Genomic DNA, 65,495 nt, shown 5'->3' with positions numbered 1-65,495 from the left:
ACAAAATGGCCTAATTTCTAATTTTAAACTATGAAATTGTCTAATACAAATATATTATATTTTTAAAAACTAACTTGGAATTGCAAAATCAAACAATGAACTTGCTTGAAATTGCATTTCAACCCTTACAGGACTTGCTTGACTGCGTGTTGTATGATTAATGGCTGATGGCATGATTAGAGGACAAACCGTAGGTGCACTGGCAGTGCACTGCACAGATGCCCAAGGGCATTCAGTTTGCTTGATCGTGATTACAAATTGAAATCAGTAGAAGTTGGAGACTTGGAGGGATATGGTGAACCACGCATGGGTCATATACTGAGTTTCTGACTTGCAAATACCTAAAAGCATACTAACTGCAGCCACGCATGGAAGCATATATTCTTTCTGGTCGTTGCTCGGTCTCGTAGTTGGCTGGGGTACACATAGTTGGCCTAGGGGTGCACAACTGATCAACACATGGTAACTATAACTAACAAAGATTTTTGAACTGGGTTCCTGTGCACCCCTAAGTCACTCTAGCTCCGCCCCCGCCAACATATTTACATCATCACTTTCCTTACTTTGTTTTGTTTGACTCCCATATCTAATGCAATAAAAACATGGTGTATATATAGGATGGTGTTCTATCCATGATACATGCCTTTATCAAGAGTAGAAATCTATAGCATATCAATAAATATTGGGTATATATATACAGGATGGAATGGTGTTCTATCAATAATACATGCTTACCAAACGTAAAAATTTATAATGTATCATGGGTATATGTCTATTCAGTACGCAACTACAAATGTGGATATAAACTTTCTCCTCTCTGGCTAACTGTTTTGCATCCTCACTTTCCTTATTCAGTGTTATTGTTTGACTCCCATATCTCACATTTAGTTAGAGTAACTATGGCCATAAATACTGGCCGGGTATATATATAGCTGATTATTTCAGTATCCCATTCCAATACAGTCAGTGTTATTGTTTAACTCCCATATCTCACATTTAGTTAGAGTAACTATGGCCATAAATACTGGCCGGGTATATATATAGCTGATTGTTTCAGTATCCCATTCCAATACAGTCTATATATTGATACCCATTTCAATATAGTTGATTGCTTCGGTACATTCCCATTCTGAAACAAGTTTGCATTTTGAGCCAATTGAGTTTAATGGAGTGTGTGAAAAATGTGAATTAACCTCCTAATTAAGAATGCATACCCCTACCTTCAATATTTATAATGGGATCACTCAAACACAAGCATCCCAGTTCATCCAGTTTTTGCCTTTGCAGTAATGCTCATGCATATAGTGAAGGATTCTCACTTCCAATTCATGATCATCTTTTTTTTTTACCTATCTTTTTTTATTTTACAGGAAAGAAGCAGAACAGTTGTGCCTCCCTAATCCCTATGAGCTCATCGGGGCATGACACTGTATAACTACTTTTCCAGCTGAAAGGGCCGTATGCATATAATCAACTCTTAATCTGTAGGAGTATTTTGCCTTATGCATGAGTGATGAATTTGGTCATGGTAGTTGACGCAGCGGTGCTGAAGCCAGGCCACAAGCATGAGAAACCGCTGACAGGTGGGTAAGTTCACATGTTATTCAACTCAGTGGTTTTGATCGCCTCTTCTTTCTCCTTAAAAAGAAAAACGTTTTGTAATGCTGGGTGATATATCGAAGCTTATGACCAAGATGGCAAGATGCAGATAACAATGTTACTGTATATCTAGTGTTACAACTTCGAGCACTCTGATAGTGTAATGTTGTTTTCCTACCGTACCTAATGTTGTTTTTTCATTCCATGCATCTCATGCACCCACAGAACCATACTAATGGAAAAAAAAATGTCCACAACGTTTACTTCATAATTTTATAGAAAAATTCAAACGGGTAAAAATAATTCTCCCAATAAAATTGTTACTCATGTTTGAATCTGGACAATGCCCCGCATGGCCTTACCTTGACCTCCCACTCTCCACTATGGCTGCAGCAACGGCGGAGGCGGTTGCAGCTGCTTCAGCATGGAGGCAGGGCCGAGGTGGCTGTAGATGCAGAGCTTGCCCCGCCGGTGTCGTCCACAACCTCGCCGGCTGCTACCCTCCACCAGAGCTTGTGCAGACAGCGGTAAGGAGATGAGGCGTGCGACGGTAGTGAAGGGGGATGTAAGTTGGAGGCGGCGGCTGCCAGCGTGGAGCTCGAGCATGCTCAGGGATCATCAGCGTACACTAGTCAAGAAACGATTTTTAATACCGGTTGAAAACCCCCTTTAGTTCTGGTTGTAGAAACCATGACAAGTAAATCGGTACTAAAAATCGCTTGGTTGAAATAAGTACTAAAGATGCATACCACATAAAAAAAATTGTGTGGGATGTGGGATTCAAGCTCATGATCTCTCACCTCAGCCCTCGTGCATGTTACCTCCCACACATATTTGACTTGGATAGAGATGCTTTCTTTTTAAACTAATCCTGGAGGCATAAGGCATCTTTAGTATCGGCTAACCAATCGGTACTAAAAATATCTTTAGTCCGGATTGGTGTTACCAACTGGTACTAAAAATGAATTTTTAGTCAGGGTTGGTATTACCAACCAGGACTAAAGATCCTCCAACATTAGTATCAGTTGGTGTTACCAATCAGTACAAAAGATGTATTTTTAGTACCAGTTGGTAATACCAATCATGACTAAAAATGTTTCCTGGGACTGTGACTTTTAGAACTAGTTCTTAATCTAGTCGAGATATTTGTACCGGTTGGTAACACTAATCGGAACTAAAATTTTTTTTTCCAGAGACTTGGACTTTTAAAACCGATACTAAAGTATCTTTAGTACCTGTTCTTAATCTAGCTGAGATATTTGTAATTTTGGATACCACAACGAAATACCAGTTCTCCAGTAATGGTACAACGTTACAGGTCACCGTACGCGTTGTGGAACTACAGCGGCATCGATCGTCCGCTACACGCTCTCCGACACAACCAGCTTCTTCTTCACCGCGGAAACCCTGATGCTCCTAGTAATTAATTAAATCGCAGTTTGCAGGTCAGTGTTTGCTCGTGTAGAGATCAAGAGTACGGTGCAGCTAGCTTGCTACCGTTCTTTTCTCCAACAAGAGTTGGATGAAGATTAAGATTTTCGTGGCACGCTTTTCAAACTGCTAAACGGTGCATTTCGTGCAAAAACTTTCTATATGAAAGTTGCTCTAAAAATATCATATTAATCCATTTTTCAAGTTTGTAATAATTAAAATTCAATCAATCATACGTTAATACCACATCTTTTTGCGTAAAAACTTAATCTTCATCTTCAGGAGAAAAGAACACCTACTCGTGCAGGAGTTATAGGTGAATTAGGTCCAGCCGAGGTAGCCGCGCTGTGCCACTGGAGGATGCAGCCATCGGAGCAGTGGGTGTAGGCCTCGTCACTGTTGCGGTTAAAGGCAAGGCTTTTCGGGCCTGTCACAGGCGGCAACGACGGTGTCATGAAGCTAAAACCGGGGCCATCTATGGGCTAGGTCTCCTACGTGGGCTCATCGCCGCCGCAGGAAGACCGAGACATTGATGTCTCCGTTGTGTTCAGCTTCACAAGGTGGGTCTCATCGATTTTAAAACAATTCTTGGTTAACTTGGCTGCCACGTGTAAGTCATGTGAGATCAAAACCACTTCACGTTAAAGTTAGGGGAGTAATTCGTTCAGTTTTAAGAGTTCAGGGTGCAAAATGACTCGTATTTGAATCGGGAAGGTATTTCGTACCGTCGCAATAATTTTAGGAGGATAATTTAGACTTTTTGCTTATAGAAATGATCATCATATATGCACTAGCGACGGCATGGATGTGGTTGCCATAGTGGTAGTTGATGGTGCTGGCGAACATCTGTGTGAGTTCATGGATTCATCATCTCGGCTACGGGTGCCTAGCATGTACAAGCATAGGTAGGTAGCTCGGGAGTAAAGATACACAAATCAATAAACCTAAAAGGGCAACCACAACAATATGCAATAAAATCTGAAAGGGTTAGGGAAAAACTACATGTTTTACTGATACTACTGGTAGCAAGCAAATAAAGAATAATAGATGTATAATAGCCTTATGGGATTAGGGATTGCGTTGTATAGTAACAAAATAGTTTTTTCAATGCGCATCCACCTTACTCAACGTGGCAGACAAAATACATTGTGGACTCCCTATCTTACTACCTCATTATGTTGCATGGCTCCATACCAAATTGAGTACTGATGGATACTCCTCCCTCTTCTCCCCCTCCCTCCTCTCCTTCTTCTCTTTCTACTACAGTACACTACACAAATTTTTTTAAAAAACAAAAGTTAGAAAAAATTATGTATAGAAATACTATATATATAAAAGATTTGAATTCAAATTTAAATTTGAATCGGGTATGTAAACTTTTGACTTAATTATAAACTTTGGGTCTATAAACTTTAGATGTATAGAAATACTATATATATAAAATATTTGAATTCAAATTTGAATCAGATATAATTTAAATTCAAATTTGAATCGGGTATGTAAACTTTTGACTAATAAACTTTGGCTCTATAAACTTTAGGTGTATAAACTTTAGATGTATAGAAATATTATATATAGAAAATATTTGAATTCAAATTCAAATTTGAATCAGATATTATTCAAATTCAAATTTGAAACGGGTATATAAACTTTTGACTTATAAACTTTAGGTGTATAAACTTTAGATGTATAGAAATACTATATATATAAAAAATATTTAAATTCAAATTCAAATTTGAATCGGATATATAAACTTTTGACTTATAAACTTTTGGTCTCTAAACTTTAGATGTATAAACTTGAGGTGCATAAACTTGAGGTGTATAAAATTACTAAAATAGGAAAGTAATGCGATGCCAAAAAAAAGGAAACCAGGTGGAGGGAGGGAGGGGGAGGGGCCAGAGTGATCTATCACCGAACAGTATTTCCGGTACTGATGCACCTATCTTACTACCAAATTGAGTACTGATGCCCCTATCTTACTATCTTACTACCTCATTATGTTGCATGGCTCCACACCAAATTGAGTACTGATGCCCCTATCTTACTACTGCATTATGTTGTATGGCTTCACAACAAAAAATTGAGTACTAATGCCGACTAGAGCAGGATACATTGGACATGTTGTAATACATAGTAATAGAAAGAGATATTCAATTTTTGAACTAAGACAAGTTTATTCAAACAGTACATAATACCTCATCCAAACCGGATTTATCAAACAGTTGATGGTTCCTATTCTACGAAAGAGTGTGCACAATTTGATGTTCTTTGCAACCATTGTGCTGCTGAAGTACATGGTGCACTTTTATACAACTATATACCCCACCGTCTATTGTACGAACTAGAATTAATTAGAACATAAACATTTGAACTTATTTACTACAAGTATCTCCTATTTCTATTCGCAACATTATTTGCTCACCCTCCTATTGCATGGGTATGGTTGGTTTACTCCAACATCTCGTATCCAGTACAGTCAAATGGCACGTATAAACTAGATTCAATAAACATATCAGAAAGTTGAAATGTGTTTTAAGGGTTGTGTAGAGTGTATGCAAAACTGTAAAACTCTAAACTACTTATGAAAGAAATGATCTTATATTTATATTGGTTGCTCCTACATTCGGGCAACAGCCAATTCATTCAGTCATGCATATGTGTTGAAGGACTTTCACATCTAATTCATGATCCCCTTTAGTACAACCTTTTTGTTTGCAGGAAGAATGAAACAGAACACTAATGTGTACCTCTTCGTGACCTCCGCAGTGACACTGTCCATCATCTCAAAAATGAGTTTTCAGCTAGAAGAACGAGTGATACTTGTAATTAAAGTATTAACTCATTATTCGTGACGCTTAACTGAGTGACCTTGCAGGGCCACGCCGTAAGCTGCCGCCGACTGGCATCCTGTCCTGCCCACTCTTCTTGCCGTGATGGAGAGATGGGGAAGGAAGAAAATGGTAGGATGAAAGGAAGAAGATAAATCTGACGTGTGGGTCCCACGTGTAGATGGGGAAGAAGATAGAAAATGTGACGGTGATGGCATGGTTCCAATTTTATAAAAATTTGAGTGGCACGGATACGAATAGACGAATTGTAATGGTATTTATTTGAATAGATATATTTGCAATGGCATTAATCAAATTAACCCTTCATCTTTTCTGTGCGGGTGGTCAGCATCCCTATCTACTTGATTTTAATCCACTAAAGCTGAAAATCACTACCTATTTTTACCTGACCTGGCTAAGAAGAAGCAAAAGGCAGGTGGTGACCTGAATGAGAAAGAAGATGTTGGAGTTGACTTGAGGGCGTTTTGGTCTATAGTGTTCAGATTCTTGTTTGTAACGAGCTAAAGTGATGGGAGCCAGAAGTGGTAAATTCCAGAAATCTCTAATGAAGTTGTGCTTGTAGGCGGAGAAGCAAGTTCTATTTGCTATTTTTTTGGTGCTGAGATGAAATATGTGCTACCAATCGAATTTTCTCTAATTCCATATCATAATAAGTGTGAAATTAATCCCCTCAATCCTCGTGGTACGGTGGTAGATTAAATGAAAAAGGTATAACGGACGAGTTAGGTTAACGTTACCTATAGCAATAAATTCACTTATCCACTCCCATTCCTTTATAAGCCGGCCTCTTCTTTATGTTCTTCCCTTCACCCAATAACCCAGCCAGATTCGCATAGTGCTTTACCTCATAACCCCGCCCTAAATCCTCCCCTTCCCCTTCCCCATCCCCATCGCCGTCACGGCGCCCCGCTGGAGCAGCACGTGAAGCACCCTCTGCTGCCACCGCCGCCACCGCATTGTCCGCACTCCACTGCCACCAAATTTAGGTTTTCGTCGACGGGGGATACCCGTAGAGTATTTTGAGGATATTGGGGTATGTTAGTACGAGGATCTACACGAAATAACATCAAGCATACAGAAGACAAGGATTATACTAGTTCAGACCCCTCGTAAGGTAATAGCCCTAATCCAGTTTATATGGGATTATGAAGAAAACCACATAGATTACAAAAGAAAACAACATAACCATCGAGTTACCAAGTTGACCTTTGTCGAGAACAATCCGACAAGACCAATCAGTGAGTTGGCTTCGAGTCTTCCGGATTGCTTCTGCTATGGCTGGTAGCAATGCTATGATTCCATGATCCTATACTCCTAGGGGACCTTATATTTATATCTCGAACTGTCTTGGTGCATACAAGATCACAGAATCCACATCACCTCCGAATATGACTCTAACACCTTCTATTTGGGGAGTCGGTTTCTTTATGCATTGACCTAATTCCTTAAGACTAAGGTAACCTTCCCGTGTATTTGAGAATATACCGTATTGGGAGTCGGTTTCTTTACGCATTGGCCTAATTCCTTAAGACTAAGGTAACCTTCCCGTGTATTTGTGAATATACCGTATTTATATATTTCGTAACCTGTGGACCCCCGTTTTTATAACAGGAATCAATCGTGTAAACAGTACCATTTCCCTGGATCAAGTAGTCTGGTACACACGAATTCATAGCTGAAATACCAAGTACACATACACGAGAGTCTAGTGCGAATTATTACATCATAAGCTCGCAGGCATAGTCTTAGATCATAGGACCGAGCGGTCCGAAATACATTCGAAAAGCAGAAGTAGATAAGGCAGCGGAGTTAAGGCAGCGGCACGCCATTGCCACAGGCAACGACCGTAACTAAGACCTACTGAGCGCCATCGCCTTCATCACCCTCTTGGTAGTAAGCGTAGGGATCCTCCGAAGCTTCATCTCCGGCCTCTGATTAAGTTTGTATATTGCAAGGGTGAGTACCAACCGTACTCAGCAAGCCACCACAGCAACAATGCACATGATAGAGGGTATTCAAGGAATGGCTATGGTTCTTTTGCGCAAAGCAAGTTTTGTAATTCTTTTCACAAGCCTAAGACCTAGCATAGACTGATCAAATTTTTAGTACCAGTGTTCACATTAAACAACGACGGTTCTGTCCACCATCCATTGTGATCCCAAGGATAGCTTCCCGCCATTGAGTCGTCATGGTTTTCTGAGGACGTCCACCTTCCCGCCTCTTAGGAAGTGGCTCCAACAGCATAAAAATCATCATGCAATATCCCATCCCACACAAGTTAAGAATTTAGAGTCTAGCCAAGTGTAATACATGTCCCTGTGCTCAATAACCGCGAGCACGGCTATTTGAATAGATTTGGTTTACTCACACTGCAGTGGATGTACACTTTACCCGCACTCCGTGACTGCCCAACACATGAGCCTCGCCCCAACACATGAGACGCGTCACGGCAAAGCTTTTCGATAACCTCGCATTGGCAGTACCCGCTCCATGAACTTAAATCCTCATGCACTCTAGGCGTCCATGTTTCTAGCAATGAGAGGAGTTCTGGCGCTCCCAGGAAAGAGAAGTCTCACACACATATTAAATTATGGTTCAAGTTAAGTTCTCTCTCACACACACTCATGGCAGTCCTACCAATGGCGACACCGATGTAGGGCACGCCTCTCGGCCCTACCTCAACGGCTGTCCCACCGTAGTGCACCTGCCTCACTCAGGGGTGAACCATTTATGCAGGGATACTGCCTCCGCTCGGCTATCTAATCCACTAGGTCTATACCTATACGAGAAGTGCGGTTGTACAGGGGTCGTTTCATGCTTAACTTCATGGCTCGGTCCTTAATTGACCGGGGACGGTACTAGCTTTTTCCAGATACCACCCAAATCCTCCATCCGCCCCAGTCTAAAACAGTTGTTTAGTTTATTTCTCCTTTCACAAATCATGTCATCAATATCATGGCAATGTGGCGCTCATGTCTTCACATGCCGCATCTCAATTACCTTCCCAAAGGTAATTGCCCAAGCATATAGTATTCGATAAATATGAGTATGCATGAATCTAGAGTAGCATTTCTAAGCATTTGTCATAGTAGACTAGGGACTCATACGTAATCATGGTTACAAGGATTTAAGGGTAAACAATAATCAAGGCATGGCATAATCACAAGTAGGATGTTCATCATTGCATGCAATATTATTTGTAAACAAAATAATTTCGCAATTGGGATCAACATGTTCAAAGAATAGTGATGACTTGCCTTGCTTGTAGTCCTGCGGGTCTTGATCCTCGCTCGGATCCGCAACTCCCTCGGGCTCTAAAATTACGTGCGAAGAATTGATTTGAATTCCATTAGAATTCAAATAAAATCCAATAAAGACCAAATCGAAAAGCGAGCACGAGAGGCGAATTCTATATCAACTACATTATTCGCGAAATAGGACTATCCCTCAACCTAAGATATTTTGTGTTTTATAAGTACATTCCTAAGAATTCCACATAATTATTTAGCTCTTAATAAATCTAAATTCCTACCGCGAATTGATTACTTATAGAGATTACCAAAAATAATCCATAATTATATTAAATGTTGCAATTCTACGACTATAATTAATCTATAATTAAATTCTAATTATTTTAAATTTTCTAAACCTCCTCAATCTCTCTCTAATTTTCTATTTATTTTTTTCCTTTTCTTTTTCTCTCTTTTTTTCTCTCTTCCTTCTTTCTCTTTCTCTCCCTTCTTTCTTTCTTTTTTTCTTTTTCCTCTCTCCCTTCTTTCTTTTCTTTTTTTTCTTTTTCCTCTCTCCCTCCCGGCTTCTTCTGCTCCCCCTCTCTCTCTCTCTCGGCTCACTGCCTACCCGAGGCGGCGACGGTGACGGGACGAGGGGAGGGGCAGCGGCTTACCGACGGCGGCGGCGGCGACGGCGGCGCAAGGCGGGCAACGCACGGCGCAGCACTCGGCGCGGCGCGGCGGCACCGACGGCGGCGGCGCAACGGCACAAAGGCGGCGGCGCGGTGGAGAAGAAAGAGGGAAAAATGGGGGATGAGGAGGTGGGGTGGTGCGGGGTGGAATGGCGACCGGGGAGGGGATTTATAGGGCGCGGGGAGGGGTGGCCGGCCCTAATGGCGACGCGACGGCGACGGCGACGGCGACGGGCGAGCGGCGCGCGGCGCGGCAGGCGGCAGCGGCGATGCGACGCACGCGGCGACACAGGGCTCGGAGCGATGGGACGGGCGGTGCGAGCGCGACGGCGACGAGCGGACACGCGACAGGGCGCAGGCGACGGGGACGCGCAGCGACGTGGCGGCGCGGGGCTCGGAGCGGCGACGCGATGGGCGGGCGGCGCGGCGCGGGGCTCGGTGCGGCTTGGCACGGGGCTCGGCACGACGGCGACAGGCGACGTGACGGCGACGCGGCGCGGGGTGTGAGGCGGCGAGCGCGCGGCGTGAGGCGACGGGACGGCGGCGCGGTGCGGCAGCGGGATGAGACAGCGGCGCGGTGATGCGACGACGCGACGGGACAGCGCGCGGCGCGGCAGCGGCGATGGCGACGGCGCACGGCGGCAGGCGGCGATGGCGACAGCGCGCGGCGACGGCGACGCGACGGCGTCGGCGGCGCGGGGCTCGGGGCCGGCTAGGCTAGGACCACATCAAGCACCTTGTAGGCAATGAATAGTGCTAGATCCTTATTAACCCTAATTTAGTCTATTTTCCATTTAAATCTTGCCCTATAAATTCTAACTTTTGCACAAATCAAGTTTACTCAATATTTGTGTTGCTCTAGCCAAAAGATTCACCCTAGATTAACATTACCCATATTTATTTTATATAATTTACTTGAATTTAATTAGAGTTAATTCTTATTCCATCGCACTTAAATTTAATTGATACAAATATGGTCGCAGCAATATTTTATTTATTTCTATCCTCACCTAATCTTTATTTTAAATTATATTTTAATTATTTATTTTTCCAGTTTAATTTTAGGGTTTATTCCTAATTAATTATTCCTTATTCACGATCTATGAACTCCGAAATCAAAATCCAATGAAATAGGCGAATAAAATCGGCATGATGCAATTTATTTAAAAAGTTTTTGAAGGCCCATAATTTTAGAGTTTTGATTTTGTTGGTCGAATTTTCAGGGTGTTACATAACCCCAATGATAGAAGGTATGTCTTGTCCATAACCCTTGTAGATTTAAACTTGGACGGGGATTCGAGTAGTATAGAAGTCTACCAAATCTTGGGTTGGTTTATAGCGGGATGGATGGTCTACACCAAGCTACCACCGCAACAGAAGAAACCAAGGATTTCGCCTGTGATGGGAGGGGAAGGAATTGGGGTAGGGAGGAGGAGGTCGCTACGGTGGAAAAGGCAGCATAGGAGGAATTCAAGCCAGCAACTGAGGGTAGAGAAGATGAACGGGAGAGACAAGGGAGGGGATGAAGTCATGGGCAATTTAGTCCAAAGATTATTTTAAATAACTATAAAATTGTAATGGTGGTGTGTGGTTCCAATTTTTTAGTAGGATGATTTTGAAATGGTATGATCCAATTAACCCTAGATAGAAAATCTTTGTATTTGAGGTGATACTCCAAATAGTTTCTTGTTTTTAGTCAAGTTAGAATTTGTAATTCGCAGTTGTTTATCCTAGAACCTCTATAATAATTGGATATGGCTTATTTGAAGCAACGGTTGAAATGAATTTCACTATAGAAAAAGTAATTGGATATGGCTTATTTGAAGAAACAGCTGAAATGAATTTCACTATAGAAAAAGTTGAACGGTTATGGCTATTCATAAACTAGCTCTCAACCGGTGTAAGGTATGAGAATACAATTGATTTGTGCCGATGGAAAGAAAAGCAATAATAAAACTTCTCCAAGATTTATTAGTAATTGCTTATAAGGAGATGCCATGTAATTGCTTATCAAGAGATGCCATACATAGCTGCTACGACTATTTGTTTCGCCCCAGTATCTCATACTCAAACTAAGTACTAATTACATTTTTTAGGTATACCAAACCATAACTGAGCGGAACAAATTAGACAATGAATTCGGAGTGTTGAATTGGCAAGTGTATCTGTGTATGTATAAAAGCATGGTGTAGCTGAATTTGAACATGATAGTTTCACCGCTTATGTAGACGAACGGTAAGCTGAATTTGTGTGAACCACAGAAACAACCTACTGAGCCCTCCTGCAGTCATCCATAACTACTGCATATATTGATGCACTTTTCCATGACAACAACATCTACTCCTGTACTCCATGAAATTAATTTGTCGCTCTTTTGTTTATTCTTCACCTGCACCTGCAGACATGTAGTTCGTGAATTGCTTGTGATTTTCTTTACATCGAATTCACAATTTCTTTGTAATCTTTTTCTGTAATGTAGCCATCTAGGATGAGTCTGTTATTCATGATCAGTCATGGACTGGTTGATGAGAAAATTAACATTACGCCACTGTCAAAGGTAGGTTTTGAAAAAAAAAAAACCATTTTGCAAATGCGTTTTATTAAATTGTCACTCTCCAACCATACGCGCTCGTTAGAATACTTTTTGGAAGAAAAATGCCTTCTTCCCTATCTTATCTCCCAACACCAGTGCGCTAGCCAAGTTGCCAGTGAAGACGGAGGGATGGCAAAGTCTTGCCGCACTTGCCTCTCCCCCATCTAGCTCCCACGCGCTCGCCTCTCCCCATCATCGTCTACCTCTCCAGCGACGACGAAGGAATGACAGAGCCATGGCACACTCGTCTCTCTCCCCGCACCTTTGCCGTAGCCGTGCAACTCGCCGTGCCTTGCCTCTCCCTATCAAGCTCCCACACGACGCTCGCCCCTTCCCCTGAGCCTTGCTGTAGTCGTGCGACTCGCTGTGCTCCACCTCCGGTCGGGCCCTTCCTTCTTTGTGCTACCATCCCCGCTTCCTACTTCAGCCACTCCGCCGAGGCCTCAAGGAGGCCACGGCGCTGCATCGGGGTTCAAGGAGGCCGTAGTAGACCGAGAGGTGAGAGGCTGCACCTCCTTCCCCCTCGTTGGGAGCTCAATGACAACGAGGCCAGCGGTTGTGCCATGGAACGTGGGTGGTGGGCTGCTCGGTACCTCCATCCTACGCCATCACTTTGTCACCAACAAGGTAGGCTCCCCTATCATCGTCGGTGAGCAGAGACTGGTGTGGAAAGAGAAGCTGTGGAAGAGCAAAGCCAAGGGTATTTTCATTTGAGAAAGTATTCTAGCAAGCATGCAAGGTTTGAGAGTGGCAATTTAATAAAACCCTTTTGTGGAGTGGCGTTTTTGCGAAACCCGTTTTTGAGAGTGGCATAATGCCATTTTTCTCGTGGTTGATACTAGGAATGAAAATTGAGCGGATTCAATGGATATTGATCATGCCATATCCTAAACCATACTTTTAAGCAGATCCAGAGAGGGTGCGGATGCATATGTGGAGTAGACTGTTTCAGATGTCAAAAATAGCCCAGAGTCGGTGTGGACTCAGTCTAAAAGCAGATTAAAATTGTCTAATGTTAGTAATAGAACCAATACAATAATCAATGAACTAGTGCTAAACAACATGAATACATGATGCCCATAATATAATAACACGGTTACGCAAGTGTAAGATGAAATAGTGAGAGACTCAAGACTCGGGCTAATTAATGAATTAGGCCATGCAATGGTCCTAGTCATGTTGTATACAACAGATAGATAGAGTGGTTTCATGAGTCGACAATTTTGGATCCTACAAACGACCGATCGGATAATCCAAATTCACCGGATTCTAAAAATATCACGTTCACATTTGACTCCATACCACACTATCCACATCTGCATTTATATTTCGTAAAATCTAAACTGAGAGGCTTCTCGCCTTAGTCGTATCACGCGACGCGCCTCACAGCCGTCCGATCATGCCTGTCGTCCATCTATGTGGCCGCACTCTAGTGGCGCAACGAGAAGGATCGACATATTGCGTGCCTTATTTCTCAATAGACATGTATGTCTTTTTCCTCTTTAAATAAAGTTTTCTCTCAAATTACTTATCCGATGTATAATCCGATTACACCATTGTGTTCGTTACAATCAAATTTTCACAACAAGATCTTACATGATTATATTACGATGAAAAAATATTTATATTTATAAATTACTTTTATTATATACGTAAGTTACTTTTATCATATATATATATATATATATATATATATATATAAGTTACTTTTAGCTATGATTAAATTACATTTTAGACATATAAAAGAGTAAATTCAATAAAGTCTAAAAGTAATTTACATATATTATAAAAGTAACTTAAAACAAAACGGAAGTAACTTTGTCATGACATTAGAAGTAATATGTGATTTAAAATATATAAGTTTTTTTAAATGAATACTACCGGGCATTTGCCCAGCAGTCTACCTTTTTTAAAAGATACTTCCTCCATTTCACAATGTAAGTCATTCTAGCATTTTCCACATTCATAATGATGTTGATGAATCTAGACATAATGTAAGTCATTCTAGCATTTTCCACATTCATATTGATATTAATGAATCTATATAGATATATATGTCTAGATTCATCAACATCATTATGAATGTAGGAAATGCTAAAATGACTTACATTGTGAAACGGAGGGAGTATACATTATTAAAGAGATTAAAAAAAAGATATATACTAGTGCATTTTTCAAGTTGAAAGGAAACACTAGGTGGAGTACAAACCAGCTACCACTAGCTTTGTAGTCATGTCCAATGAAAAAAATGCATGCATTAAAATTACTTTCTTTTCGTTATAAGTTACTTCTATAATATATATATATATATATATATATATATATATATATATATATATATATATATATATATATATATATATATATATATATATATATATATATATATATTACTTTTAGGCTTTATTGAATTTACTTTTATATGTCGAAGAAGTAATTTAGTGAAATCTAAAAGTAATATATATATATATATATATATTATAAAAGTAATTTATTTTTTTCATCAAAATATAATCACGTGAGATCTTATTATAAAGATTTAATTGTTACGAACACAACAATGTAATTGGATCGTAAATCGGATGAGTAGGTTAAGAGAATTTTTTATTTGAAGCATAGGTGGATAGAGTCTCTCATATGAGTGGTGGCTGCTTTAGACAATACAACTATCACTAGCTGTGTAGTCGCGTCCTTTATATTTACTAGCAAAATGCCCGTGCTTCGCTACGAGTAAAGGAACAGTTAAATTCTATAAAGTACAACGTTAACATGTATATAATAATGTTCCAAGATAAGTAAATTATTCATTGCGCTAATGATAATTAAGATGGATAAAAATATACCTGCTTAGCCCGCATCGCGAAAGAAAAAAAATGAGAAAATTGAATTAAAACATATTAAATTCTAATTTAATGAAATATAAATTTTCTGCAATATTAATTACACTCTTTGAAATTATAGCAAAGTGCCCGTGCGTTTGCAACGGGAAGTGTATAGACCAGAAAATTAAGGAAAAGTTAAGAAAAATCTATACTATGTAATTAATTAAAATACAAATTTGATGAAATATTTAATATTTTAAGTAGGTAGGTGTAAAACTAAATTAATTTACAAGTAAAATAAGTGTGAGAAATAAAATAACATGGTTAAATTTAATTTTATTAAATTCTCCATGATTAGTTACGCTCTTTAGAATTTTATTTAAATTTTGAGAGCTTAAATGTTAATTTTAATAATACAAACATCATTTAACAATTATTTAATTAAAAAAAGAATAAAAATCGTCCATTTTAGGTTTGGGCCGTATATGGAAAAGTTTATATTTCCTCCCTTTCGCCTATCTTATGTATCAGGACTGTTTCTTTTCTCCGTTGAAGTTCATTTTACGTCCTCATACAATGACGCGGTCCATTCGGCGGCCCAGTAATGCAGTGGCCCAATAGGCCGACGGCCCGATGCGGGAGCAGCAGGAGCCGTCCGATCGAATGGACGGTCTAGATTGATCCTAACCTAAATAAATACCCAAAACCTAACCCTAGAATACATTTCCCACCCCTCCCCTCCCCTCAAACCCCCCTCCCCCCCCCCCCCCCCCCGCGAGCGGCGGCCTTCCCCTGCAAGCGGCGGCGGCGGCACGCCCTCCCCCCACTTCTCCTCTTTTCTCTCTGTGTGGCGGTGGCGGGAGGGCCGGCGACGCCCTCCCCTCCGCTAGATCGGGGGGAGGGGAGGTGCGGCGGCGGTGGTGGCGGACGACATGGAGGCGGCGAGTCGGACGGCGTGGAGGCGGCCGGCCGGACCTCGCCTCCACCAGATCCGGCGGCATGAAGGCGGCTGCGGCCGGTGGGAGGGGCGGCGGCCCGGACGGCGTGAAGGCGGGCGGTGGTGGCGCCGTTTTTTTCTTTTTTTTTTGCAAATTTTTTCCTATCGCTATTGCTAACCTAATCGGATTGCTTATGGACGAAAACTCGGACAAAATTAGATGTGACGACCGGAAAAATACGAATATTTATATTAGTTATATATTATATATAGATATAGATTAAATTTTTCTATAAACCTCGTACCCTTGTTTCGGACAAATTTAGAACAGATTGGATCAGATATTATCCCATCCATTTGCGCTGACATGTGATACAGCCGTTGCTGCAGCCAGAGCCAGCGGCATGACGAGCGGCTGACAGGTGGGCCCACATGTCAGCTGTTTTGCGCTTCTGCTCCTTCCGCCCCAAAACCCCCGATCCCCCCTTCCTTCAAGCGGTCGCCGGTGGCGGCGATTTCCGCCTTTTTCTGCGGCGGCGGCGGCGGCATTCGCATGGCGCACTCAGTCGCCGGCACCGCACCGGGGTCTCCTCCATCGGCGAGTTCTCGTCGCCCCCCTCGCTCCTCCGTTCTGTAATCCGCGCGGAACCATCGGGCCGGTAAGCTACCTGTGAACTCCTCCACGCTTTTGTTTCCATGTTGGATGAAATCACGAGTACGACCGGTAGGTATGCCAAAATATTTTGGTTTAGATTTCGGGCTCTAGTGTAGTAGTACATTTTTTTGTTCTTTGTGACTGTAAATTGTTAGAATCAATTCAGATACCCTCTCTTTTTCCTAAATAACCGGGAGTTTCGTCTCCTCTGAAAAAGAAGGGCATCTACTTATTGAAGGCTCACTAGTTAGATGCTTGGAGTAACCTATGCACATTATATTTTCGTTTCTGTCGATGTAATGGGGCCCTGTTTGTCTCCAGAAATTAAGGGAATTTCTGCAGTACCTATTTTTTCAATTAACACACGTTGTAATATGAAGCTAATTTAAACATGCTGGCCAAAAGAATTCAAGAAATTTCATTGTCAACTATGGCAACATGCCAACATCCATGCTATCTGTGTGCTTATTCTGGGAAAAAAAATGTAGTCTTTGTTATGATCTGAAGATAACTTCAGGTGCTGCCATTTAGTTTGCAAGTTAAACAGTAGTTAGTGACTGCATCAACATTTCACATGCTTTATGTCAACATAAAACAGCTGCAGTTACTATCCTTTTGCAACAGCATCATTAGATTGCTGGATGAAGCAGACGAATCACCTACAGCATTTGAAACATGCATTGTCATGATCATCGCACTTCTTCAACCAAAAAACTGTTATTTCATCTCTTTATCTATGATTCAAGAAGAGCTGTTTCGTCACAGATATCATCTTGCAAGATTCCCCCATTGGATTTACGGTCAAATCGGAGAAGCACATGCAACACATCTTTCATTGATGGCCGCATTGAAGGATGCTCCCCAGTACAAATCACAGCAAGTGTAAACACCTCCAATGCGTCCTCAACATGGGTTGGGTCTCTGATCCCCTCATTGAGAAGATCAACTGACAAACCATATTCTTGGTACTGCCTCCATGCCCATTGTGCCAAGCAATAGTACTCTCCACCATCATTTGCCACTCGACCAGTTATGATTTCCAGAAGGACCACACCAAAGCTGTAGACATCGATCTTCTCGTTTACCTTGAGCCGATGTCCGTATTCTGCAAAGTGTAAACAATTTAGTGTTTCAGGTAATATGCAAGTATATACTCATCAAAGTTACTCTTTTTCTCTCTGACCTGGTGCCATGTAGCCAAAAGTTCCAGCTATAGCAGAAAATGACTCGTCGTCTCCAGCTTTGAGAAGAATCTTTGCAAGCCCAAAATCTGCCATCTTTGCTCTGAAGTTGTGATCCAGAAGGATGTTGGCACACTTGACATCTCGATGCACTATGGGAGGCGAGCAATGGTGATGCATGTAGCAAAGACCTCTCGCTGAGTCGATGGCAATTTGCAATCTTGTTGGCCAATCCAGAGGTCCTGGCGCACCAATTCTTTCCCTCTGGTGAAGCCATTGATGTAGGCTGCCGTTTTCCATGTACTCATAGACAAGAAGCTTTGCATCTGAACTTGAGATGCAGCAGAGCAGCTTGACAATGTTTGTGTGCCTGATCTCTCCCAATATCTGAGCCTCTGCAAGGAAGTCCTTCTCCAGTTTGTCATCAAGATTCGGTGTGTTCCATATCTTTTTGACGGCCACCATCCTTCCACCACTTGCTCTATCCCCAGCATAAACCCGGTACACCTTGCCAGACCTGCCACTTCCAATCCAATTCTGCTCGTAGAGCCCAGAAAGAATGTCAGTTGTGGTGAAATGCAATATGTGGAATGGTGTTAGCTTCCATGACAAGTGGTCTTGAAGCTTTTTTCTCCTTAAGAGCATGATACCAAGCACTGCTGAACCCAAAAGCATGATGCTGGCAACAGCAGAAAAGAGGGCTATAAGCCTCCTAAATAGATCATTGCCGTTTGTTCTTGCCCTGCAGATAGGGAAATTATGAACTGAATTGTTTGATGATACACAGAGGCCTGGGTTGAATAGAAAGCTTTGTTCATATGCTTCGTTTTGCAGTGATATCGGAATTTCCCCGATGAGTTGGTTCATAGAGAGATTCAGAAAATTGAGCCTCAGCTTATTAAAATCCTTTGGGATTTCACCTGATAATTTATTCGACGAGAGATCAAGGATGGTTAGTACTGTCATAAACCCAAACGCCGCTGGGATATTACCAGATATCTGATTTCCACTTAGGTTAAGTGTGTTTAGCCTCGCCAGCACTCCAATTGTCATGGGTAGTGAGCCACTAATTTGATTCCTAGAGAGGTCAACTTCTGTGACCTGAGAAATGCCTGTCAGATCCCAGGGAATTTCACCAGACAGCAAGTTGTTTGCTGCTATGAATACTTTCATTTTTCCTGCCAATGTTGGAATAGGACCTGAGAATTTGTTGTTGCTGATGTCAAGACGTGTAAAGTTCCATGGGAGCTGTTTGGGGAATGTGCCAGAGAACCTGTTGTTTTGTATCATAACTGTACTTAGCTGATTTGTCACCACTGACCAAAGACTCTTGGGGAACTCTCCAGAAAAATTGTTGTTGTACATCATCAAATTGTTCAACAGATAGCAGCCGTCCAATGACGATGGAAGTTTTCCAGAAAAGCTGTTATTGAACACAACAATGTCATATAGCTTCCTGTTGAAGCAGAGGCCTTCTGGTAGCTTCCCAGAGAGGTTATTATTGGAGACCTCAAGATTGGCCAGTGGTGAGTGCTTACCAAGCTCTGGTGGGAGTGATCCAGAGAGCATGTTACCGAATAACCGAATGTCAGTAAGCTTTGGCAGCAGCCCAACGCTTGGTGGTATTGATCCACTCAGCTTGTTAAAGTAGAGAAACAGTAAGGTAAGGTTGGTAAGCTTACCAAATCCATTTGGTATGGTTCCTATTAATTCGTTTGAAGAAACATCAATCTCCACCAAGTTCAAGGCACTGACATTGGGTTCAATCTCACCGGTGAATCCGTTTGCATACAGGTACAAAATCTGAAGTTTCTTATGTTGCCAGATCCACGTTGGAATTTTTCCTTGCAGCTTGTTTGATGAAAAATCCAAGAGGTTGAGCTCTCTGAGGCTGGACAAGTTTTCAGGGATTTCACCGGTAATATTCATATTTGACAGCCACAAGTAAGTCAGACGTGTCAACCTACCAAACTCCACAGGAAAGGGAGCCGGTACAAATGGATTGACTGCTAGTGTCAGCCTCTCAAGGTCAGCAAGATTGCTGATATCCTCAGCTGGGTACCTCCCATCAAACTGATTGGTGTCAAGGAGCAGTGACTTCAGCCTTGGGAACAGTCCAATTGATGGTGGAATTCTGCCTGTGAAGTGATTAGATGATAGGTTGAGATGCTCGAGCAGTGCTGATAGATGATTTAAGTCACTTGGGAGTTGTCCAGCAAATGCGTTGTTGGAAAGATCTAGGAACTTGAGATTGGAGCAATTGTAGAGCATGGTAGGGAATGAAGTGGAGAAATTGTTGTAGGAAAGGTCCAAGCGGGTGAGGTTCTTTAGGAGACAAATGGAGGGAGGAATTGGTTTGATGAAGGTTTGATTTGGTAGAGAGATGCCAATCACCGCACCATTTGTGCATGTAATTCCTTCCCAGTTGCAGTGAGCAGCAGTAGTGGAGTTCCATCTACCTAGCGCAGGTGAGCTCCCCCAGTGATTCTTGAGCTCAAGGAGGATTTGGTGTTCTTCATTAGATTGATTTGTGGACTTTGGGTAGAATTTGTGCAGCAGAGAAAATGATATCACAAAGAACAGGAAGAAGTTCACATACCGTTTGTTGGCCATCTCTGCTGAATCCTTTTGGCTGGAAATCTCTTGCCAGGAGAGGTGGAATGCATGGGTGTTTTGGGTGTTTAGCTATAATCTCCAATGCAAGTGGATGCTATTGTATTGTCACCAGTCACTGTGAATTCCTTTTAGAATTGGGCATTGACTGGCAAGTCATCCATTCGACTATTAGATGTTGAGCTAACATGGAAGCCTTGCTGTTAATGCCTTTGTTTATGTGGTCCTCCCAGCTCCAACGCATCGTTAGTGTCTGATGACATGGATGACTTGGAACAATGGAACCATTATGACCTTTGGGCGAGGGAGAATTTACCACTTCTGCTTTGGAACAGTTTAGACATGAACAGGGATTTTTACACTTGCCTGTGTAAACTACACGTCTTTGAGAAAATTTCAGGTAATTTATACTGCTTCATACAAAACAAAGTGCTACCTTGTTCAAGTTACTGTCTTGTTGAATATTATGGGTCGTGGTGTAAATCTTCTCTGTTTGATTAAAGATTGTGGGGTGGGGTAAAATTGAACCGACATTAGTTGCTTGGAGTAACCTATGTCCTAATTGTCAGTCCACTTATATGAAGTTCATATGGTAACCGCTTTGGCATCCTGCTGAGATAATGTTCAATTGGCTGTTGCTACTTTTTGCATCTTGAATTATTAAAACTTATTTGTCTGCTAACTTCTACCATGGAGATATATTACCAAAGGTGACCTTGCTATATTGTCGCTTGTGGATTAGTCGTGTTTGCATCTATCTGTCAACCTCAGTTAGCAATCTATTCCTCTTTTTTTTTTCCACCGGACCGGTCAAGGCTAAATTTATTAAGAAAATGAAGAGAATTACAAGGCTGAAGTAAAAGGAAAACATGGTTCCTTTATTAAATCAGGTCATTCCTGTAACACCATTCGAGGCATCATTCAGGGAATCAAGTCCATTTACTTTTTCTTTCTTCTAAATTTTATGGGGTGTTTGCTAAGACCCCATTTTGCATTGTTGATAAATTATATAACCTGCTTGTTTTGATTATATTATGAGAACAATTCTAGTGCTATCGTGCTCCAATGCACAACAGTGCTATCAAATGATTGCTTTCTGTTTAGGGGGGAGAGAGAGAGAGAGAGAGAGAGAGAGAGAGATGTGTTAACTTAAATATACATTGTAAAAAAGATAAAAAAAAAAGAAGAGGCAGAATTTTGTTTGCATTGGTACTTTACTGCGTTCATTCAACAATATAAACATTGTTATGTTGTTTAGCAAGAATTAAGGCTAAGGTAAAAAAAAAACTTTAGGGCCCCTTATTTAATTAGGGATCAATGGGGGTGGGGAGCTAATCGGGGATAAGATGACAGGATTTTAAATGAAAGGTGATTGATGCGACAAATAGTAGTGTAGGAATGCTTTATATTCTTCGACGAAATTGAAATGCTTATATTGTTGGATGGGTTGGAGGGAGTAGTTCTTTTCAACATTGTTCATGCATGATTTTTGTTTCTTTTCCGGAGTTGCTAAATAATTGGTGATAGATTGTTTGGAAAAAAATATGATAATTTTTGGAACATCAATTAGCCTCAAGATCCGTGCTATACGAGAAAAAAAATACAAGTAGCAGCGGGAGACAGGGGAATCGAACCCGTGAACTATGCCGTACAAGCCATCGCAATTCGCACATACCAACTAAGCAACTATTCCCTCATCTACTTATATGCATATTTCCAAATCTGAAAATTTTATTTTTGATAGGCATATTTCAATCCAACAACATATCATTTTAATGACTTTCTCGGATTTAATGCGTGACTCTATTCCTCCACACAAGATTGGCTACATGGGCATCGAGAAATGTAAATATTAATATATCGCTTGTTTACGAGGAATAACTAGTAGCATGTTTAAATATCCTTGATCTGTGTGCCAAGATAAAATATGACTATCAAAAATAGATTGAGTACCTATTTTTATTATTAACTAACATCCAACTTACACATAAGTGAAGTGCACGAGCGATTCCTTAACTCGCGCGGGTGTATCATTTAGGTCTCTAAACTTTCGAAATACATTTTCGGGTCCTGAACTTATCTTGCGTGTCATATAGGTGCAAATGAGCTCCAACCTGCTTCATGCGCTGATGTAGCATGCCACGGTAGTACCTACGTGTTAGCCGGATCCATGTTTCAGTCATATAGAAAAAAATAAAATTAAAAATAACATATTTTCTCCTCTCTACCTTAGAATTTTTATCATTTTTTTTCATGACTACCTAAGAGGAGAAAATGTAGTTTTTTATTTTTTTTATATATGCTTGACATGTGGATTCCACTCACATGCAGACGTCACCGTGGCAATGCCACGTCAGCGCATGGAGCGGGTTAGAACCTGTTTGGACCTATATGACACTCATGACAAGTTTAAAGACCCAAAAATGTATTTTGGGAGTTCAGGAATCTAGACGATACACCCGCACAAATTTAGAGGCCGCCCATGTACTTCACTCTATGTAATTACACCAAATTTATACTATAATGACATTTAATATATTTTCACCTAAAAATATATAGGTGTATTTTTAGATAGATCTTTTTTTTGTTATCATTACGTGTTTTGAGACGAAATTTCGCACGATCGTACACACTATCCTGTTGCAAATCTGTTGCAAATCTCAATTTTCTTTTTACAATAAAAAAGTATCCATAGTATTTTTTGTGTATTACTAAGGTAACAGTCTTATGGGAGCACGGCTGGGATCATTCCCGTTAGATCACATCAAATAAAATGATTACGAAAGAAGAATACTAGCCGCCATCCAGGGCCAAATTAAGCTCTTGTGCAATCATCCCATCTGTTGCCAGTTTCAATTCAACTTTAATTCATCGGATTTAATTTCCATTTAATAGTATTTGTTTTTATCATGAGTTTTGCATATTCGATATGATTTTGATAAAAAACATAAAGAGGAATATCGAGTAATCACAATCCCTCAACCAATTTTGGGAGATCAACAAATATTAACTGGAATGGATGGGGAGGATCGGCTCCGACTTGGCCACGGGAATGTTTTCGATAGGTTGAACCGAGTCTGCAGCTTCACTTGTACGTTGAGCCAAGAAGAGACACTCCAAGCATAGATGGAATGGATGGGGAGGATCGGCTCCGACTTGGCCACGGGATGGAATGGATGGGGAGGATCGACTCCGACTTGGCCACGGGAATGTTTTCGATAGGTTGAGCCGAGTTTGCAGCTTCACTGGTACGTTGAGCCAACAAGAGACACTCTGAGCATAGGAAAATATCGGACTAGGTTGGGGCGAAAAAGGAAGTAAGGAATCACCAAAACCTCCGAGCATAGGGAAATATCGGACTAGGTAGGGGCGAAAAAGGAAGTAAGGAATGACCTTTCCACCAAAACCATTTTTAACCGTTGCAACGCATGGTCATTTTCTCTATCATATTATAAATTTCCTCATATATTTTCTACTTATTTATTAACATACCATATATAATCCTGTTCTCTATCTTCGTTTCTAACCCTCTTTTCTATATGCTACAGTTTTATCTTGTCTTGCTCCAACATCTCATAATTGATTCACCTTCTATATGCTACAGTTCTATCTTGTTTTGCTCCAACATCTCATAATTGATTCACCTTAAAAAATACATTAGAAATTTCAAAAGAATCGTATGAAGTTTCTCCCATAGCACTAGCTTTGATATTTATATCGAAACATTATTGATTTGTCTTAACATTCGATCGATAATGTGACTCATCCAGTTTTTGTGATGTAGTCATGCATATATACTGGACTTTAACATTCAATCGATTATGTGGCTCATCCAGTTTTTTATGTAGTCATGCATATATACTGGATTTTCACATCTAGGACATGATCCCCTCCTCTGCCAACCTTGGTAGCAGGAAGGAAGCAGAGCATTAATATGTACTTCTTCATCAGTTCAGCACTGATCCCTGTTTGGACCTGATTAACGTATATATTTTATCTTGATTTTCATTAGCATGTTTTCAACCCGCTAAACGGTACGTTTCGTGTGATAATTTTCTATACAAAATTTACTTTAAAATATATAATAAATCCATTTTTATGTTAAAAATAATTAAAACTCAATTGATCATATGTTAATGGCTTCCTTGTTTCACGTGTTTGTACTTAATCTTAATCTTCAGTAGGTTCAAACTGAGCCGACTACCAACATTACTTCCTCCATCTATAATAATATAAGGATTTGAAAATTTTAAATTTTATCCAGGAATATAAGCATTCATACACTACAATATTTGTCCAAGAATATTTTTGAAATTTCAATTAGAATTTATGCGGGAAGAATATGTTTTTTTTTCAAAAAAAACAAACATATTGCCCATGTGTTACAACAGAATTTTGAAAAAGAGCATTACCATCAATTACCATTATATATATGATAATAATTAAGTGACACACTTAATCAATATACATTCTACTTTTGAATGTACAGTCTCAAATATTACAAGAGTTGATAAACAATTAGTTAAACTGTAGATCCACATAAACCTATTATTTTTCCAACCGAATGTTCAAATACGTACTCTGTTCAAGCCAAACCTCCTCCTGATTTGGGTTTGGGACTCAAAAGATTATATGTAAAAAGATTTGGGACTTCTTATCTCGTGGCTAGTAGGTGCTATTCCACAATCTCTTGCTATTACAGCAGCAGAAGAGCACTGTGAGTAGTAAAAATCAAAACAGTGCAGCGATCTGTGCAATTAAAACACATTTTTATTTACAATATGCAATTTCGGCAACAGAGGCTTCTTCCAATAGAGGAAGTTCTGGTCGGCCATCCTGTGCAATGCTCATGAGTTCACTGCATGGATCAAGAAACGTACACTCCAAATCATTAATTAGAAAATCCAATACAACAAAAAGACCCGGAGGGTGCTGAAGTTGTAGCGTAAGACACAGTAAAATTTATGCATAAATTAAACTACAGTTAATGATTGATGATTATGTACCTGGAGACTAACAGAGAAGGCCTCTGAGATGATCGCAGCGCGAAAACGGCGTAGAGGGATAGAATTGCCGGAGCAGCACGAATTTGCCGGAGAAGAACAAAGTGTAGTCCAAGAAAATACGACGACGTTGGTGATGAGTCATGCTGCACGAAGACGAAGGCGAAGTAGCAGGACCAACGGCCTGGACGGTGACGTCGGTACCCATGTAGAGGTAACTGGACCACCGGCCTAGAGCGACGACAGTGGCAACTTGGAAACGCGTGGTGATGCTTGAAGCAGAAGAAGAAGAACCCGGTGGCTGAAGATGATCAGTATGGATGATGAGGGTGTCGATGCGCGAGCAGCGATGAAGATGACGAAAGCGGTGAGGCTATGGTCCAAAGAGACGACATAGCTGCAGCCCCATATCAATGCAACGGTGAGAAGTCCACCGGTGGTGAGGCCACACTGAGGAGGGCGTCTCTCAGCGCTATAACAACTAGTAGACACGTGGACCACAGGCAGTGGCACTATAGCTCAAGGGGGGCGACGTAGTAGCAGCCCAAAGCTCGATGGTGTAATAGACGTTCTCGAAGATGATCGGTCAAAGAAGTCGTTATAGCCGAGAACTTCGACAGGTGATCAGGCCAAAAATGCAAGGGGCAGGACGACAAAGATGAAACCGGATGCGATGCCGATATCAAAGACATGTAGATGTCGTCGAAATGGTGGACGATGCAAACCCGATCTCTAATCAAGAAAAAATAATAATAAAAGATACATAGCAGCATCACACAATAGCCCATCGTCCCTCGATCGAACGACCAGCACCATCCAGCAAAACACGGTTCAGTAGTCTTTCATGTCCTCCCACAACCTCCTTTGTTCTATCCACACGTGAGCACAGAGAGGGAGAGAGAGAGAGAAGAGCAGACAGGGGGCAAGCATCATCGGATAGGGCTCAGCGTCCGGCAGCGGACGGCGTCCATGCCGGTAGAGAGGGCGGGGGCGAGCGCCGCTGCCGGTGGTCCGGGTGGTAGGGTGAGCGGAGGCCCGGACAGTAGAGGTGGAACATATCGGAGGCCTTGATGTGGTGGGGTCCTAGTGGATGGCAGAAGTCGGCCAGGTAGAGGGGGGCCATAGCGATCCGGGGGGCGGTCGGTGCAAAGGAGGCATGGCGTAGGGGGGTCGTTGTGGCCGGCGGCGGGTAGAGACGGAGCCCGAGCTGTCCAGTGGCTCGCGGAGGATGGTCGGTGCGATAGAGGCGGAGGGCCCGAGCACCCGGCTCCGGCGGTGAGGCCCTCTAGCGACCAAACGTAGGCAGAAGACGGAGGGATGACGACGACGGTCTCCAGATCACCCGGAACAAATTAAGCTCTTGTGCAATCATCCCATCTGTTGCCAGTTTGAAATCTTATCTGTCGTTGGCCCCAGTTCAGTGCAGCTAGCATGGATCATCATCTAGTCATCAGCACCGAATCAGGTGCCACCAAATGAGTTTTTCAGAAGCAAATGAGAAGATTTGTTTCATCATAGTAACATCTCGTTTGTTTTTGTGCAGGTAGGCTTTCACCACCCGGTTGGATGAGTGGCCGAAGAAAGTTGAGACAATTGCAGCTACCTCAGTGGGAAATCAAGGATATCCAGCGAAAGTGCAGAGGTTTTATATGGAAGGGACGAGAGGAGGTCCACAGAGGCCATTGCTTGGTGGCCTGGAACACCGTTTGCGTGCCAACAGATCTCAGTGGGTTGTATATAGAGGATCTCAATTTGTTCGGTCAGGCTTTAAGGCTAAAATGGCAAGCTAAGGGCTTGTTCGTTTTGAAGGAATTGTAAAGAAAAAGTACAAGAATATGCAATCCGGAATATGCGCCTTTCATTTCAAAGGAACCCAAGGTGGCATAGGCTTTGGCAAATAACAGATGGGTCAGGGATATTCAAGGTTCACCTTCCAATAGAGCCATTGCCGAATACTTAGTCTTCCGGAACAACGTCCAGGTGGTGGAACTTCAGCAAAGTGGGGGCAAAACTAATAGAGGATGGGCACTTCTCGGTTTCATCATTGTACAACATTTCTTCATGGCAAAAGAGAGATCGAGCCTACGCAAACTAATCTGTAGGACAAGGGGGCCCTCCAGGGTCAAATTCTTCATTTGGCAAAGTGATCCTTGGAAGATGTCTCACAGCTTATCATAATCGAGGTTGGCTCACCAGCAAAACTGTCACCTCTGTGACTCAGTGGCTGAAAACCGCAGCCACCTCTTCGTCTCATGTCTCCACACCAATCGAGTTTGGACAATGTTGAAGGCATGAACATGGATCTATTTCCAGTTGCAGGGGAAAGCGCGGTTAGAGCTGGGAGAATGGTGCCACTTGGCGCATTGCGCTTTTCGGATGAACTGCAGGAAGTCTTTTGATACTTGCTTCATGTGATCTCCTTACAATGTTGTGCATCTCCTGGGTGGACGGTCTTAATTTGTGCCAGACCACCCTCAACAGCTTCCTGTCGATCCTTTGCAATCTGGTGGGCTCCAGCACCTCCGTTCCATGCATATAGTCCCAGCAGAAGCATTATATCAATCAAGCCCGCCCGTATTTTTATTTACTTGTGAACACTATACCTTTTCTTTTATATAATGGATTAAACCGGCCTCTATATCATGAAACGGTGAACTCCATGCCTTGTGTTCGATCAAATCGCGAATGGCTCGTCTGTTTGGTAGATTTCTTGGTTTGGATTTATAAAATAACACACTTTTCTTCTCGCTAATAACAATATTTTTTTTCTCTAAATAGTACACCTTTCTTCAAAAAAATCCTCTTTTCTTTAGTATGATGCAACTACTGGAATCAATTCAGATATGTACTTTATGATTTTTCATATTCGTTTCTTCCAATAAAGAAACAAAGTCTTATTATTTCCTAGTTGTCATTTCCTAGTTGTCAGTCGTTTGTACGATAATTTGGTATATGGGCATACAAAGCTGCTAGACCTATTTGTTTCATCAAACCATCTCACAACTAAAAATGGGCATACAAAGCTGCTAGATCTATATGTTTCATCCCACCATCTCACATAACTTGTTGTGAAGGATTCTTCACAATAAATTTTGTTGTTACATTTCCGACACAAAATATACTATCAAAATATATTCAATGCTACATTTAATGAAACTAATTTGTTGTGATAGATGTGAAAAAATTTTCTACAAATTTGGTCAAATTTAAAGAAGTTTGACGAAGAAAAAAATTCAAAACTACTTATGATATGAAACGGAAAAAGTAGATGATAAGTTTTTACTTAGCACTCCAACATATTTTTATATAGCAGGGGATGGAGAGTTAATGTATTGTTGCCTCATGTTCTTGTACCGACAGTCTAATCTAATCTCCAATCTAATCTCACAACAATCGTCGAACCTACCTCCTATATATATGTATTGTTGTCTCATGTTCTTCCTGGCACCGACAGTCTAATCTAATCTCCACAATCGTCGAACCCACATCTAACCAAGCACCTACAATCTAATCTAATCTCCAATCTAATCTCCACAATCGTTGAACCAACATCCAACAAAAATACTAGTTATTATGAGTAGTGATAATTACACAACAGCATGGTAGAACCACGATTAATAATTGAATATTCATGGTATCTATTTGTTACTCCCCAATATCTCATGACTAAACTAGTAATTATATAGTTTTGAATATTTTCTAGGTTTTGAATATTATGAAAAATAATATAATCATAAGGAAAATCAAAGGATGGAATAGATGGTATGCATACAGTGTTGAAGGGTAAGAGGCTATAACATGAGATATGCAACTGGATTTGAGTAGCGAACAACTACTTCAATAGCCCCAAATTTCATGAGATATGCTTTCACAAACATCATTAGTTCATGAGATATGTTCTTCACAAACATTTAGTTCAAGAATCACATGTTTTAGGTTTTCTTTAAATCCAACTCATATTTGTTTCCCTGTCTCTTTTTTTTTTTTTACACTGACATGAGCACCTTTATAATTGATGAGTTCGGTGTTGGTACGTGGTACCGTGTGTGTTTATATATATATATATATATATATACACCAGCACTCCATTCCATGCATATAGTCTCAGAAGAAGCATTATATCGATCAAGCCGCTCATATACAGGGCCTGTTTAGTTCACGAAAAGAAAATTTTTGGGTGTCACATCGGGTGTTTGACCGGATGTCGGAAGGGGTTTTCGGACACGAATGAAAAAACTAATTTCATAACTCGCCTGGAAACCGCGAGACGAATCTTTTGAGCCCAATTAATCCATCATTCGCACATGTGGGTTGTAGCATTCCTGGCTAATCATGGATTAATTAGGCTCAAAAGATTCGCCTCGCGATTTCCCCCCTAACTATGCAATTAGTTTTTTTAATTTATCTATATTTAATACTCCATGCATGTGTCCAAAGATTCGATGTGATGTATTTGAAAAAAAGTTTTTGGGAACTAAACAGAGCCATATATATTTACCTATGAACTCTATATTTTTTTTATAATGGATTAAACCGGCCTCTAAACTCCATAACTTGTGTTGGATCAAACCGCGAATGCTCATCTGTTTGGTAGATTTCTTTGTTTGTGTTTATTAAAGAACACACTTTTCTTCTCGCTAACCATGTTTTTTTCTCCAAAGAGTACACCTTTCTTTTTGCTAAAAACCTTCTTTTCCTTAGTACGATGTAAACTGTTGGAATCAATTCAGGTATGTACTTTTTTGATTTTTCAGTTTCTTCTCCTCCAATTTCTTTGTTTGTGTTTATTAAAGAACACACTTTTCTTCTCGCTAACAATGTTTTTTTCTCCAAAGAGTACACCTTTCTTTTTTGCTGAAAACCTTCTTTTCCTGAGTACGATGTAAACTGTTGAATCAATTCAGATACTTACTTTTTTGATTTTTCAGTTTCATCTCCTCCAATAAAGAAAAAAAGTCTTATTATGTTGAATGATAATTAGTTCATTATGCCGCTGTCGAATGATCACTAGTTCATTAATTACTTATTTAAGGGCTTTAGGCTCAATAGTTACTAGCTTCGAGTAACATTCTCGTTGAGTTTGAGTTTCATTGAGACTGTATTTAAAAGAGGTTGAGATTGTGCCTTTTCATATTTGAGAAATTTTCAAGAGCAGAGTTATAGTGCAAGACAATAACAATATTAAGAGGAAAAGAATTTGGCGGTCTTCCCGATACACCATTTCAATCTCAACCATTAGTTTGCTGTAATTTTCATATATAGATTATCGATCACCACACGTCGACGTTGCTCTCTCCTCTCTCCTCCCAATAAGAGGTTCGTGCTTATACAATGCAGCAGGAAGCGATGGAGTTATTCGAGTGGAGGCTGACAAGACGTTATTTATGGCGCCGGTGTAGGCACCCAGTGCACACTAATCACACTCTCCGGATCATAACAATGCCCACACAAACCTCTCTCGCTTCTAAACCACGACTGAAAAAGAGAACTCCACTCGAGTACCACCCGCACGTGACGTCCATTCACCACCGCGATCATCAGGGTTGAATGCGAGCTTCAAACTATTCTCGGGCCTCCTTAACTCTTGCAATGACAAATAGCGCCATCCAAAACATATTTTGTTGGTAGTGCAATAAAATCTATTATTATCTTAAATAATGCTGGCAGGATCAGAGAGGTAGCTGTGATGGGAGTGCAACAAAATCTATTATCATCTTAAATACTGCTGGCTTAAAAGGATAGGATTAGTGGGGTAGCTTAGTTAGGGATCATGCAAAAATCTTTAGCTTATTGACCCAATATTATTATTTTCCTCCAAGTTCTCATGATTCGGGCTAGTCATGGATAACCATTTGAAAACAAACAAAATGTATATAGCCCTTATGCAATGATAAGACTTGCCTCAATCTTTCAGTATTTATGTTGAAACAACTTTATATACAAGCATCAGGGTTTCCAGCTCATTCAGTTTTTGCCTTTAGTCATGCATGTGTCTAATCATGATGTTTTTACCAAATGCTATTTCTTTTGCATGAAGAAAGCAGAACAGGTGTACTAACTAGCACAACATAGTTTTTTAGCAAATCCATAATGGAATATGTTAAATTTATATTCTTTGGAAGATATTTAAGTCTCGTTATTTTTATATTATTGTTGATCATTATACCCAAATTATTCGCGACACGCTTTAAAAAACTTGAGAAATGAATGTAGAGTGTAAAAACTTGTGGTACGATTTTAGTACAATGACTAAAAAAAGTGATGCGACAACTTAATTATTTTGAGTATTTTATTCAATTTTTAAGTACTTATTTTGTCAATATACTGGAGCAAATCTGTGTAAGCATATTTAAAGTTTCTAACTTAACGTCAATTAACTTTACTATGTCAAAAATATTATATTTTGGTTGACATTTGAGATGGTGAAGAAAACAAAATCCTAACCGGCGGTGCAAATTGGATGTAACATAATTCTTAAAGATCAAGATTAACCGGTGGTGCTATATGATGCAATATTGACATCGTGAAAAAAAATCACCTAACACTCATTAATCAAAAAAACTCATACTTAACACATATACTTAGCAATGTTGTTGCACCAAAATACTAATAAATTATCAAGTTCTTGTATTAGAATGCACCCGCGCGTCAAGTTATTATACTCAAACGTTTTATTCTCAAGTTGTGTACTAAATCACACACCTACTAAATTATCGTCGATGCAATTAATTTTTTTTACATCAACCCATAATTTCTTCTCTCTTTTTTACCATGACGAAACGAGCGCCTCATCCACGAGGAGCGGTTGGTACATACAGCAGCAGAAAGACGAGCTGCTGACAGGTGGGTCCACATGTCATCCGCTCATGCCAACCGCAAACCTTCCTGCATCCACCACGAGCCGCCCCCATCGCGGCGGCTGCCGGCGTCGGCGTCGGCGGCGGCGGTGGCGCAGCCGCCGTCTTCGCACCTCCGTGCAGAACCACCGAGTAAGCCCGCCGCCGCTAGCGCTTATACCTGTAATCTCCGCCCTTGTGTTTCCATGTTAGATCAAATCCGTTAGTAGGTATGCCAAATTGTTTTTTTTTGGGGCCGGGGGGGGGGGGTTGATTTCGATTAGCCTGAATAATACACCTTTTTCCTGGGTTAAAGATAAAACCTGCTAATCAAGAGAAAATGCGCTAACATTTACTCCTTTCATGCATGTAAATTGTTAGAATCAATTCAGATACCCTTTAATCCTATAAAAGCTGTGAGTTTCGTCTCCTTTCATGCATGTGAATTGTTGGAATCAATTAAGATACCCTTTTTTCCTATAAAAACTGTGAGTTTCGTCTCCTCTAAGAAAAAAAGGAAGTTCCCGAAGTAACTTGCTTGGAGTAACCTATGGCCATTACATTTTCGTTTTTTCTAGAGATAATAAGGCCCCATTTGTCTCCACATGATAAGGGAGTTTCTGCATTACCTTTTTTTTTTGTTAATCCAAATTGTCATATAAAGCTAACATCGTGTGCATGCTGACCAAATGAATTCAACAAATTTCGTGGTCAAACATGCGCCAACATCCATATACAGTTCCAGTGTCCTTTTTTAAGTAATCTGTGTACCTCTGGTTTGGAAAATGGAGTGTCTGTAATAATCTGAAGATAACTTTATGTACTGCCGTTTAGTTCACAAGTTAAACAAAATTTAGTGATTGCACAGTTCACATTCTTTACCATGCCAACATAAAAGTTAAACAGTAGTAATAACTAGCCTGTAATAAGCATCATCTAGTTGTTGCAAATGAAAAGAATAATCACCTACACCGGGAACCATATATTCTAATTAGGTGGCTGCTTAGCTAGGATTCAAGAAGTGCTGTTTCATCAGAGACAGCATGTTTCAAGCACATTCAAAGTTTACGATCAAATTGTATAAGCACATTCAGTATGTCTTTCATCGATGGCCGCATTGAAGGATGCTCCCCAGTACAAATCACAGCAAGTGTAAACACCTCCAATGCGTCTTCAACATGGGTTGGGTCTCTGATCCCCTCATCGAGAAGATCAACTGACAAACCATTTTCCTGGTACTGTCTCCATGCCCATTGTGCCAAGCAGCAGTATTCTCCACCATCATTTGCTAGTTGACCCATAATTTCTTTTCCTTTTTTTGGCAAAATTTGCTACAGGACACTAAAAAATTATGTAATTAGCTATGGGACGCCCGAAAGATGTGAATTTGTCCAAGGACACTCTAAAAGTGCGGTAATTTGCTGAATGACACTGGGCGCATTAAAATATAATATCTACTGAATTGATGAGAGAGAAACCATGTAAAATGACAGTTTTGCCCCTTCTCTTCCTCCCCTTCTCCTCTATTTTCTTGTCCTCTTCCTCTCGTTGATTCTCTCTCTCTTTCTCCGCTTCTTTCTCGCACGAAGACAACACAGCAGGGCAAAGCGGTGCGTGAGACCGAATGCTGGTTGGCGCTTGCACGGGTTCCCGTGCTCGGCATCCTCGTCATCGTCGTCGCCCACGCCGCCGCCCATGTCACCGCAAGGGACAACGTCGAGGTCGTCGCTCCCAAACCGGCTCATCTCGTTCTCCACCTCCGACGCGTCCTTCGCCTTCGCGCGTCCTCCTCCCCCACCGCCACCGTCCCGGGCTACCACCGCGTCCGCTTGCCACCGAGCGAGGAGGACCCGCCACCGCCACGCCCTCCTCCTCCCTGCCGCTCCCGCACCACACGGCAAACGTCGCCTAGGCACCCTTCCGCGCCGCTCGGCCCGCGGGACTTCACCTTCGTCTGCCACATCGTGTACCGCATGTCCGGCAGCCGCTTCAGCAGCGGCGGCTTCGATGGCGGTCAGTGAGGCCGGCGGTGACGGTGGAGGCTACGGCTTTGATGGCGACTAACTGCAGAGCAACAAGTACGATGGCAGTTGGCGAGTAGCACGGCGAAGCGCGTGGTGGCGGCAGATTCAATGAAGGTCGGCAAGCCCAGCAAGCGGCTTCAATGACAGCAGTGGCAGCGGCGAGCGACGACGGTGACTTCGACGATGGTCGACGAGCCCGGCGGTGGCGACGACGGAGGCAACAACGAGAAACGGCCGTGACTTCGACGACGGTTGATGAGGCTGGTGGCAGCGGCTTCGATGGCGGAGGTGGCAGCGGTGAGCAGCGGCGGCGACGTCGACGACGGTCGGCGAGCGCGGCGGTAGCGGCTTCAACGACGGCAGATGGTGAGTGGAGCTAAGATGCGGGTGCCGGCAGTGGGGATTAGATAGGGCTAAGGGCAATTTTGTCTTTTTGAAATTTCTCTGCCATCTTTTTATTAGAAATGATAAAATATTGTCTCGGATATCCTACAGCAAATTACATGAATGAATTTTATGGTGTCCATAAACAACGACACAATTTTACAGTATTTTATAGCCAATTACACAATTTTGGATGTGCCCTCTTTTTTACCCCGACGAAACGAGCGCCTCATCGACGAGGAGCAGTTGGGTACATACAGCAGCAGAAAGACAAGCTGCTGATAGGTGGGTCCACATGTCATCCGCTCATGCCAACCGCAAACCTTCCTGCATCCACCGCGAGCCGCCCCCCACGCGGCAGCCGGCGGCGGCGATTTCTACCTTTTTTCGCCGAGTAGCCTCCCGGTGTCGGCGGCGGCGGCATTTTCATGGCGCAGCTGCCGTCTGCGCGCCTCTGTGCGGAACCACCGAGTAAGCCCGCCGCCGCTAGCCCTTATACCTGTAATCTCCGCGCTTGTGTTTCCATGTTGCATCAAGTCCGTTAGTAGGTATGTTTGGGGGTTTTGATTTCGATTAGCCTGAATAATAGAGCCTTTTCCTGGGTTAAAAAAAAATCTGCCCTTTTGAGGTACCAAGAGCAAATGCGCTAACATTTACTCTCTTCATGCATGTAAATTGCTGGAACCAATTCAGATACCCTTTTTTCCTATAAAAACTGTGAGTTTCGTCTCCTCTAAGAAAAACAAGAAGTTCTCAATAATAGTAACTTGCTTGGAGTAACCTATGGCCATTACATTTTCGTTTTTTCTAGAGATGATAAGGTCCAATTTGTCTCCACATAATAAGGGAGTTTCTGCATTACCTTTTTTTTGTTAATCCAAATTGTCGTATATAATTAACATCGTGTGCATGCTGACCAAATGAATTCAAGAAATTTCGTGGTCAAACATGCGCAAATATTCATATACAGTTCCATATTGCTATCTCCCAGTCGCAGTGCAGCGTCCTTTTTTAGCGATCTGTGCACCTCTTCTGCTTTGGAAAATGGAGTGTTTGTAATAATCTGAAGATAACTTTATGTAATGGCATTTAGTTCGCAAGTTGAACAAAATTTAGTGATTGCACACTTCACATTCTTTATCATGTCCACATAAAAGTTAAACAGTGGTAATAATTGGCCTGTAATAAGCATCATCTAGTTGTTGCAAATGAAAAGAATAATCACCTACACCAGGAACCATATATTCTCATTAAGTGCTGCTTAGCTAGGATTCAAGAAGTGTTGTTTCATCAGAGACAGCATGTTTCAAGCTACCCTGAATCCTTGTAGATTTATGGTCAAATTGGATAAGAATATTCAGTACGTCTTTCATTGATGGCCGCATTGAAGGATGCTCCCCAGTACAAATCACAGCAAGTGTAAACACCTCCAATGCGTCCTCAACATGGGTTGGGTCTCTGATCCCCTCATCGAGAAGATCAACTGACAAACCATATTCTTGGTACTGCCTCCATGCCCATTGTGCCAAGCAATAGTACTCTCCACCATCATTTGCCACTCGACCAGTTATGATTTCCAGAAGGACCACACCAAAGCTGTAGACATCGATCTTCTCGTTTACCTTGAGCCGATGTCCGTATTCTGCAAAGTGTAAACAATTTAGTGTTTCAGGTAATATGCAAATATATACTCATCAAAGTTGCTCTTTTCAGCTCTCACCTGGTGCCATGTAGCCAAAAGTTCCAGCTATAGCAGAAAAAAACTCGTCGTCTCCAGCTCTGAGAAGAATCTTTGCAAGCCCAAAATCTGCCATCTTTGCTCTGAAGTTGTGATCCAGAAGGATGTTGGCACACTTGACATCTCGATGCACTATGGGAGGCGAGCAATGGTGATGCATGTAGCAAAGACCTCTCGCTGAGTCGATGGCAATTTGCAATCTTGTTGGCCAATCCAGAGGTCCTGGCGCACCAATTCTTTCCCTCTGGTGAAGCCATTGATGTAGGCTGCCATTTTCCATGTACTCGTAGATAAGAAGCTTTGCCTCTGAGCTTGAAATGCAGCATAGCAGCTTGACAATGTTTATGTGCCTGATCTCTCCCAATATCTGAACCTCTGTAAGGAAGTCCATCTCCAGCTTGTTATCAAGATTTTGCATGTTCCATATCTTTTTGACAGCCACCATCCTGCCGCCACTTGTTCTATCTCCTGCATAAACCCGGTACACCTTACCAGACCTGCCACTTCCAAGTTCCAATCCAATTCTGCTCGCAGAGCCCAGAAAGAATGTCACTTGCGGTGAAATGCAATACGTGGAAGGGTGTTAACTTCCATGACAAATGATCTTGTATACGCTTTTTCCTTCTAAAGAGCATGAAACCAACCATTGCCGAAACCAAAAGCATAATGCTGGCAACAGCAGAAATGAGGGCTATACTTCTTCCGGATTGATCCTTGCTGATGTTTGCTCTTTCCCTGTAGATAGGGAAATTTTGGGGTGAATCACTCGCTGGGACATAGATGCCTGGGTTGAATAGGAAGCTCTGCTCATATGTTTTGTTTTGCAATGATGTCGGAATTTCCCCTGTTAGTTGATTCATAGAGAGATTCAGAAAATTGAGCATCAGCTTATTAAAATCCTCTGGGATCTCACCAGATAGCTCATTCGATGAGAGGTCTAGGACAGTCAGCCCTGTCATATACCCAAACGCCACTGGAATATTACCAGATATCTGATTTCCACTTAGGTTAAGTGTGTTTAGCCTCGCCAGCACTCCAATTGTCATGGGTATTGAGCCACTAATTTGGTTCCTAGAGAGGTCCAATTTTGTGACCTGAGAAATGCCTGTCAGATCCCATGGAATCTCACCAGACAGAAAGTTGTTTGCTGCTATGAATACTTGCATTTTGCCTGCCAATGTTGGAATAGGACCTGAGAATCTGTTGTTGCTGATGTCAAGATGAGTAAAGTTCCATGGGAGCTGGGCTGGGAATGTGCCAGAGAAGTTGTTGTTCTGTATCATAACTACACTCAACTGATCTGTCACTACTGACCAAAGGCTCCTGGGGAACTCTCCAGAAAAATTATTATTGTACAACATCAAATTTTGCAACGGATGGCAACCATCCAATGAAGATGGAAGTTTTCCAGAAAAGCTGTTATTGAACACAACAATGCTATATAGCTTCCTGTTGAAGCAGAGGCCTTCTGGTAGCTCCCCAGAGAGGTTATTATTGGAGACCTCAAGATTGGCCAGTGGTGAGTGCTTACCAAGCTCTGATGGGAGCGATCCAGAGAGCATGTTATTGAATAACCGAATGTCAGTAAGCTTTGGCAGCAGCCCAACGCTTGGTGGTATTGATCCACTCAGCTTGTTAAAGTAGAGAAACAATAAGGTAAGGTTGGTCATCTTACCAAATCCATCTGGTATTGTTCCTGTTAACTCATTTGCAGAAACATCAATCTCCACCAAGTTCAAGGCTGTGATGTTGGATTCAATCTCACCGGTGAATTTGTTTCCGTACATGTACAAGTACTGAAGCTTCTTATGTTGCCAGATCCACGTTGGAATTTTTCCTTGCAGCTTGTTCGATGACAAGTCCAAGAGATTGAGCTCTCTGAGGCTGGACAGGCTTTCAGGGATTTCACCAGTAATATTCATATTTGACAGCCACAAGTAAGTCAGATGTGTCAACCTACCAAACTCCGTTGGAAAGGGAGCCGGAACAAATGGATTGACTGCTAGTGTCAGCCTCTCAAGGTCAGCAAGATTGCTGATATCCTCAGCTGGGTACTTCCCATCAAACTGATTGGTGTCAAGGAGCAGCGACTTCAGCCTTGGGAACAGTCCAATTGATGGTGGAATTCTGCCAGTGAAGTGATTAGATGAAAGGTTGAGATGCTCAAGCAGCGCTGGTAGACTATTTATATCATTTGGGAGCTTCCCAGCAAAGGTGTTGTTCGAAAGGTCAAGGTACTTGAGATTGGAGCAATTGTAGAGCATTGTAGGGAATGGAGAGGATATGTTGTTGTAGGAGACATCCAAGTGGGTGAGGTTCTTGAGGAGGCAAATAGAGGGAGGAATTGGTTTGATGAAGGTTTGATTTGGTAGAGAGATGCCGGTGACCACACCATTTGTGCATGTGATTCCTCCCCAATTGCAGTGAGCAGCAGAATTGGAGCTCCATCTACTTAAAACAGGTGAGCTCCCCCAGTGTTTCTTAAGCTCAAGGAGGATTTGGTGTTCATCACTAGATTGATTCACCGATTGCGGGTACGATTTGTGCAGGAGAGAAAATGGCATCATAAAGAACAGGAAGAAGCTTGCGTACCGTTTGTTGGCCATCTTCGATGAATCCTTTTTGCTGGAAATCTCTTGCCAAGAGATGAGGAATGCATGATTGAATACAGGATGTTTAGCTATACTCTATAGTGCTGTTAGGCAGTGAGAACTGATAATTCCTTTTGTCATAGTTTACAGGTGAGTCTTCTAGCTGAAGAGTCCAGTTCTTATTTTTTTTGCACAAATAGTTGTTTTTCTGCAGTTGGTCCCGGGAATTCTGTATTCATAGGAGGCCATGTATGAATACGGCTGCCCTGCACTTTCGGTGATGCCTTTCTCACTGACTTGGAACCTTCGTTGTTTCTGCTTATAAAGTTATAGTTCTATCTCTGTGCCAACTACTTGGATAAATTTTATATGACTGGAACGTGTCTTTGGTCAGAATTTAACTCTGTAGTGATACAGTTTGCTAAATGGTAACTGAATCTTTACTGCACATCAAGTTGCACGTGGCGTTCGTTTCTCCCGAAGATGAAGATGAAGTTAGGGCACGGAAAATAAGAAAGCCATTAGCTTATGATTAATTGAGTTTTAGTTGTTACAAACTTGAAATGTGGATTTATTAGATATTTTAAGGCAACTTCTATATAAAGTTTTCGCACTAAATGTACCGTTTAGCAGTTTGAAACACGTACTAATGGAAACCGAGATAAAAATCTATATTTAATCAGAAAAGAACAAAGCTGAGCATATTGGAAGATGGAAAGAACAAATGTGAGTTTTGTTGTCCCTGTATAGAATAGAAATATGTAAGGACAGAGGTTCGGTGAGAATGCTGGCATTTCATAGAGGAAGAAGTTACTATTGATTTTATCTTTCCTTACCTTCCAAACGAGCGTGACTAACGATTGAATTGTACGTTTCGCTTATATAGCCAGATCAGGCCACAGACAGGCTCAGCATTCAGCAAAGGAACAGGTAACATTTTGCATATCTGAACATCCACACAATTGATTCTAAACTAAGAGTAATAACACCAATGTACAGAAGCATCTTACAATATTAGAGTAGAACAACCACCACTGATGTTGATGCATTCCTCCTTCACCTGCGCAAATAGCTCCGAATTCAGGTATCTCTCCCCACCACTGGAGAACATCGTCACGATCATCTTTCCCTTGTTCTCCTCCCTTGCTGCAACCTATCAATCAGTACACAAATTGAGAGGAGCAATGTAATTGACAATCATGTTTCTATAATAAATCATTACTGTAGCGTTTGCTGAAAAAAAATGAAAGAGCTTGCCTTCAAGATGGCAGCTGCGTTGGCTCCTGAAGATATTCCAACGAGCAATCCTTCTTCCCTTGCCAACCTTCTTGCCATGTCCATAGCTTCTTGAGTGGTTACTGTTACTATCTCATCTATTTGTGATCTATCCAATATTTCTGGGATAAATCCTGGACCTATGCCTTGGATGTTATGGAATGCTGGCTCACCTCCTACAAGTTATAACACACTCACACAGTAAGAAATGAAAACTAGGAGTAGTAATGAGCATTGTAGATATACCAGTTACCATACATGCTCATTTTCTCAGCTTTGCATTCAGTTTATGTGGCATTGCTGAGTGGATTGCAAATATCAATATAGTGGCCAAATAGGTTACCTGAAATTACTGCACTTTCAGCTGGTTCAACACATATCAGCTTTATGGATGGATTCTTCATCTTGAGATACCTCCCTACGCCTGTGACTGTGCCTCCTGATCCAGATGCAGCTACAAATATGTCTACTTTACCTGCTGTATCTTTCCATATTTCAGGTCCTGAGAACAAATCTTAGTTCAGTACACATTTCAGGTCAAATATGTTACCTGAAATTAGTAGTCAAGACTCAAGATATATGGTGCAAACCACAACTTAAGTGGAAACTTGGAAAATTTTGTATATAAGTTCTCAGAAAAATCTCAGATAAAATCACACATGTAGGGAAGTAAATAGACTACCATACAAAGTTGCAAGAACAAAGGGAAAAAGCACTATTTTCCCCTACTTATTACATAAAACAAACATTTTGAACACGGCTACATCAACTTTACTTCTAAAAGAAAATTATGTCACCTGTCCATCTGAAGTGTGCATCAGGATTAGCAGGATTGGTGAATTGATCTATAACAAACACATTCTCCATATCCTTCTTCAGCTGTTCAACTCTATCTAGTAGCCCCTTGAATCCATTCAGTGCAGGGTTTGCAGGAGACAAGCATGTTACATCTGACCTGTAATACGAGGGCCATGGAGCTAAGCTTCTTACCAACCAATATCACTTCAACTCCCAGGTATCTCAACAGGATCTGTTTATCTATCGAGAGTTTAGCAGGCATGACAGCGATGAATTTGTAGCCTTTCTGAGCAGCAACAAACGCCACTCTGATACCGAGATTGCCGCTTGTGACCCCTGCTAGTGTTGTGATGCCAGGTGAGATCAAGCCTCTCTCCTCTGCATCTTCGATCAATCTGCAAGTCAGCATTCATACTTGTCATGATAGCAATTTGATGGATTCATTCATATTGCTGTCAAAAGTTGGTAAATTTGAGGGGAATAACTTTATCCCTACCATGTGGTAGTAACAAGAAACATTTGCCAATCTATCATTTCTATGATAAATTCTTCCTAGTAAGTAATTTCTATTGAAATAACTCTTGTTTGCACTAAAAACTGCATAACTCAACATGTTGGCATGGTGTTATTTAAATTCTAAACTCACATTATCCTTGAATAATCTTGAATAACCTTGGTACATCAAGATGATCTAGAGAGATTAGAACAATCACCTGAGAGCACTCCGATCCTTCACAGAGGAAAGGGGTTGGTATGGCTCAATCTTCCCAACGAGCCGAGCAGCTATGCCATCTTTCTTAGCAATATTCTTCAATTCTATCAGTGGTGTCCAACCAATCAGCTGAAAGACAGGAATACAGAATTTACTTAAACCAAATCTAATTGCAAAAAGAGCAAAATTTGCAACTAAGGAGAAACTTAAGCATATATATAACCTGTGTGATGTTGGATGCAATGCATTCTCCCTGAGATGAGAGCAACGATGGCACCCCTTTCCTTCCTTCCTGCATCTCCATTCTGTGCTACTTAAATTTAAAAGAAACCAAACAAAAACTGAACAATCTCCAAATCTTTTGAACAAATCAATGGCTAGAAGAAGTAGAACATGCTCAAGTATGCTATGTGCCTACTGCCTATATATACATCACTAAATTAGTAAATTAAATTTGAGTGTGGAAGAGAGTCCATCAAATATGTGGATGTAAACCATACAGCAACAGAGCAGTAGCCATGAACTTTCCCTTCAGACCAACTTGCAAAAAAAATGTTAGTTCACTGCCATATGAGACTAGATGTCTAGATCAATGTGGAGTGTATCCAAAACATGATATATAAAGAACACCATAATCCACCAATCGGCTGGACGCCTGGATTGACCACATCAATTCTAAACAAGGTTTGGAATTTTGCTGCTTGGGGTGCACGGCAACCAATCAAGATGAGAAGAAACATTGTGGAAAAGTCACAACAAATCCTCCAAACGTTTATGGAGCAATTCCAAATTCTGAGCGTCAGCAAATTAAAAATTAAAACACACACACAAAACAACAACAAAATCTTGAACATTGCATTGGAAAAATTGCATAGAACAGCAGCTAAGAGCAAATCATCAAGAAGCCAAGAACTTTTGTTTCGAAAAACATCAAGAAGCCAAGAACTGTTAATGGCTATTCCGAAATCCGAACGGGATTGGAATGGTGTCGTGAGGGTGAGTGAATGATCGAGAGAAGACAGAGAGCGACGCGTGGCGGTGGCCGGCGACGGCGCTTCGCCGCCGGTGGAGTCGCCGCCGCCGGAATCGGAGCGGAGGCGAGACGGGCTCCCTCTACCGGAAGGAGATGGCGTGTCACTGCAAACGGGGCCCACTTGTCAATGCCCCCCCCCCCAACCTTTCCTCTCGCTTTTCACTTTCACCCTCGCTTTCCTACGGTTTTTACGGTTTTACCCCTCCCCTTTCTTCTCTCTCTCTCTCCCCCCTCCGCCGCCCGCCGCCGCCACCTCCGGCGACGGCGGCGGCATTCGCGCGGGCGCAGTCGCCAGAGGCCGCGGCGGCGCGCTCTGAGCTCTCGCGGCTCGGCCGTCCCCTCTGCCTCGCTCGAGCGCCTCCGATCCTTCCACGCGAAATCATCAGGTGGTTTTCTTCTAATAATCACACGGTTTTCGTTGGCGGTTTTCGTTTGGGTTTCGCAGGATCTGATTATAAATGTTCTTGTGCATTATGTGTGAAATTGGAAGCTCCATTCAGACTAAAAATCTCTGCGGTTTTGTTATTAGTAGTAATAAAACTTGTGAGATTTTGCTGTCTGCGAAATGCCAAAATTACCTTGAGAATTGCGTTTCCATCGGGTAATAATAATCTCTTCTTATGTAAGCAAGAAAAATGCACAATTACACATTAAGAATTCTTTAATTTATGGAAGCTTCACCAATTATTTGCTTGGACTTAGCCTATATGGGACAGATGAATGCATATATGAGCATTCCTAGAGTTGAGTTAGTGTAGCCGACACTGGCCCCCAAGAAACGGTGTTATTACATAGGCCAACATGCATATCATTCGTGTGTCCTTAAATCAAATCAGTTGGTAATAGTACAATCACCTACAGTATATGCAGACAATGATTTCTGTAATCGCACATAGTCTCCGAGAAAAATGATTCTTTCCGAACGTAGCTTTTTCTCTACTGAAAATCGAAATATTACGACTCATTATGTGCTGCCAGAAGAAAACAAGAATTATCCATGTTGAATTGTTGATCATCACGCTATCAGTTACTCCAATAATGCTATGAAACAGGATTCAGCGACTGATGTATTTTATTTTAGTTTAGCCAATTGGGATGAAGGAATGGCGAGCACTATTAACGCCAGAACCTGGTTGGAAAAATGACTTGGTACTTTGGTAGCAAGTTGTCTATTCGTCAATAAGAGATGGTAGATTCCAAAGCAGAGTTGTCAAAAGATTTGTGATTTGGCTAGCTTCCCTACTCGCTAAAAGGAGAACTGAGGTATGTGCTATGTAGCAATCATCTTTATTTTTTCTGATCAGACTGCAGCTGCTTTAGTATCATATTGCTTATGTATTACGACAATATGCTTCCTTGTCACCTCCCAGTTGTATTAGATTTCTTAAGAAAACATCGTTGAGACTGCAGAGTTGACTGTCTTTATTTAATCTAATCTTCCTTCTACAAAGAGGTTGATGCTTGAACTTACGTACCACACATTTTTTTCAATTCATTTCACAAACCAAATCTGGAAAAATTATATCAGCACTGTAGCCAAATCAATTATTTGAATCCACATAGGAGTATCAAACTAGCATAACATAACTTTTTGCTGGACTAGCTCGATAGCATTTTGACCTTAGAGAAGTACCCTGTGACCCTTGTCTATTAGTGCCTGTCACACACAAGGAGCAAGGAATAATTAGGCCAAGGCAAATTCAAAGACTACAGAAGAACTTTATCATGGCATATGAGACTTTATGTTCACCTTCCATGTAAAGGTATGGAATAGCCAATGGTGGGACAACTTCCAACTATCCAAGAGAATACTCTTGTATATACACCAATGGTGGCACAGCTTTAGGTTGCTGTCATTGGTTATGAACCTGTTGCCTATTCAGTGCTCGTATATTCTTCAGTATCTAGATTGGATTCGTGACCTCTCCCCTTATCTTTATACTTTACACTCCAAAGAAGTACTATTCACCCACGAGGCCTAGGTTCGATTAGAAGTCACCAGCAAAGATAAAGTAGACAACAAATCATTGATATGTAACTGTATACCACAGTTCCTCATCTCCACCTGAGTTGCCTAACTTCTGATACGATATCCTCTGGCCTCGTGAATGAAGTATTTATGGCGATTTTGGATTATTTATAGATGTATACTGCTTTCTGGAAAGTTCCTATGCGGCAGCTATGTTTGAAACATACCCTAAACAGTTTTGAAACCTTCAATCGCACCATGATGCACGATTTTTGGCCTTCTGCCCTTCTCCTTTGCCTTCCAAATGCATAGGCTGGAGTAATCGATTGTAAAAAAGGAATTGAAGTAGATGATTGTCATCACATGATATGGTGAGAACATTTCACTTTCAGCTATTATCACCTCAATCCTTGGTATCCAAAATTCCACATCAAGTCATACATACTTACCTAGCTATCTGCCTACTGAGATACGGCCGCTGTCCCACTACCTTAGCCTACAGAGGAAGAGCCTCCCCAACATTCATCACCAAACACTGAGCCATCAGGTTGCATGTCCAGGAATGAGGGGTTTATGCACATCATTGTCAGAAAGAGAGTTGCGAAATTCAGGGGCACAAATTAAAAATGCACGCACATATTACAAGCCGTGCAAAACTTCAACAGCTGGAGATTCCCCATCTCCCTGGTGACTTGGTACAATAATTGTCCAAGTTGGGTTTATTTACTATTGACCTTTTCCTGTTACCCTAATATTGTACTAAGGGCTCTAAACCGGTGAACAAAAGTTGTGTGCCTTTATCTTCTTTCAATTGCTTCATGCAATGTAAAAACTGATACTGGAGATTGAATGCCACAGCATCGATGCCAAATTATGTTAAACATAGTAAAGCTTCATGCTATAGGGTTTGCTGTCTAGTCGCTTCACTTGACTTACTTTTTACTTCAATGACATGGTAATATAGCTCCGTAGAGTCAGTTTAATCCATAAATTACTCATTCGGTTCAGTTTTGGGACCCAGTTTCTTGTCATGACAACTGATACACAACCGAGAGATTCTTCATGGTACACTATGCGTTGGATCTATGGTTTAACTATGGTCGTTCTCAGTCTCATGCATTTGCACGTAGGGTCAAAAAGTGACAGGTTGTCGGTCACCTTTGTTGGCCCGTGTATCATTCACTCATTTTTAATGGAAACTACTGTGCAGCTGGAGTATTTTTCTTCCTTTTTGGTGGGTGTCCACGAATATCTTAGGTTCTTGATAGAGCCTATCAGCCTACGAAATATCTTCAGTCATCTTTTCCTCTCTTTTTTTCCCTGATTTCTTGTTGATTAGAGGGCTATTTGATGAGTGCTAGTTGTGATAGGTAAAATCAATTCAAAATAAGATTAGAATCTGAATAAGTTAAGCATTCTCCCATTTGATCCATGCACGGGTACCTTATGAGTTCTCATGATTGAGGTATTTAATGAGTTTTACCTTTGATAAAGGAGACCAGAGCAAGTCAACTCTGAAATATATTTATCTCTCCGTGCTTTGTCATCTGTCTTCTTTTACACTTCTGGACTAGATATTTCTGTGTGGTCCGAAATGTGCTTAGCCCTGTAATGTCAAAATTCTGAGGCATTACCATGAATCAAGTGGAGGAGTTGCAGCGCAAATAAGCTCATAGTAATTAAACATGTATATTACCGTACCACTGCATGTACTTTTGTATAACTAAAGAGGAGCATTCATCTTTTTAATAGATGGAAACAGAAAATATCGAGAGAGAAACTTAAACCAAAGTTTTAGTTAGATAGCATTTATCAGCAACTTGCTAAGTGGACTGAATAGATGAGAAGAAAATATTACACTGTTGTAATAACCTTATAAATCTAAAATGGAACAGAGCTGGAAATGGAACATGTTTGTATACTACAAGCACGACGTCTTAGTTTGGAAAAGAACAGAGCTGGGCCCCATGATGGCTGGAAAAGAACAGGGCTCTATCAGCCTTGAAGAAAAGGGTGCATCGAGGAGAGAATATTTCCTCTGGGAGATGGCAACAGGAGAAACAATGTTAACCCTGCAATCAATATCCAGAGAATGTGGACCATTGTTTTTCATTTTGTAGGCCATGCTGAAGGGAACTGGGATCCTGGAATCTCCCAAACACCTACTAATACTGATGCTGCTGCTGTACTACATCATCAGGAATCAACTGGGGAAGGGTGGAATGCTAGTAACCAGATGGTAACTGCCAATACCTGGTTTTCTGATAAAGGTATGGACTTTATGTGATCCCATAGAATTGAACTGATTTGCAATTTGTTCGGCCAATTATTATTAATTTTGAAGTGATATTTTAAAACGCATGATACATTTCGCAACAAATGAGAACTTGATACTCCCTCCATCTATTTTTGATAGGCATATTTCCAAATCTGAAAAATTTATTTTTGATAGGTATATTTCAATCCAACAACCTATCCTCTTAATGACTTTCTCAGATTTAATGCGTGACTCTCCATTCTTCCATTCAAAATTGGCTACATGGGCATCGAGAAATGTAAATATTAATGAATCGCTTGTTTACGAGGAATGACTAATAGCATATTTAAATGGATGATAAGTAGAATTACTTATCCTTGGTCTGTGTGCCAAGATGAAATATGACTATAAAAAGTAGATGGAGGGTGGTGCTTTCGACGACTCTTATTGAAAAAATTGCTGCTTTTCGCATAATTTTCAACTGGCGTCAGTATGTCGAATCAAATCCCACGAGGTAAGGTTAGATATTCAAAACTTCATGATTCACGAATAATTTTCCACTTACTTGTGTACAACATGTGGCATGGTGGATTAGTGAGTTACATGCAAACTAGTAGAAAAGAGAATGATCTGACCTACGAGTGACACATGCACATTGCTGAGCTTATAATGCATAAAGCATAGCACCACAAAAGGTGTGGAAGATGCCCCCCCCCCCCCCCCTCCCCCCAAGTATCGTGGTGCTAATACCATCCTTGTCAGAATCCTGGTGTCAATTCCATCCCACTGGGAATCTTGACAGATACTTTCAAAGGTTATTCTTTTCACACGGCAATATTGACAGCCATTTTGACTGTCACACTGGCCAAGATTGCAAAGCAGTGATACTAGCCAGTGTAAAATTTCTTGACCAAATTACAGTGCTAAAATTGGTGTACTGGTATCCATTTGATTCCCCATTCCAATGCCTTCATGGTTGCCATCAGAGATATCCTTGTTGTCACTGCACATGTGCTTTAATAAATATGAGAAAGAAACCAATGGCTGAACCACCACAGAACCCAATTCCATCTGAAAAGGATATGCCAAGAACGATCCCTACGTTTCTGCTTCCTTCAGTTTGTGCTGTCGCATTTATGTTGGCTGCCGGTTTAACTGGAATTCAATATGTGGGTTCAGATAGATAAGTGGACACTTTGTAGAAAAAATCACAATTTGACTACTGCACTCATTTTATATTATTGCTATTTGCTCACACAATTTCTCCCTGTTTTTGGGTTATAAAAAGTATAAAATAACAGCTTGTAGACAATGCAAGTAGTGTGTGCGCGTTTGTGTGTGTGTATAGTAGTTAGGCCAATTGATCAAGCAAATATTGATATAGTCAAAGATAAGGTGATAAATCAGAAAAAAGAAATCTGCTATTGTATGTAAACTTTTGGCTGTAGACAGTCTTTTGAAATGCTATTGCTAACGATTGGTTGGAAATGAAGGTTCAGCACTTTTAGAATTCAAAAACTCTTTGCTTACAATGAAATTACTCGATTTTTCACTGGTCTTACACAGGTCAAGAACTGCTGGTGTGTGGCGCGTGTCACCACACGTTCTCTATCGCCCCTCTCTGGAACGGCTCCCCACTGCTACAGCAAGTCCTGAGAATAGCAGCATGAAGAGGACAATCACTCGTGCCTCACGTTTAAATTGGCATGAGCAGCACCAATCCAGGCACCAGAAGCAGCCAGCGAGCTAGCAAACTCTCCATTGCAAAGTTGTGAGCATGCAAGCATCTTCCATGGAGGCAAGCAATTGCTCCATTGCACTTGAAATCAGCCATGTTGCAACCCCAGGTTTACCTGTTCTGCTGCTTGGATCTTCACTGGCTCTGCTTGCTGTGTTTCTGGTATACTTCTATGCACCTTTCTGGAGCTTGAGGACAGTTCCAGGGCCTCCAACCAGGTTCCCCATAGGCCACCTTCATCTTCTCGCCAAGAACGGGCCGGACGTCTTTCGCGCCATCACGAAGGAGTACGGTCCGATCTTCAGGTAATGATGCTAAACTGCTAATAATGGGAGCAGAACAGAATTTCATGTTATGTCTGAATGCCAATCTTGAGAGTTGGTTGCTCATGGAGGAGGCTGTACTGTGCTTGCAGGTTTCACATGGGGAGGCAGCCACTGGTGATTGTGGCCAATGCTGAGCTCTGCAAGGAGGTCGGCATCAAGAAGTTCAAGGACATCCGCAACCGCAGCACCCCGCCTCCCAACGTCGGCACGCTTCACCAGGATGCCCTCTTCCTCACCAGGTAAACTTCGCACTGTTTGGTGCTGATCGTTTCAAAAAAAAAAGAAAAAAGAAAAAAAAACTCTGCTTATCTGTGCCAAGATGCCAGTAGAATCTGAGAAGGCAAAGGCTGGTTTCTTTGTCGGAAATCTGAAAAACAAATGTGTTGATGTGTGTGTATTGCAATGCTGGTATTTTTGGTGGTGTCAGGGACTCGACGTGGTCGTCGATGAGGAACATGGTGATCCCGCTGTACCAGCCGGCGAGGCTCGCCGGACTCATCCCGACGATGCAGTCGTACGTGGACGCTCTGGTGGACAACGTCGCCGGGTGCCCGGACCAGGACTGCATCCCCTTCTGCCAGCTCTCGCTGTGCATGGCCATCGACATCATCGGCAAGACGGCGTTCGGCATCGAGTTCGGCCTGTCCAGGAAGGCGGCCGACACCGCCGCCGGCGACGACGGAGACGGCGACGACGACGACGACGTGAAGGAGTTCTTGAGGGAGTACAAGAAGTCCATGGAGTTCATCAAGATGGACCTGTCCAGCTCGCTGTCCACCATCCTGGGCCTCTTCCTGCCGTGCGTCCAGACGCCGTGCAAGCGGCTGCTCCGCCGTGTCCCCGGCACAGCGGACTACAAGATGGACCAGAACGAGCGCCGCCTGTGCCGCCGCATCGACGCCATCATCGCCGGCCGGCGGCGTGACCGCGACGCCGGCGACGGGGCGGCGCTGGACTTCATCGCGGCGCTGCTTGACGCGAGAGAGAGCGGCGGCGGCGGGCACGGCGGCTTCGCGCTGGAGGACCGGCACGTCCGGGCGCTGGCGTACGAGCACCTGATCGCCGGGACGAAGACGACGGCGTTCACGGTGTCGTCGGTGGTGTACCTGGTGTCGTGCCACCCGCGCGTGGAGGAGAGGCTCCTCCGGGAGATCGACGGGTTCGCGCCGCGCGGCCGCGTCCCCGGCGCCGACGAGCTCCACGCCGGCCTCCCCTACCTCGACCAGGTCATCAAGGAGGCCATGCGCTTCCACCTCGTCTCGCCGCTCATCGCCCGGGAGACCTCCGAGCCCGTCGAGATCGCCGGCCACCTCCTCCCAAAGGTACACCCACGTCACCACCACCTCGCCGGCGGCGAGCTCGTGGCTTCTTTTTTTTTTTTTTAACGACTCGCAACAACGCGAAATTCATCTTGATAGAGCGGGAAAAAATTACAAACCCTAGAAGATCATAACCAAGAAAAAAAATTATATCACCACCCGCACACCGACAGCACCAACATACAAATCTTGGAGAAGGCTAGCATTGGACAGGCCGCCGCTAAATGTGACCGGCCACCGCTAGCCAACAAAGGACGTACAGCCGGGATTGTTCAAAACCCAACTCTTACAATCGACACAGAACCATACTCTATCCATGTCTTTGGGATCGAGGGATAGGGTGAGAGAGAAGAACCGTACTCTAGCTCGTGGTTTCATGATTGTGATGTTGTGGGTGCAGGGGACGTACGTGTGGCTGGCGCCGGGGGTGTTGGCGAGGGACGCGGCGCAGTTCCCGGAGCCGGAGGAGTTCAGGCCGGAGAGGTTCGCGGCGGGGGCGGCGGAGGAGAGGGCGAGGCACCCGTACGCGCACATCCCGTTCGGGATCGGGCCGCGGGCGTGCGTGGGGCACAGGTTCGCGCTGCAGCAGGTGAAGCTCGCCGCCGTCGGCCTCTACCGCCGCTACGTGTTCCGCCACTCGCCGGCGATGGAGTCGCCCCTCCAGTTCGACTTCGACCTCGTCCTCGCCTTCCGCCATGGCGTCAAGCTCAGGGCCATCAAGAGGACCAACACCTGAGCTCACCTCAGCCTGAGCCTAGCACTGTGTGAAGTATGTGTACAGTATATGTGTGTTGCTAATCTGCTAGTGGTGTGTTTGCTAAGAGAGCAAATTGCAAATCTGGCTAGTTTGTATTTTCAAGTTAAATTTGTAATTTAGAAATCTTGCAGATATTTCTCAAGTATAAAGCAAGTTATATTATGTACAGTAGAAGTTTGGAGAGTTAACTAATTGAGTGTGTGAAAAGTGTTAAACATGTGTCCCTTGAAATGAACTGAATAGTCTTTCAAAAAAAAAAGAGAAAAGGAACATCCTGCATATCATTTGATTGCACCTGCCATCAAATGCAAAAAGAAAAAAAAAACAGCGTCTTTTTTTTCTTGGAAAATAGACAGCATTTGTCACACATGCAGAAGAGAGGAAAAAAGAACACTTCCAAAAGGTCGAGGTTTCCGCAATCATGAGTTCAAGAAAGCTGATATGCAGCCTATGGTTGCACTTCTCTTGTTGTGTAGTTTTACAAGTGTGTGATCCAAAAATATAGTTCTACTTTGCAATAATAAAAATAAATAAATGAACCAATGCTACCTCATCATACATATGAAGAAAATAAATCAAGAAAGGTTAAGGTTACAAAAGAACGCCCTACTTATAGAACTGTGTACATGAAACACGCTCGTGTTATACATGGAATCACCTGCCAGAAAAAGCGAGATTGGTGAGACAAATGTGTTCTAGACTAAAGTGCAAAGGAAAAAATGAATAACAGATAGAACAGCTCAAATTATATACCCTCGAATGTTCTTGCAGCCCATAGGTGAAACCTACAGATGATGGGAGTTATCTATTCACATCGATGTCTAATGAAGTGTTCCATAGGTGGGTGATTCCTGAGTACCTCCTGCTGATAAGCAAACATAGCAAATTCATGGGCTAGTGAAATTTAAGTGATTTTAATAAAGCAAACAATGTGCATTATTGTGTCTCTTACATACCATCCAGGAACTACCGAAGCTCATCATGAAACCCATAATCATCTTCTGTGAATAAAGCACTGTAGAATACATATGGGTTCTCAATCATCTCTTGCAAACTCAGTTGCCCATCTTTGTTTGTGTCAGCCTACATTGGAGAAACCAGCAGATGGGTTATTAGATTAGCACATCATCAGACCCTTCCAGCAAAGTGAAACATGTTGTTAAGTCACTCATTCGACTTGATTGAAGTTGTATGTTTCGATAAAAAAGTGCAAGTTGCTGTACAAACACTGGTGACACTTTATGACTCCAGAATCTAGATAAAAAAATCTGACTGCTTTAGACTGAAAGGTAGTCCAAGATACCCTGAAAGTAAAATGAGATACAGTCTGCCAGTATTACCTGTGTTATCACATAGTCAGCTTGTTGCTTGGCATAGAAGTGTTCTGGTGGGTGGAGATTTCCAATAATAGGTTTTAGCTCATCTGCTGACAAAAGCCTGCAAAATGGGTAAGCCTCCTAACTCAATCCTCAGAAATTATGAATTCTTTATATAGGATAACAAGAGAACATTAGAGCTGTAATATACCCATCATTATCCAGATCAAGATGTGTAAATGATTTTCTTGCGGGTGCATCAGAAGCATTGGAGTCATCTGTTGAAGCCTCCTCATCAAAATGCCGAATTGAGTAAAATAATCCATTATAGAACTCTTGAAAATTGAGTTTTCCATCATTATCTTTATCTCTTTCCCTGAATAGTGAACAAAAATTGGTATTAAAATATTGAAATTGTTGAAATTTCCAGCTGACCCCATAAAGTAAGCTAAAAGGGATGTGATTGTTGCAGGGCCTCAACCAAGGAATGAATATTGTCGAGGATTTTTATTTTAAAATCCACCACCTTTTAAGGTTTTTTGCTCAAACTTCAAAGCATACATTTCATTGAAGCCCAAGATTCAATTCCTAAACCTGCTTGTTTTGACTATTGAAAACTTACAAGCAATGAATAGCATTTATGCATGCAGCCGTTTCACACAGTCAACTAACAGAGTACCTAGACTCTAAAGAATACCCAGTACTATCACCAACCTGAAGTAAGAAAAGTAAGAAATGCTCCAATTATAACCATTGCACAACATAGTGATGCACAAGCCAGAATGTAGCATCACTCCATCAAGGGCATTGTTTCAGCAAGTAATAACCTAAGAATATGTTCTAGAGTTTCATAATTGTTCTTTTTTGTAGTTTCTAACTCTCTAAGTTCAGCAAGAAAAAAAATATCTTTCATCTCCATTTTGTTTGTGCGGAACTGAAATGATAATAAGAGGAGGATACAAATGAAATATGAACTTGCAGATGTGTAAGGAAATAATGTTTGGAGGGAAAGATGCACCTGACTTCTTCTTTGCACAACCAATTTATTAGCTTTGGGTTCGTAGTATCAGCTGGATGTAAGAAGCTGCACAAAGTAAACCAAAGAAAATACTGTAAAACAAGAAAGGAACTCCAGAAGATTAATAGATAGTCAGAGGAAAAGTTTACTCGTTAAACTCTATCAGATTTAGGAAGCCATCACCGTCCATATCCGAAGCATTAAAGTGCTCCTCCTTCCACCATCCCACCCCATCATTGGATGAGTTATGATCTGCACAAAGATGACACTTAGTGCTCACATTGATAACGCATAAATGAGAACATTTGGATTTGGATGAAACTGATCATAGTTTATTTAATGATTCCTATTGTGTGTATTTTGAGTAGTTAGACACAGCTTTTTCATGTAATATATAGAACTTGGTCAATCCACAGAACTATCCAGGATGATTGTACATGCCAATTGTTGTTAAATATGTACATAACATGAAAATTCTAATTCTAAGTTTACTAGTCGACCAAGGGATGAAACATGTCAAAAATGCACTTTTAAATATGCTTATGAACAATTGTTTGGTACCAATCACAAGCATTAGAATACATGGGGCTGAGAAGGCCAATGTAGGACAATACCAATAAGAGTTTAATTCCAACATAAGGATTGAAATTATGTCGATTGGAGACTATATTCCATCGCAGGAAAAATAAAAAGTTCCCCATGAGCACCTAACTCGGAAGACCAGATATGTGTAAAGTTCAGGCATGGAGAATGTATGTAAATTACTTAGATTTTCTAAGAACAGCCGAAAATAGTCTAGGTCTATTTTATTAAAAGTTAAGACCTAAGAGTTCATTAAACAGCACTCCAAATCAGCTCCCCGCAGGAAATTCGTGAAAGAAGATGACAGAATGTCTTTGTAAAACAGCATTTCTAGTCAAATAAAATTGGGGAAATTTTGAAAGTTCTATTTCTGCGCTATGGTTGAATCGATGATGCCTACATTGAGGTGTGAAGTCATCCTCTTTCTGTAAATGAATTGAAATCACAACGTGTTAATGGTAGTCCAAAAACCTAGTGAACCAAAAATCTACTGATGGATCACCAAATTCAACACACCAAGATCGCGAGAGCTCACCCAAGATAGGCAGCTAGTCAACTAGCATCTCTAAGGAGGCAAATGCTGCGCTTCAATGAACCAAAAATTGGATGGCTGGTGTCAGCTCGAGAGATGTGAATACGCATACGTACCATCGAACCGCCATGCCCAGCTGGGGCGCTCGTACTCGGAGAAGGCGATGCGACCGTCGTGGTCGCGGTCGTGCAGGTCGAGCTCCCTGGCGGTGCGGTGCATCACCTCGCGGCGCGCGGAGGCGAGGTTCCAGGCGGTCAGCTCGGCGGGCGTCACGGCGCCGTCGGCGGGGTCGACGTCGATCTTGGGGAACAGCGCCTCCACCCGCCGCGTCAGGTTGAACCGCGCGGCGTCGTTGATGTAGTCCTCGTCGGGGTCGGCGCCGAAGCCGCCGCCGCCGTCGATGTAGTCCTCGGGGACGGGCGCCGCCTCGAACCCCGGCGCGTGCAGCCCCGCGGCGGCGAGGCGCTCCCACTCGCGGTCGTCGCGGCGGCGCTCGAGGCCCGCGATGACGGGGTCGAACGGGATCTGGCCGCGCGGGGAGGGGGAGGCGCGCGCGCCACGGAGGCGGAGGCGGCGGTGCGGGTGCGGGTGCGGGGTGGGGCTGGACGGGGAGAGGTGGAACAGGAGGAAGAGGAGCCCCGCGGAGGCGAGCGCCAGCGCCAGCGTCACCGCGACGGTCTGCGCCGCCGAGGGCTTCCTCGCCGCCGGCGACCGCGCCATGGCCGACTCGGCTGCTCCTCTCTCTCTTTTTTTTTCTTTCGTTTTTTTTTTTTGTTTAGTTTTGTGTGGGGCTTTTGCTTCGAGAAGTGGGCAGAGCTGGCAGTTGGGACTTGGGAGTTGGGAGCGCTAGTCCACTCGGATGTTATTGGAGGGAATGACATGTGGGCCCATAGTTTGGTGGGGCCGAGATGTCAATCGCTAGGTTTTTGGTCGGCGATGCCACCGAGCAGGAAGGCACCCAGGCACCAGTATAGTTTGACCATAAGAAAATTATTGACAGAAATAACTATAGTGTTATATTTTTTAAAAAAATAGTCAGCGTGTATTTACTTTATAATTTTCTAAATTACATATATAAATTTAGTGTATTTATAATATAAGTTCTAAAATTACATAGTAATTATATTTATAAGTGGTGTGTAAGTGCCTAAGTGGAATGTAAGTGGAGTATAAGTGGGTGTAAATTTAAATCTTATATTGAAAAAGTTAAAAAGCAAAAGCATGTGCAGTCCTTACTTTATAGGAGATGATTTTGAAAAGAAATCGAAAGGTCCGAACAAGCACAACTGAAACGTAGTCTCGCGCACAGTAATCAGACGCACAGTAAAGCCGATTGAGATCAGCCTAAAAATATGTTGACATATTTTTAACAAGTCTGATTATTGACACTAGTACTCTCTCGGTCTCAATATGTACTGGCAACATAGGATGACAACTTAGGATGAGATTAGACCTATACTACAACTACGAATGTGGACATATGGAATGGGTCTAATCCTATCATAGGTTGTAACATATCAGGACGGATAGAGTAATTTATCTATCCGTGCTAACGATAGTAGTCAGTAATGCAAATCAAATAATCAAGAGAGTCTATATGTCTTGGCAATCAAGAAAAAATAAGATATGTTTAATATTGAAAAGATAATAATTGAGTGAGTTATAATACTTTTAATTACATAACTTACGTGAGTCTTTCTGAACTATACAACTCCACATGTATCACAAATCAGAAAGTAGACAAAATCCAAACCATACATCGCCATCACCATATAATGTTTGACCTATATCTCGTTTACAGTAGAACTCAATATCTGTAGAACTTTACCATTTTCTCTTACAAACCATAAAATAGTAGCTATTCCTATACACCAGCCATCAAACATAATTTTCCTTCAAATTTATCCCATTCACATGACCCGATAACTGTTGGGAGTAGCAACACTATTATTTGTTTCGCAAATTGGCAAATAAATATATTCCTCCCCCTATGAAGACATTCGACAGCTTCCACAATCAACCAACCGCTTGTGTTGGCTCCTCTTCCATCGGTCCCAACACGGCAACACCTTAGGCTCCCATCAGATGGCCCAATAAGCCAAAGAATAAGACAAATTTTGAATTTTTAAACTTAATTTTGAGATTAATTTTGATATATTTTCAACGTATTTTTTTTAGCATTGGCTTTTAAGTTAAAAAAACATATATATATATATATATATATATATATATATATATATATATATATATATATATATATATATAAAAGTTTTACCTACAATTTTTTTATTCCCTGATAAACCGTTTTGGCTTATTAGAAAAAAAAGCCAACCGATGGGGGCCTTAGTTCCCCTAGCTTTTGTAAAAAAACAATCATGAAGCGATCTTCTTTATTTATTACTAAAACTTTCTTACGAGCAATTTAAGTTTCTTATGAACAGGCATTTGCTGAAAAATTGACTTTCTTGAATATGATTTTCTACGAGTAATACCCTCGTCCCCTAGGCAAACAAAAATATATAATTATGATGACCTCAAAAACAAATTGCCAGATCAAACAGGAAATCGATAGAAGAACACATTCAAGATCGCCTCACCGCCGCCAGGGTCCGAGTCGTAGTGAAGTGGAGGGCAACTGAGCAAAGATCCAGGCAGCAGGAACAACAACGGTGGGTGATCCACACCAAAAACAACCTGAGGAAGGTGCGACGGTGACCTGGCAGCGGAGGATCAGTGGCTCGCGAAGGCGATCACGACAGCGACCTAGCATCGGGGGCGTCATATCAGAGGGAAGAGTGCCCAAGAGGGGATTAGGCCTATGGCATGTGCAAGAGGGGAATGAACGCGGGGATGAGGGGAGGGGGAAGGGGGTGGAGTGATCTGTACACGGAGTGGAGGAGATATGGGTCATTCGATTCAATGCAGATGAATATATATAGTTGGATTTGATAAATGAGTATTATAGGTGCAAGACCGTTGGTAACATACGCATCAGCACATGCCTTGATCAGCTACCCCGGGAGTACTGGACGTCTGGACTACAGCCATAGCCAGCCAGACTACATGGTACTCCTTCCGCCCCATAATATATCAACCTATTCGATGTACTATGAAATGTCCAATCCGGTACTAGGTTGTTATATTATGGGACGGAGGGAGTAACAAGTACTATTTATTAAGGCATGTTTGAGGAGCTTAAGATTATTAAAAACAGCTGTTTGGCAGCCAGCTTCTGAGAATATAGAAAAGTTGGGTTTCCTAGTTTCTGGCTTCTAGTTTATTTTTTGCATTCTACAGCTGCAGCTTCTCAGAATCTGGACCAAAAGCTGGACTGTTTGAGGAAGCTTCTAATTCTGATAGCAGCTACAGTAGCTAAAAGCTCCACAGGAGTAACATCCATTTCACTCAGCTTCACCAGTGGGATTGCAACAATCGGATCGCTGGATTTGCTCTTAGGCTGTGTTTAGATCCAGGGGTGTAAAGTTTTGGCGTGTCACATCGGATATAGGGACACACATTTAAAGTATTAAACATAGTCTAATAACAAAACAAATTACAGAATCTGCCTGTAAACCGCGAGACGAATATATTAAGCCTAATTAATCCATCATTAGTAAATGTTTACTGTAGCACCACATCGTCAAAACATGGCGTAATTGGGTTTAAAAGATTCGTCTCGCAATTTACACGCAATCTATTTAATTAGTTGTTTTTTATCTATATTTAATATTTATTCATGTGTCCAAACATTGAATGTGACATACCTTAATCATAGCAACAGAAGGAAATCGGTGATTAGCCAACTTCTAGGACAGCAACACTGCCGGCAAAAATGGTGTCCAGCAGGTGCTGCAAATTCTGCTTTTACCATATGCATTGACACTAGTTCAGCCTGGGACCCTGGGCTAGTGGACCCCGACAGGTGAACACTTCACAAATCATAACTGCATACTGTAGTATCATCCATCGAAGCTAGACTGGGGGCCTCGAGGGCGCACAAGTGGGGGCAGACACCATTCCCTCGAGGCAATGCAACTATGCAAGCCACTTGCTTCACTGTGCAACGAGACATTTTAGCATTTTCTGCAACAGTGAGCAAACTCCAAATAGCAAAGCAGGCCACCTGGAGCTTAGATCCGACAAGATAAAAAGTTACTACCATTGGTCCAAACTCAAAAGGAATTGTACTGTCGAGTAAATTTCTATATGTTGATAAATAGTAACAATTCAAGAGATGAGATAGTACTAAAATGACAGCTAATCAGCTATGAAGATGAACTATAAGCAGAATGCTATCTACAGAAGCACTAAATGGAAGAATCGAATGACTAATCCCTATCCCATCAACTCCAATTGGCATAAATCGATTGCCGTTTGTATGAACTTTCTACAACTCATGACACATGAGATCAATACAAGCTGGAGCCAACATCCAGAGCAATGCAAATACAGGAGAGCACAGCTTGACTTGGTTCTCATATCAAAATGGTATATGGAAGATTGGAATCCTGAACAAAAAAAAGTACACCAAGTTAGCACATGGCAAAGAAGACTAAAGAGCAGTACCTGAGACATATTATATTTATATAAAAAGCTGGGCAGTACTGCCTTTCTCTAAAAAAAAAAAAGGCTAAAGAGTTAAACTACCAACATATTGTTTCAAAACATACAAGGCTGAAACGTCAGCCTTCATATTGAAGCCTTGAAGGCCAAAGAGAAAAACAGGGATTATCCTTCAAGAGTCAAGGCTGAGCTATATATTACAGTTCTCAACAGCTTAAATTCTTTGATGAATTGGAAGGCATATGAACAAGGAAATTCAATTTATCTAGCTAGTGCCTGAAAGGGAATGAACTCATTGCCAATTTTAGCTATCAATACAATCTTCTTTTACCAAAACATTTTCTTTAAATTGTCAGGTGAAGGTAATTTCATGTTATGCCTATTTTGTTATAAAAATATTGTAACACCGCATATCGTAATAGTTTAATCCTACGATAAAGCTAAGCCTCCTGTAATTGGGTGCCACACTGCTTTTGCTCTGACAACAAGCATGTTAATACAACAATAGCATAGCAGATTGCAATAATATAATGACATAATTACCTCAAGACAATATAACCAGTCCAAGGTATATTGATGCGCAAAGAAAGATAAACGAGATGAAGCCCCTGAAACAGAGAATAGCAATTCCAATTAAGCTTTTAGTGCCAGGATAATCATCATACAATATCACGAAATACAAGGACATGACTGAATAAAGAGCACACCATATGACACCCCATGCACAACCATTGCAAGGACATGGGCAGATTTCAGCAAATTTCTCAGCATCACTTGAATGAACTCTTCGTGATATCAAGTCATCATAGATGTCTAGATAAACACAACAAGATTACTAACAAGTGCAGTTGGTAATCCATTACTTATTCTATCATCAAATAACATCAGTATGATTTTTGTTCTTACCGTAGACTGAAAACAAGCTATTCATCACACCTGTAAGATGAAAACAAACATAAGAACTACTTTCTAACATACAATTAGTGTTTGCAATGATAACCGAACCCCCAAAAAGATATTGGCCTATGGGGGGAGGGGGGGGGGCGTCTTCAGTCTCACCTATAAATAAAATTACATACTTGAGACTATGGAATTTTGTGAATTCTTGAATGACCCAAACAACAGCAAGGAATACGATGAAACCTGAAAAGTTTCAATGTAAATAGTATGTGTCGTAGCAAACTTCTAAACAAAGATTAGGTCATCTTTGTACGTACCAAAGCAGAGCCAGCGAAGAAACCACTGCATGATCCGAGCAAGAGATAACAACACATGATTATTGTGTGAAAACAAGCAGCAAAAGACACTTAAAGAAATCAAAGTTGAAACAACAAAGTAGTGGACATACATTTTTAGCAACAAAAAGAACAACGATTAATGCAAGAATGAAGCAACCCGCTGCAATTCTAGTAGTGAGGAGATTTGTGGAAGCCAGTATGAAGACCATTCCCCAAAATGATGAACCCAGATCTGCACATGGAACAAAACAATGACTTCACAACAATGAAACACCAAAGAAGTATCACCTAAAGGAAACATGTACAGCATAAAATCAACAAGGGGGTAAACAGGATAATAGGATTGTGTATTTATATAAAAATTTCAAAGTAATAATTTCACTTTTTGGTTGAAAGGTATTAATAAAGTTATTGAGGTGTCCACAGGAACCTAGGACAGCCTAGACAATATAGTGAGAGATCTTTAAGACATTATCATCTTGATTGGTGTTTATCCAGAACCAATCTCTTAAATATTGTGTACTAATGAATTTGGAAAATAGCAAAACCTTTTTTTTTTACAAAAGATGAACACAACCAAATGAAGTACACTGAAAGGAATACATAAGTGATATACATCCAGCAGGCAAGATTATCCAATATATGCCGCCCCGAGTTTGAGTAACACCGCCCTCATTAGGATGGACCTGCATGCCCTCAACCTGAAAAAGGCAATCACATTTGAAGCAAATTTTATCAGGGACTGTCAAAGTCCAGATACAGTAAAACACATGAAGCTAGCAAATATTGTGGGTGACTAGTGAACAAAAAAACCTTTTCAAACCAGCAAAGCACTAGGAATTTCCATAAACGGGGACCTAAGTTTTGGAAAACAAATGGACAGCCCTAAACAAACAAAAGAAGATACTAAATGTCCGAAGTAATAATATCCTACTAGTTCAAGGAACTAAGTATTTATAACAGGGTTCACAGATAAAATTGGCGCTCTTCAACAATAAATTGCAATAAATCCAAGGAAGTTTACATGGAAAATAAGGGAGAAACAAAAGCAAAGCCTAGGTATGTGCTACAGTACACATAACAACCATATAAATTCTAAAACTCCAGTTCATTAACACAGTGACGATTGAACTAGAATGAGTGTTCATCATGATTGGCTATAACAGACATGTCCATAGCCTAATTTACACCTAATCTCCTGCAGTTATCTCCCTAGTTGCCAACCGAGGGATTGTGGATGCATGCATTGTTCACATCATGCAACAAACAATGTAAGGCAAGATTCAATTTGAAGTCACCTAGCGACAAACCTCTGGAGCATAGGAAAATTCCTAAGTGGCCAAACATGACTATGCTATAGAAAATTCACAATCTTTCAACAGAACTCCACAATTGAATGATGATGAAATGTGCAGTTGTGGCAAACGATAATTGTGGACAAAAGGAGGAGGGGGAAAAAAGGCTACTTCCTAATGTCCAGATTATAATTGAAATCCTTCTTTCTAGACGAATGCAAAGATGCATAGTATATACTCTAAACAAACATTCCCCATCTAAAAATAAATAAAAGTAAGAAGGCCCTCCACATTATGCGATATGGAATCAACCATCACTATACCTACTTTTGCTGAAAGGTACCTAATCACCTACCAAATACCAACACAAAATGATGGGCAAAACCTCCCTCGCTTCCCTCCCTCACACGATCAAGTCCAATCAGACCTTCAATTACTACCATCAATTCGATGAATTGAAATGGCACGCCAATATCACCATATCACAGCACAATCCGCACCATACCATCCCAAAACCCAAAAAAGAAAAAGAAAAACAGCACGATCCATCATCGGCCGCAATAAAAGCGCAGTAACAAGTAGTAAGTGGGGAAGGGCGTGTGCTTACTTACATCTCCGCAGGTGAGCTTGCAGGCGAGGGCGTGGCTGGTCTCGTGGAGGAAGACGGTGATGAGCTTGAAGGGCGTGAGCAGGAACGTCCTCCACAGCTGCAATCCAAAGGCAGGGCAAAAACCCAAACCCCCCACACACAACGAACCCGATTCAGAAGCAACACAACACAACCAAACCAAGCAAAGGACGGAGCTAGGGAGTCTTGCTCACGAGGAGGATGACGACGGTGGAGACGCCGACGGCGGCTATGAAGATCTTCTGGTCGCGGTCGCAGCAACCCTGCAGCTCCCAGTTCACCTTCACCATCCTCGTCGTCGTCCTCGCCGCAGATCTGCCGCCTCCTCAAGGGAAATGGGGGGAGAAGAGGGGGAGGAAAGGAAAACACGAGGAAAATGAAACCGTTCGAACTGGTTGGGAAATTTGGAGAAGGAAACGTGCGGGCACAGAAATCGAGCGCGTTTTATGGCCACGTCCATTAGTTGTGGGGGCCCACGCAATAATTCACCATCTCTCCATGATAATCGCAGTAGATGGACAGTAACCAGTAGCAATAAACTAAACTAGTACTACTCCAAACAACACGAGTACTCGAGTTTGACTCGTTCGTTCTCAGAGTGGACTGCACAGTGCAGGGAGAGGAATGGAAGCTGGCCTGGATGTGGATTTTGGCGGCGGAGGGAGCTCGCCGGAGAGAGAGGCCGTCGTCCCCGCTCCCCGTCGCTGAAATCGGAGGAAACTGGAGCCAGCAACCGGGTCGCCGGAGGGAGTCGTCGCTCGCACACACGGTTGACGGATGGGACATGGGTAGGTGGACAAAATCAACGCGATAATCAGATTAGGTAGGGGAGGGAGAAAGGTTTGGATTAATTAGGTGTGGAGAGAGGGGGATAACTGGGCCGTGGGCTGTCGCCCTGTAGGCCTACCCTCTCTCCTCCAATCGAGAGGCATGGTTGGGGAAAAAAGTACACCCAAGGTCCCTCAACTTATCATCAAGATATAAAATCATCCTCAAACCATAAAACCAGATATCTCAAGTCCTTAACTAATCAAAACCGGTCACAAAAGGTCCCTCGGCAGTTTTGGTCCCGGTTTTATCCTACGTGGCTACTGAGTTAGCATGAAACCCACGTGGGCCCCACGTGTCATGGTAATCCACGTCATCACCCTCCCTTTTTCTTCTCCTCTCTTTCTAGGCGAGGCAAAGCGGCGCGCGGGTGCAGAGGGCCAGAGGCCAGCAGGCGAGGCGGGAGAGAGGACGGCGGGCGGTGCCCGGCGGCAGCGGCGGCCGCAGCGGGAAACACGGCGACGAGGCAGTCCCGACGGCGATGTCATCGACTGCGTGCCGACGCATCTGCAGCCATCCGGTTCGGGATGAAGCAGCCACGCGCCGCCGGCATCGTCCGCCACGACTCCGCCAGCAACGGCCACGAGGTCAGTCAGTCAACTCGCCGGTCACCGGCAAGCTCACCGGCGGCAAGCTCGCTCTCCACATATATCTGCATCATCAATTCATCATTATTGGCATTGGCGAGTTGGCAACAATGGCGATGGCGAATTGGCAACGAACTGAACTAAGAGTGTAATTAATTAGCTGAGATTAATCACGAGCTGATGAAAACGATGATGCAGCATACGAAGAGGCTGGGGGAGGAGGGGCTGATGCAGGAGCTCGCTAGTGGGATGCATGAGCCCAGCATGGACGACGCCGCGGAGGCGGCCGGGAAGGAAAAGCAGGGCACGCCGTCGATGCGGCGGCGGAGGAGGAGGACGACGCTGGCCACCGCGCCGCGGCGGGATCCGGCGGGGACGAGGGGGACGACAACGCCGACGAGGAGGAGAGGATCTCGTCGGGAGGAGCGGGGCACGGGGCACACCGACGCCGCTGACCACCGGGAGAAGCGGGGCACGCCGACGCCGACGACCACCATGCCCGCCATCTCCGCCTCCTCCCAACCGAGGCGGCGTCTTCGCCGACCTCCACGCCACCGCTGCCTCCTCCCAACCGAGGCCGTCGCAGCCTCCTCCCTCCTCCTCCTCCTCCTCCCCGCCTTCGCCTTCCGCCACCGCGGCCACCTGCCGCCTCTCCCCACTCGCACGGTTCCTCCTCAACACGTTCCGCCGCCGCCAACGTTGGGGCCCGCCCGTCGTCGCGGACCTCTACAAGCTCCGCCGCTTGGCTCCCGAGCTCGTCGCCGAGGTCCTTAGCGCTCGCCCGCCACCGCCGCCACCGCTCGCGCTCCCGTTCTTCCTGTGGGCGGGGTGGTAGAAGGGCTTCCGCCACTACTTCCTGGCGGAAAAAAATTCTCTGCGGCAGTGCCGCACGCCACAGCCCGTGCGACACCCCGCAGAATAGCGACGCGTGTTTAATCTCCTGCTGCAGGCCGAGCCCTCTTTGGTTGGTGTAGAGCCGAGTCCATCTCTTGCCGCTGCTTATTGGAGTCAAGTTGTCCAGGGCACATGAATAGTTTGTATTAAGTCTAGAAGTTTTTGGGTTCCCTATGTAAGGGTGGTGTATTGCCTCTCTTTTTATTTCTACAATATAGACCAAATGATTTTACATGCTATATAAATATGATGTCGTGAACGTACCATCCTGATTTCAACACCAGGTGTGCTTTTAAGTTGTCAATGAACACATGTATTTTTACTTGTCAGGCTGGGTATAGTGCTAGAATTAGTTTGTATGTTGCAAACTTTCAAGCTTTCATGTGGTTGGTATTCCTATATAGCTCCGCACCTATACAATTAAAAATTTTCGAAGCTACTACTCTATCCCAAAAAAAGACAAACTCTAGCTACAAATCTGGACACATGTGTTCGTAGCTAGGATTGGACTATTTTTTTTTAAAACGGATGGGGTACTCCTTAAATGTTCCTTGATTTGTTATGTCATCAAAATGTAATTTCTGAGCACCTGAGATATCTTGATAAAGTTTAGGTAAATGACTTATATATTACACTAGAAAAATCTCCA

The 65,495-nt window shown here is 42.3% G+C and overlaps 6 protein-coding genes and 1 pseudogene across 10 annotated transcripts; 1 reads left to right on the top strand and 6 right to left on the bottom strand.

Annotated features, from left to right (window-relative positions):
* Window positions 1–17,161: 17,161 nt before the first annotated feature.
* Window positions 17,162–20,731, bottom strand: LOC127763609 (receptor-like protein kinase 5). The gene is made up of 2 exons (XM_052288373.1): window positions 17,995–20,731; window positions 17,162–17,916 (listed from the first exon to the last, which is right to left on the bottom strand). Exons 1-2 carry the CDS (start codon window positions 20,603–20,605, stop codon window positions 17,546–17,548), a joined length of 2,982 nt encoding a protein of 993 aa, XP_052144333.1. The 5' UTR covers window positions 20,606–20,731; the 3' UTR covers window positions 17,162–17,545.
* Window positions 20,732–35,890: 15,159 nt separating this feature from the next.
* Window positions 35,891–39,289, bottom strand: LOC127764343 (receptor-like protein kinase 5; annotated as a pseudogene).
* An 806-nt stretch (window positions 39,290–40,095) lies between these two features.
* On the bottom strand, window positions 40,096–43,114 carry LOC127764347 (cysteine synthase-like). Its single transcript, XM_052289217.1, has 7 exons — window positions 42,190–43,114; window positions 41,968–42,095; window positions 41,447–41,649; window positions 41,254–41,382; window positions 40,800–40,958; window positions 40,439–40,632; window positions 40,096–40,334 (listed from the first exon to the last, which is right to left on the bottom strand). Exons 1-7 carry the CDS (start codon window positions 42,268–42,270, stop codon window positions 40,188–40,190), a joined length of 1,041 nt encoding a protein of 346 aa, XP_052145177.1. The 5' UTR covers window positions 42,271–43,114; the 3' UTR covers window positions 40,096–40,187.
* A 98-nt stretch (window positions 43,115–43,212) lies between these two features.
* Window positions 43,213–51,669, top strand: LOC127764345 (cytochrome P450 711A1-like). 4 transcript variants are annotated; one of them, XM_052289213.1, is made up of 7 exons: window positions 43,213–43,385; window positions 44,086–44,262; window positions 47,169–47,238; window positions 48,792–49,268; window positions 49,379–49,528; window positions 49,717–50,611; window positions 51,009–51,669. In XM_052289213.1, the coding sequence occupies exons 4-7, from the start codon at window positions 49,003–49,005 to the stop codon at window positions 51,342–51,344; spliced, it is 1,647 nt and encodes a 548-aa protein (XP_052145173.1). In that variant the 5' UTR covers window positions 43,213–43,385; window positions 44,086–44,262; window positions 47,169–47,238; window positions 48,792–49,002; the 3' UTR covers window positions 51,345–51,669. The 4 variants fall into 4 exon arrangements, with proteins under 4 accessions (XP_052145173.1, XP_052145171.1, XP_052145170.1 ...); XM_052289211.1 differs by having other exon boundaries at window positions 47,089–47,238; XM_052289210.1 differs by having other exon boundaries at window positions 46,864–47,238.
* Window positions 51,670–51,787: 118 nt separating this feature from the next.
* On the bottom strand, window positions 51,788–55,598 carry LOC127764346 (uncharacterized). Of its 2 annotated transcripts, none has more exons than XM_052289215.1 (8): window positions 54,930–55,598; window positions 53,849–53,951; window positions 53,700–53,765; window positions 52,893–53,057; window positions 52,706–52,802; window positions 52,322–52,448; window positions 52,119–52,230; window positions 51,788–52,023 (listed from the first exon to the last, which is right to left on the bottom strand). In XM_052289215.1, exons 1-6 carry the CDS (start codon window positions 55,531–55,533, stop codon window positions 52,332–52,334), a joined length of 1,152 nt encoding a protein of 383 aa, XP_052145175.1. In that variant the 5' UTR covers window positions 55,534–55,598; the 3' UTR covers window positions 51,788–52,023; window positions 52,119–52,230; window positions 52,322–52,331. The 2 variants fall into 2 exon arrangements, with proteins under 2 accessions (XP_052145175.1, XP_052145176.1); XM_052289216.1 differs by having other exon boundaries at window positions 52,119–52,227.
* Window positions 55,599–58,974: 3,376 nt separating this feature from the next.
* Window positions 58,975–63,117, bottom strand: LOC127764202 (uncharacterized). The gene is made up of 10 exons (XM_052289049.1): window positions 62,732–63,117; window positions 62,521–62,616; window positions 61,231–61,315; window positions 60,725–60,846; window positions 60,594–60,618; window positions 60,436–60,519; window positions 60,283–60,312; window positions 60,084–60,189; window positions 59,920–59,984; window positions 58,975–59,321 (listed from the first exon to the last, which is right to left on the bottom strand). The coding sequence occupies exons 1-9, from the start codon at window positions 62,825–62,827 to the stop codon at window positions 59,921–59,923; spliced, it is 708 nt and encodes a 235-aa protein (XP_052145009.1). The 5' UTR covers window positions 62,828–63,117; the 3' UTR covers window positions 58,975–59,321; window position 59,920.
* Window positions 63,118–63,288: 171 nt separating this feature from the next.
* Window positions 63,289–64,927, bottom strand: LOC127764203 (uncharacterized). Its single transcript, XM_052289050.1, has 2 exons — window positions 64,156–64,927; window positions 63,289–64,017 (listed from the first exon to the last, which is right to left on the bottom strand). The coding sequence occupies exons 1-2, from the start codon at window positions 64,456–64,458 to the stop codon at window positions 63,958–63,960; spliced, it is 363 nt and encodes a 120-aa protein (XP_052145010.1). The 5' UTR covers window positions 64,459–64,927; the 3' UTR covers window positions 63,289–63,957.
* Window positions 64,928–65,495: the final 568 nt, after the last annotated feature.

The sequence above is a fragment of the Oryza glaberrima genome, chromosome 2, assembly GCF_000147395.1.
Source record: "Oryza glaberrima chromosome 2, OglaRS2, whole genome shotgun sequence".
Lineage (NCBI taxonomy): Eukaryota > Viridiplantae > Streptophyta > Magnoliopsida > Poales > Poaceae > Oryza > Oryza glaberrima.
This window is presented reverse-complemented; position numbering and strand designations above follow the sequence as displayed.

Excerpts from the sequence above, each read along its gene's own strand:
- LOC127763609 (XM_052288373.1), bottom strand. The coding sequence starts at position 20,605 with ATGGCCAACAAACGGTATGTGAACTTCTTCCTGTTCTTTGTGATATCA. Across the intron at positions 17,917-17,994 it reads TTTTGGCTACATGGCACCAG|AATACGGACATCGGCTCAAG; the intron begins GTCAGAGAGAAA and ends TACACTTTGCAG.
- LOC127764347 (XM_052289217.1), bottom strand. The coding sequence starts at position 42,270 with ATGGAGATGCAGGAAGGAAGGAAAGGGGTGCCATCGTTGCTCTCATCT. Across the intron at positions 40,959-41,253 it reads TGCACACTTCAGATGGACAG|GACCTGAAATATGGAAAGAT; the intron begins GTGACATAATTT and ends ATTTGTTCTCAG. Across the intron at positions 40,335-40,438 it reads ACGCAGCTGCCATCTTGAAG|GTTGCAGCAAGGGAGGAGAA; the intron begins GCAAGCTCTTTC and ends ACTGATTGATAG.
- LOC127764345 (XM_052289213.1), top strand. The coding sequence starts at position 49,003 with ATGCAAGCATCTTCCATGGAGGCAAGCAATTGCTCCATTGCACTTGAA. Across the intron at positions 49,269-49,378 it reads GAGTACGGTCCGATCTTCAG|GTTTCACATGGGGAGGCAGC; the intron begins GTAATGATGCTA and ends CTGTGCTTGCAG. Across the intron at positions 50,612-51,008 it reads CCGGCCACCTCCTCCCAAAG|GGGACGTACGTGTGGCTGGC; the intron begins GTACACCCACGT and ends TTGTGGGTGCAG.
- LOC127764346 (XM_052289215.1), bottom strand. The coding sequence starts at position 55,533 with ATGGCGCGGTCGCCGGCGGCGAGGAAGCCCTCGGCGGCGCAGACCGTC. Across the intron at positions 53,952-54,929 it reads CTGGGCATGGCGGTTCGATG|ATCATAACTCATCCAATGAT; the intron begins GTACGTATGCGT and ends ATCTTTGTGCAG. Across the intron at positions 52,449-52,705 it reads CTGACTATGTGATAACACAG|GCTGACACAAACAAAGATGG; the intron begins GTAATACTGGCA and ends TCTCCAATGTAG.
- LOC127764202 (XM_052289049.1), bottom strand. The coding sequence starts at position 62,827 with ATGGTGAAGGTGAACTGGGAGCTGCAGGGTTGCTGCGACCGCGACCAG. Across the intron at positions 60,847-61,230 it reads GATAATCTTGCCTGCTGGAT|ATCTGGGTTCATCATTTTGG; the intron begins GTATATCACTTA and ends TTCCATGTGCAG. Across the intron at positions 60,520-60,593 it reads TCTTCGCTGGCTCTGCTTTG|GTTTCATCGTATTCCTTGCT; the intron begins GTACGTACAAAG and ends GAAACTTTTCAG.
- LOC127764203 (XM_052289050.1), bottom strand. The coding sequence starts at position 64,458 with ATGGCGGGCATGGTGGTCGTCGGCGTCGGCGTGCCCCGCTTCTCCCGG. Across the intron at positions 64,018-64,155 it reads CCTCCTCCCCCAGCCTCTTC|ATATATGTGGAGAGCGAGCT; the intron begins GTATGCTGCATC and ends TTGATGATGCAG.